This window comes from Dermacentor albipictus, chromosome 3, assembly GCF_038994185.2.
Source record: "Dermacentor albipictus isolate Rhodes 1998 colony chromosome 3, USDA_Dalb.pri_finalv2, whole genome shotgun sequence".
NCBI lineage: Eukaryota > Metazoa > Arthropoda > Arachnida > Ixodida > Ixodidae > Dermacentor > Dermacentor albipictus.
In genome coordinates this window covers 104,899,348-104,971,436 of record NC_091823.1, presented here as the reverse complement: position 1 = coordinate 104,971,436, position 72,089 = coordinate 104,899,348, and the positions used below count along the sequence as shown (strand labels likewise).

The 72,089-nt window shown below is 44.9% G+C and overlaps 1 long non-coding RNA gene across 4 annotated transcripts; it reads left to right on the top strand.

The window, feature by feature from the left end:
* Window positions 1-27,410: 27,410 nt before the first annotated feature.
* Window positions 27,411-66,476, top strand: LOC135904893 (uncharacterized). Of its 4 annotated transcripts, XR_010565248.2 has the most exons (5): window positions 38,434-38,571; window positions 46,688-46,783; window positions 48,272-48,362; window positions 63,292-63,393; window positions 66,358-66,476. It is a non-coding gene; the product is annotated as an uncharacterized lncRNA (long non-coding RNA). The 4 variants fall into 4 exon arrangements; XR_011512857.1 differs by lacking the exons at window positions 38,434-38,571; window positions 48,272-48,362 and adding an exon at window positions 27,411-27,527; XR_010565247.2 differs by lacking the exon at window positions 48,272-48,362.
* The last annotated feature ends 5,613 nt before the right edge of the window (window positions 66,477-72,089 follow it).

The following is a 72,089-nucleotide window of genomic DNA, read 5'->3' as shown; positions in this document are numbered from 1 at the left end:
GTGGCAACGGAATACATCTACTTACATACATCTACATCTACAATGTGGCCAGGTAGTGACGGCGGCTACGGATCATGAGACTGAAATAATCAGGTAAATAAGAATGAGCTGGGGTGCATTTGGCAGGCATTCTCAGATCATGAACAGCAGATTGCCATTATCCCTCAAAAGAAAAGTATATAACAGCTGTGTCTTACCAGTACTCACCTGTGCGGCAGAAACCTCGAGGCTTACGAACAAGGTTCCACTTAATTTGAGGACGACGCAACGAGCTATAGACAGAAGAATGATGGGTGTAAAGTTAAGGGATGAGAAAAGAGCAGATTGGGTAAGAGAACAAACGCGAGGTAATGATGTTTTAGGTGAAATCCAGAAAAAGAAATGGACATGGGCAGGACATGTAGTGAGGAGGGAAGATAACGGATGATCATTAAGGGTTATTGACTGGATTCCAAGGGAAAGGAAGCGTAGCAGGGTGCGGCAGAAAGCTAGGTGGGTGGATGAGATTAAGAAGTTTGCAGGGACAACATGGCCACAATTAGCACAGGACCGGGGCAGTAGGAGGAGTATGGGAGAGGCCTATGTCTTGGTGAGCAAGTTAGTTAATCATTTCCACCGGAAGAATCAACCCGAGCATTTGATAGATCGATGAAATAGATGACGTAACACAATCATGCATCATAAACACCATCAGCCTGGCTACGCCCACTGCAGGTCAAAGGCCTCTCGCACACTTCTTCAACTACCCCGGTCAATGATGCAGATTGCTTTTAACATCTGATTGTTTAGGGCACCCTCAGTGATTGGTACACAAGTTTTGTGCATAGCGCTTGCAGCGGTGTCTGACAGCTGCAAGGGCGATTCGAGCCCATGACCTCACGCAGAACGTTACACCTATTGAGGCCACCACGGCGTATGCGCGAAAGGATGCCCACAATTACGCAACGAACGTTACGAACAAGGCAAACGCGCGTCTTGACGGCCCCTAATTTTGATTGTGTTAGTTGGCGCATCATCTTTAAGTAGCGAATTGATCCTCAATACGTTAAATCATTTATCAGCTTTTTCTGCTCAGCCTTAAACAAGCAGGTTCAAACTTGGTCTGAGGCAAACCATCTTACTTTGAGTGAGTAATGAAACTATTTTAAATATAAGTACTCTTTCGACGCTGTTGGTCGGAGCATGTCTCTTTCCTTTTCTTTTCTTTTCTTTCTTTCTTTATCGTTTTACATTAGTAGAGGGGGGATTTCGCCTATTTGCGGTATCATGAGGGGTGCTGTGATGAATGTGTCACCTAAGGCCACGAAAAGATGAGGACATTGACCAAGTGATTGTCGAGCCTTCTGATAACGCTCGCAATCCACTATAAAACTACCGCCCTTTATGGGCCACTCCTCCTCCACACCGCCCCCCCCCCATTTTTTTTCTTTTACACAGTAATTTTCTATGTGCGTCCTATACCCGAATCCCGTCGCCTTTTACATTGGGTCTAGAATTCCCCGGGAATTGCTTCATAATCTTGCGTTTTCATTTTTTGACCGATAGACCTAATGGCGGTACTCTACTAAACCGTGTATCGCATCTTCGGTGTCCCGCAAATGATAATTATAGCGAGGAACAGAGTCGTAAAATTTCTTCTTTTGATTCTTGTTTTTCTCTTCGCCTTCCTTCACTGAATCTGTGTAACGGCCGACGTGGTACATCCTCCTCGCATCGTTTAGCTGCAACGTTATAGTGCGCTGAAACACAACCACAGATGGCCAGGTTTACTCGGAAGCTGTCTCCAGTGGCAGGCCATCACGTCCGTGTCGGATTCCCGCACTCAAGTCACCTGTCTCCAATTGCACACCGCGAGGGGTTCTACGCAGGAAAATGTTGTTTCGAGCAACGAGGGTGCGAGACCGAAAAAAAGAGAAAATAAAAAAACTAGGTAATGAGGCAGGAAAAGAAGAAAAATGGCACATGTCACACTGTCTCACAACAATCTCCAGCACAGGCTGGTCCGCGGTGCAATTTCCCGAAACGAGGAGTCGTGTTACGAGAGCCCTGGCAACTAGTCTGCAGAACAACTGGCTGCATGTTGTTCCTTTGTTTTTTTTTTGTTTTTTTTTTGTTTATGCGTGGTGATAATCTTCCTTCACAAGTAAACCGAGTTTTCCAAGGGAACGCACAGGAAAGGAGAAAATGTCGTACTATTCACTGTTTTTCTTGTACTTGTTATCTTCGCTGTTTTCGTTTTATGTTGACGACATTTTACTGCTGATCACACGCTCATAGCAACAGAACGTTCACGGCGATTTGGGCAACGTGTGCGCTAATTTCAATCGACCGCTATCACCTGGAAAAATAAGGCGGCGCCAAGCAAAGAGAACCCTAAATTAATTATTTGGTTATTCTCGCGCCATCTCGCCCATAACGTAAAAAAGTGTTCATGCGCCCCGCCCAATGTTACATATGAACGTAATAAATGATGAGGATCAGGAGTGATCTGAGTGGATCGATCAGAAATAATCGGATCAGCGATTGGATCAAGATTGCTTGCGATCGAGGCGGGCAGGTGCTCCACTTGGAAACTGCTTCAAAACATTGTCGCACGGACGAAAGAGATGCGATGCGTATGGGTAAGGCGGCTTAGAATTTCGAGTTTGAATATAATAAAGAAAGATGCGACGCAGTGGGAAAACGCGGACAATTGAAATCACTGTTAGTTGAGTAGGTGGTAGAATGCACCTTATATTTGTCACCCCGCATTGCCCCGGAGTGGCCGACACGCTGCATACTTAACGCTTATTGGCTGAAGGCACCAGCTCGAGCAGTCCGCGACTGTAAGGAAAGGGTGATCCAAGAGCAGCATTCAGTATCCAAGATCAAACGAATATATAGAAACCTTGAGCCCTTTGCAAGGCATAGCGGACTTTCTAAGAGGCCTACTAGTAGCAATACCCGTCTCTTAGTGGATCGCAAATCCGTTCCTGGCTGTGCGTCTCGAATAAAATTCAGGCTCGGTGATTTCTTGGTAATTTGTCTATTGTAATGGAACAGAAGTACGTTTGGGATCCCCCCGAACAATGTCTACCCTGAAAGAAGCGGAGGCAGTGGCCCAATTACTGTTCACCCCTCCCCGCTCCACCCCGCGCCCGATGAAATGCGTTTCCCCGGCAGAAATGCGCTGCTCTAACAATCACTGAAACGACATGAATAAGATTTAAAATATTTTTCAGAGAAGAAGCACATTTCAAGAGCAAAACGAAGCAGAATCCCGACGGTGCATACTTCGAAAAAAATGTTAGTCTTATCAAAACTTAAAGCGATTTTTTTTTCTTCGCCCTCATTGCTTATCATCGCGCGTTGACTTTCATCTCAAAGTTGGTATGCGGAAGCGCCACGATAGACGTTACTACGAATAATTTGCCCCAGTGACCTGTGTCAACTGGGATCACTTTCCTGCCACCATTCTGTCCGTCACTGTACATGCACCTTTCAAGTCTGCAGTTGAAGAACTCATGTAACGAAATGTGCCTGTTCATATAACTTTTTCTTGTTGCTGGCATTCTCACTCCTCTCTGTAACACCTCGCGGCCGTAAGAGTAACTGAACGAATAAATAAATATTTATTTATTTATTTATTTATTTATTTATTTATTTATTTATTTATTTATCAATTAGGTTTCATTTACGGTTGCGCATTTTTACAATGATTACCAAATATTAAAGCTTCAAAAAATTGAACAAACGCCAAGAACGTCATTCACGAAAAAAATTTCACGCAATGTTTTGTGGCTTACGAGGAATTGTTATCTGGCTTGCGATGTGTTACCGGATTCCTAGTCACGAGCTAACACTTCAAAACGGCACATATCAACTTCAGTCCTATCAGATGTGCAAAAACAACACGTTTATAGAGAATTATGAGACGCTGATTTGTCGATGTAACACACGTGCTCCAGCTGAGAAGCAATATTGAGGAGGATACGCACCCTAAATCAATAATTTACTTCCCCAGCCGGTAAACTTTAGATTCTTCTATAACAATTTCGGTGCCAATGCACCAAAACCATCTTCAGTTTTTGTGTACTTAGACAGGAACCAGCGATGTCTGATTTTACTTTTTCCCATGCGCTGCTTCATAAGGTGCGTTTAGTAAAAATGCCTTTAAATCACTTCTAATGACATTCAGATGACAACGCAGTAAAATATTTAGGTTGGAAAACTTGGCCGCTCTTCGGACATTATTTCACTGCACTAGATGCCTTGCCGAAGTCTGCACAAAACTGAACATACGGATGTTACAGCTTAGTTGAATGTCTGGCTGCGACTTCGGATTGCCTCATTTTTTGGGCAGATTTATAGTGTATCTGTGAATGGGTAAGCGGGATTTACACAGTGGGCCGAACCAGGTTATTTTCTGTAACCGAGTCGCCAGGTCTCGTCTGTGGCGTCTTTCCGTGTCTTAACCAAAGTCGTCTGAACTTCGTCGACCCGGATTGAACAAAGCTCCGCGAGTCGTTGTTTTAAGCTAACCAGCTTTAGTGGGCGCAGCCCCTCGGCAATCCTACGAAATCAGTGACGACAAGCTTGTGGTCGAGACCCCTTGTGCGCTGAATAACTCGGCGGCACTGAGCCACGTAGTCCCGCTATGCTCGGCCGCAGACTTTATCGGCCTTCCGATACGTCGTGAGCATGCGTAGACAAAGAAAGCAGGCCTTGAAGCGCTTTCCCCTTGCATGCCCTTCGTCTTCTTCCGCAGCAGACGGCTTTCAGAGTTTACAAATATTCTAAGTAATTACCAGCCCTCACAGGGAACAGCACTTTTGAAGCATGGTATTCCACATATAGGACCTAAGTAACTCTGACGAAAAAGCATATTTTTTTCTCCGTGAAGGAATGCTTGTTAGCGAAACTTCTTGTTTAAATTTCGATGCTGCAATACTACCATATTCAAATAAAGGAGAAGCCACGCGTAAGGCGCTGTGGTGGTCAAATTTCCATCTAAATGCATAACCTTAAGTATACGGCGCAACACATCGTGTCCTTGTCTACCGTAAAAAATCGCGCTATCACTTCAACTGATTAGGGCTCTTTATTCACAGGAAGAAAAACGAATGCCAAAAGCGAGCCCAGGAACACCTCAAACACCTTGTCATTCTTGCACAAAAGCAACATTCATCATATTTGTTCAATAAAAGTGCTGATAGACAAGACTGGCCTAAAATTGTAGGGAAGACTACGATGCATGTCTGTAACAACGGTGCCAGCAATACCGTGTAGCTGAGAAATTCCTCCACCAGTTACAGCTATAAAAGTGGGATTGTACGTTTTGTTCAACGCCTTTTTGATGGTAAAGCATCGAATATGCTTTAAATGAGGAAGAAAAGCTACGGCACGCCACATATTTCTGCAGACGCACACACAAAAAAATGCTTCTTTCATCTTATTTTCTTTCACATATAACCTTCTAAATAGTTTTCATTGGATTCGAATTGGCGCTTTGCGCACTGCAATTTCACACTGCGCAAATCCAGCTTCAGACGTGTCCAGGAAAACAAGCTTTGTACCTAAAAAACACTTTTGATAACTTCTAATTCAGAAGCGAAGCAATAAAACTGTCGACTGCGTTCTGACATTCTTACCATGGCCCCGACAAGGGAGTTTCCTGGCGATTCCTGAGAGGAAAGTTTTTCTGCTCGTTTGTACCGATTTTTGGTGCTAGAGACACTGAAGTTATGGTATCGTTTGCGAAGTAAGTGTATTTGCCTCAAGAGCTACAAAAGGTTTGTCAGAATTGAGTGGGGAGCATTCATCAGATACTAGGCGCAGCAGTCAAGTTTATGCCTTTCCCGAATTCCTGTAAGGCAGACCACGCCGTTTTCACTCGCGTACACGGTCCTGCATACCTAAACACAGGAGGCTGCATACAAATTTGTTCCGCATTTGTGCCTCCTGGTATCCCCTGCGCCGTTACTGCACAGCTCGCGCAAGGCTACTTTCAAAGAAGATATCTGTTCCCCATTCTACAACCGAATTGCGGCTGTCATGCAAAGCTTGCGCAGTGGCCTCGGCGACAGATACCTCTAGTTGTAGTTCTCGAAACCGTTTCTAAGCTCGTTAAGCTACCAAGTACATGGTGGTCGTTGGGAAACTTCTTTAATATTCGAGCAAACGACGTCACCGTGCTCGCTATGCAGCAAAGGGAAACAAACTCCTGTGTAGGCTGCTCCACGATAGTAATGATGAAATATGTTAACCGCGAAAGCGAACTAATGCTTCGCGTAGAAGTAAAAAGGCGCGATGTTGAAACTGTAGTGAAAACACAGCAAAAGAATTCGCGGTAGGTATGATCTACGCAAGTCCCCAAGCAAGCTCTAGCTCTATACGGCTGCGAACAACGAAAGCCTTCGCGTGTCGTAACCTCGCGACAATAATTTCTGGCTTTCGACCCTGAAAGCTTGTGCACAGGATACGTTACTATGTGGCAATTTCTTTTTGGACGTTCTATTCGGAACGTCCGCTTGTTTCGGAATGTTGGGACGTTAGTCTAATGAATCTATGAGAAACGCAGCACAGGTATGTCTGAATTGTATATGAAGAAGCTTTTTTTTCTGAAGGTCGCAAGTTTCCGACTGGTATTTCTCTTGTATTCGTTTCGTGCCGCGGCGAAACACGTGGCATTAGGTAGCCTTAAGCCTAGGCGAAGCACATTTGGATCAGCTTGGCTGCGTTGTAAATGTTTTTTTATGCGTCTTAAGAGGCGTCACTGATACCAAGGCGTACAAAAGAGAAAGAGTCTACGAGGCGTCATACCTTCGCAATTTACTTGGCGATGAATCATCGCAAAGTGTATGCGAGGCCCGTTGGGAACGCACTTGCTATTGAGTTACGTAGCTGCGCTCGGGGTCCAGGGTTCGATTCCGGTCGCGGCAACGGCATCTTCTGGGGGTGAAATGGTAAACGTCTCGTGTGCTTAGATTGAGGTGCGCGTTAAAGAACACCACAGTGTAAAAAGCAAATGTAAAGAAATTCGATAATTTTCATTTTTCCTAGAGAAAGTTCTTTTATAACGGGAACTAGACATTTTTTGATATAAAGAAACACTTCCTTCTCTTTACGGTGAAAGTAAATATTTTTAGGCGATGTCAACAGGATACTAAGAAAACCGCAACAGGAAGACAGCACATTTTTGCTCTTAACATTTGAAACAAAATTCAAATGCCCCATTTTCCCAGAATATGTAACCTGACCGGCATAAAGGTCGGAGAGGAGCAAGAGCACAAGCCCTGGCTTGACTCTGGCAATGACTCAACGCACAAGCCGTTCCTATAAACCGGCGTGGCCCGGTACCCACAGAGACGTGTCCTGTCTCTAGTCGTACTAGATAGCACATACAATCTGCGGGCTTCGGTCACGCTCAACACTGTGGACAGGCATCACACAGGCTTCAACCATACCGGCAGCGGATGGACCTATCACAGTGGCCACTGATACACAAACCTCCTGCACGACTTTGGCAGGACGAATTGTGACAACCTACACACACCGCATCCTTAAATCATTACACCTCACAACGTTACTGAGGGTGCGTAACGTCTGGACACCTGGACATGGCTCTCTCCATAGTAATGAACACGCTAATGTCGTCGCCCGAGAGCTTGCTAATCAGGCGCCATTGAAAGAGCTGTGCAACCCAGACGTAGCACCTATGGAACCACTGAACTACATTAAATCTCTACAACATTGCAGACATAGCAGGATACACACCCTCCCCCCACTACACCATTCGTTTATCCCAGGCGATGCCGTCGCGTGGCGACAGATGCAACCAAATTCCTGCCCCTGCCTATTTTAACATCACCTATTCTGTCCCACACAATATCGCACTGTCGCTACCGAGGAGCAAAGCCCACCCTATAACACTGCACTTGGGAATGCTCACCCCCTTCAGGCAACTCCTCTACTCCTTTGCCTTCACCTTCCTCCTGGGAGGCGGCCCTCATCAGCCTATATACGCAAGAGCAGCTACGGCTGATCCAGTGGGGTAGCGGAGCGGCGGGAGCCAATGAGGTCCCGAACTAAGAGCTCCACCCTACGACGAAGTCGCCCGACCTCATTATTAATAATTTTCTCTCTCCCTTTATAGTCAGGCGAGGATTTGGTAACGAATGCGGCGATAAAATTCAGTTTTGTTTGTTTCTTTACGATCAAATAATTAGCATTTGCGCGCAACTTCGCCAACCACAAACGTACAGGCAGAGAGATACCATATGCGAGAGCAAATGGCCTTAATTTTAAACAAAGGTGAAACTCCCCGTCCGGTTGGCTGTACCACCCAGAACGTGGCTACAAACACAGGTAGAGTTCACTATATTTGTCACTTAGTGCCATGTGTCTAAAACAAGAAAGAAGCGTAGTGCATGGTGTCTTGTCGATTCTCATAATGTTTTATGTAATGTGGTTATCCATGAAACTGGATTCTGTTACATAGGGATCGGATTACTAGATTTCTTCTTAACCCCTGAAAGCTGCTGAGTGCCGTAACATTCACTCCAGTAAAGGAGTCAAATATGTAACAATCGTTTTCCTTAAAACGTCGGAAGTAAATCTTAGTGAAGTTCAAAACAAGTGAGAAACATAAAAGCGAAAATGTATATTTATACCGTTACCATAACTTATTGTTGTGTTTTTTTGGTTTCAAAATTATTTTTACAATGCGGGCGGTGAAAATTATTTCAGAGTCCCCCTGTACGGAGGGGGGGTCCTTAATCATAGAATTGTGTTACGCGCCTAAAACCCCTGAATTTATTCATCTTAATTCTACACGCTCAAAGATGAGGCTTGGTTTCTTTCTGCGAAAAGTAACGACCAGCGTTAAATAATGAGTTAGCGTGTAAAAATAACGGCAAATTCAAAGCTGATCCTGAAGACACCTTTGCGCGGCAAATGTTTTTGTGAGGAGTTAGCCACCATTTCATCATTTATTTTCACCTTTTTCGGTCATCTTCATTCTTTCTTCTACTGTTACATTTGCACCATAGATTTCTTTATGTTTCTGAAAGCTAATGAATATCCGTTTCCTTCCAATATGATCTTGCGTCGTTGAATCTGGTGCTTCACAACAGCCTCCTGGTAAACGGTACAACTTAACATGCACCAAGAACTAACCGACACACACCAGAGCTGAGTTCCCAAGGAACTTGTACTGGAAACCTAGCAATATATATGTATATATATATATATATATATATATATATATATATATATATATATATATATATATATATATATATATATATATATATATATATATATATATATATATATATATATATAATACGTGTGTGTGTGTGTGTGTGTGTGTGTGTGTGTGTGTGTGTGTGTGTGTTTTCAACACTGTAGACCTCAGGAAAGCAGGAAGCAAGCGATTGTAGCTACAAAATGACGTGGCACCACCATGATTGGCTGGCGTAAGAGTGCTTCAGCGATGATGACAGCACTTTACAGGCTAGCGGACACAGAGACAAGGGTGAAAGTGGCCATTTTTTTTAGTAGGATAACAGAAAACAAAAGAATAAGCTGTGAATTCGTCTCATTGCCAGCCGCTTATTCAGCATTTGTTTTCGCTTTTCTTGATGTTACACTGTGCTTTACTTATTGGGCTTACTTAAGTTGGGCTTGCTATGTCCTCGTAGATGTACAGCAGCTCCGCGACCAGGTTATTTAAACAACGTTAATGTGGCAAAGTCAACCTTTCATATGTATGTTATTCATGGAAGTGGTGAACGTTAACAAAAAAAATGGTACGTTTATAATTTCCATTCATGAAGAAGACCCTGATTATGATGATGGTTAACAGCAATCTAATTTCTGAAAAACTTGAAGCTTACATTTACTTTCTTGAGGCTTACACTTGAGGCTTACTGTTAAGGCTTACGTTTACTAGTGAATTCGCTTTAAACTTAAATTCTGTCTCCACTCATCGGGAAAAGATCCATGCATGGGAGCAACACCTGCGACTTTATTGAAAAAGTTTGGAACGTATCTCTAGACGACGAGGTGATGGTTTCGTTCACCGTGATGTCGCTGTTTACCTCAATTCCGACTGACATGGATGTATAAGCATGCGCGTCTGCTCTAGAATCTGACAGAACTTTGCCAGGAACTTTGCAAGGCACTTTGAGGTCGGGAACGTAAATGAGGTCGCTCATTTACGTTCCCGACCTCAAGAGGCTCTTGTTTTTTCCTTAGAATCGCGTACTTCTGCTTCGACAAGGTCGTCTACAGGCAAGTCTATGGTACGGCAGTGGGTGCATCCGTGTCTCTTACTGCTGCCAATCATACGATGGAGTGTTCGGAAAGTCGTGCTCTCGCATCCTTCACTCCTAGGCAAAAAGTATTTCTGCGCTATGTCGACGACTGTTCTTGTGTGATCCGGCGCAGCGCTTTGGCTTCGTTTGCTGCGCACCTAAAGAGTCAGGAAAAGGCCATCCAATTAACTGTTGAGACGGAGGTCGACAGCAGACTCCCATTTTTAGACGTGCTTGTCACCAGACGCGATGAACCGCTCTCGTTCAGCGTATAACGTAAAGTCACTCACACTGGACGCTACCTGTACTATCAATTCGTTCATCCTAACGCTCACGAAACGTCGGTTGCCGCCTCCCTGCTCAACCGTGCGAACCGCAATTGTACCACAGCAGAAAGTCGCTCCACCGACTTGGACCACGTGCGAGAAGATCTCTCAGCAAGCGGCTATCCCACGTCTTTTTTAAATGCCGTGGAACGCCGCCTGTCCAATTCAGTCCGACCGCCTAACCCCCGACCGAGAAAGCGGGCTCACATACACTACGTTCCAGGGATAAGCGAAACGTTGTCTCGCGTTCTGCGAAGTTATGACGTTGAGGTGTGGCACGTGTCCGTGTGTAAGCTGAGGCAAGCACTCGTTGGCGGTAAGGACAGGCTTCCGAAAGAGTCGCTTCCCGGCGTAGTCTATACGATACCCTGCGCAGATTTCGACTACGCATACATAGGTGAATCGGGCAACTTCAAACATAGACTGAGGCAGCGTCAGAAAGATGTGGAAAAGAAAGGTATAGTTTCGAATGCCCTCGCCGAGCACATGGACGCAACTGGCCATAAGATTGACTGGGGTCACTCGAGAGTCATCGGCCAAGAAATAAACTTGAAATCGCGGCTGTATCTGTAATCAGTAGAGATACGAAAAACACGTCACACGTTCAATCGAAATGAGGGAACCCTACCCCCCCCCCTTCATACAGGCGCTGCTTGCGTCACGTTCTGAAGTATACATAAGCTTCCATGAACTTTACTTGATCCCATTGTGATCAAGGCTTCTGTACGGAAGCCGAAACGCCTTTTAGATTTATTCCTTTTTTAGTACTTCTTTTAGTCGGTGTCCATCGTTTTATTGCTTCATGCTTAATCCCACCCAGACGGGCTTCCCTCGAACCCTCGACTTCATCAACCTGTTCGTTACTGCTTCGAATGGAGGCATTGGGTATTGTACAGAATTATTCGGCTGCTTTTATTATACGTTTGAGATTGCTGATGATATTACCCATCTTAGCTTTCAGTGCATACATCGACGTTTGCATTATGCCAAGTTTTCATCTCACTAATTTCAGGCTGCGCCCATTTTTACGGCTTCTTCAGTCTTTCTCGTGTTATAATTTCGAATATCCCATATTTTCTCCTTGTTGATCAAATTCGACAGTCCCGCGAATCCTATGCTATCTCTTGCGTGGGACACTTGCATTCTTTGTCGCTTCTCATTAGGTCCTTTGTTACTTGGGAGAGCTAACCTACTGGTTGCGTTGGTTAGTTGCCTCCCACTTCAATTGCTGCCTCTGAAGTTATCCTATTTACGGTTTCATTCATTACCCCCGTGGCATATTCATCTCTCTGTTCTAAGGCTGCATATTTGTTTGCAAGTACCAGCCTGTATTTGTCTGCTTGAACCCTTACTGCATTTGGGATGGCCTTTCATCACTTTTTTTGCTCCACACTTGTTGCAGTGTTAGCTTCAATCCAGGATGAAATTTCAATTCGTATACAGGGATGCACGAATGCCTATTAGTGTACAGTGATTGAACTGAGGCTTCAACTAGTCTGTGTAAACAAGGGCGCCTAGCAGGTTTTCGTGATCGATGCGAGGGACGGTTTAAAGTTGTGTGCAAAGAGCGCCCACTTACAACAAATTCAGAGATCGTCCCTTTTTTGAGCCATTTGAGGGATAAGCAAAAAACGGTGGAGGATAAAAAAAAATTCTGAAGAGTTTATTGAAATGAGCACTGCAGTCGTATTCCTCCACAAAGGAAGCGATTTAAAGTGTTTTCTCTTTCAGAGAAGTCCACTCAGCAACAGCGGTTTTTTTTTTTCAACGTGGTAGTCTTCAGACACAAGAAACTGCAGACATAAATTTTGCTTATGACTGAACGGCACTTTGCGCACATTCGAGATACGCGGAAGGCCCTGACAAAAGAGAACACAGAAGAACTAGTGGTACAGTAGTTGTTTTCCTTTCTGCAGCGTGGAATAACACACAGAACTCCGCCCGAAATTGTATTTTCTGAAGGATGACGCGCAGTGAAGGACTCGCAATAATGCGTACCCCATTGTTCTTTTGTGGATTGGGTGGAAGTCGCTGGATTCGAAAGTTTTCATTTTGCGCTACTCTTCCTGTTTGCGCCTTTATACAGTGACCTTGATTTTGAAGCCACAGTCTCCGAGTGTGATAGGCTCTGACCAGATACAACACATTCATAACTGTAGTTTTTTTACATAGTCCATTTATGTCTTTTTTCTGGGGTTGTTTTTCTGGTCCGGGTGCCCAGTATAAGTACACCACGTTCAGTTGAGCAATTTTTGTTTTGTTTTAGCGGGAATGCACCGCATTCTGAGTCTCAAGTGATGAAGTGCCATGGGTATATTCAATAATTACGACCCCAGCGAATTCTTTATGCGTGTGCGCCGTGCGTGTGTGCCTATGTGTGTTTGCTAATAGTGCGTAATGTGTCTTTTGTTTGTTACTTTCATTGGTCAAAATGTACCCGTTAGAAATTTAGTGTTCGAGTTCCCGAAATGGCGCGGTGAACAGAGCATCAAGGAAGCAGCCAAAAATGCATAGCTTTAAATGGTGTTGCGTCGACTTGAAGAGAGGATTATCTCCTGCTTCAAACTTGTGTAAAACTCGTTCATCGAATACTCAAAGTACACCATGAGAAACTAAATCACGGGAGTGTTCGATTATGTATAATCAAGGTGGTCAGAGTTGTCGCTGGGGAAAGAAAGAAACGGTTATAGAATCATCGTGCTTTGCTACGCTAAAACTTCATATAAGTCGGCATGAAAAATCGGTTTCGGTATGAAGAAAAATCTACACATAAACACTTGCTGAACTGAGCGTCAGTTTTGCAAGACTAACTTCCTGCAGACATAATGCTCACGACCGAATAGTGATAACGGACGTAGTAGATGGCACAAAGATTTCTTGCAACAGCGTATCACCTGCTGTACCGTTGAATAGTTACCACATTTTCTTTTTTTTTCAGCGTAACGAACAAGCACTTACGAATCAGTGCACTTACAAAAAGGAAGTTGTAAGTTTTGTCGTACTTGCTTATTGTTCAAAGTGTCTTTACTTCAACATCAATCATTGGTCGACGAAGATGCGGCTACCTGTTTAAACCTAGTCCTATAGATGCTAGATGCTAGTCCTATAGATGTGCGACGGTTTCGCGTTTCCCTAGACGCGGAAGGGAAAATCCGCAAAATAAGTTAACCTTACACTCAGTGGTGTGTGCTGTCTTATTTAACTGTTGATAGTAAGTAGTTTTTGTTTTGTCTTCCTCAGCCTAAACGAACGGAAATTAAAACGCGGGAATCTTTTCAGGAGTGCGGTCACTTGTGCGTGCTTTGCCTCTGTAGCATTCCCTTCATTGCCACAGAAAGTTGTCCGCTTTTATAGAGCATGTTGAGACGCTTGGCAAAGGCCTCCTAAATAGCACAAGGCCGGTGCAGTTCGATCTGTGACGTCATGCTACCTTGCCCGACAGCCATAAAATCTAATGGGGACCTTCCTGAGTAAGCCGTGGTGATTTTGAAGTCGCCGTTTTCATGACGCCGGGTATGGTAATGGCAATTTCGGTCGAGGTAGCATGATCTTGTGAAGCAGGGTACACAAGCCTGCTATCTTGGTGGCACCGGTTTAGCCCAGTGGGTAAGACACTCGGCTTCTGAGCGTAGCGTCGCAGTTTCGAAACTCACTGCCCCCAACGTTTTTCCTTTCGAATTAGTTCAGTTATTTTATATATTAATTTCTTTATATCGATTACCAAAGCGATGATAGAACGCAGGCAAGTTGCATAGTTGCTATGGTGTTGGGCTGCTAAGCATGATGTCGCGGGTTTTAATCCCGACCACGGCGGGCCGCATTTCGGCTTAGGCGAAATGCGAAAATACCCGTGTACTTTGATTTAGGTGCACATTGAAGAACCCCGAGTGGTCCAAATTAATTGAGAGTCCCCCCCTACGGCGTGCCGCATAATCAGATCGTCGTTTCGGCACGTAAAACCACATAGTTTGAATTTTTTTAGAACGCAGGCGAGAGCTTCCGCGGACAAGGCGCCCGCGGATAACACAGGCTGTGGTGAGCGAGGGTGACGTGGCGTCGCGACGATGCCCTTTCCCCTCATGCAACGCCAGGTGCACCCGCGCTGCAGCAGGTGTACCCTTTCACTCACTCGGTTCCGTCGTGGCGTGTAGGTGGCGTGGCGTCACAGATAAGCTACGTGCATTTAGGTGCCGTTTTGTGGCTACAGATGCCATTTTTTTTGCGCTCAATGGGCCATTTGCATCAAAATGCATAGAAGGAATGTAATAATGGCGCATACTGAAAGGCGAACAAGAAATAACTGATCAGAACGCCTGTTACGCTTAAATAAACGGAAATTCAACGTGTTGTAGCTCTGTGTTGGGCTTCTTAGCTTGGCATATCCCAGGTGCACTTATGGGGCTCCGTATTAGGGCATTGTTATGAATACAGGTGGATATGCAAACAGGCACGCCGCAATAGAGTAGTTTTGTAATTTCTCACGTTTAAATTGATGCTTGTATTACGTTATTTTGTATTACGTTATTACGATGCTTGTTTGCTCGAATAACGTTTTTTTTTTAGTAGTAACTGTACATGGCCACAAACAAAAATCGAACAAGTTGCTTTAATGTTCCTATGTGGGCAACTGTTTAGGCATTGCAGAGGTGAATGTTTCCGGCAAGCCTATGCCTACCGAGTTGAAGATCTACTGGTAGCCCTACACATGGAAGAAGGGACAATGCATTGTCCTGATGGCGGAATTATCTTCACTTGCTAGCGCACACTATGACTAAATATGAGTAGCAGGACTAATTGCGCCAACTCGCAGTTCTTTAATTTGTTATAATTTTTTGCGACATTTCGTTAATTTTCTTTTTCATTTTCAGTCTTTACTCGTACTATTACTTGCATTGTACTTTACTTGTATTGTACTTTACTTGTAGTATTACTTGTGCCCCCCCCCCTCTCCTGCATGCGGAACTTGTTATATATGACTTATAAAAAGTACTAAAGTCACTTATGAAAATAAGTGCTAAAGATTCCGTCCGAAATGATCCAAGAGCCCAGTTTTCAATGGTTCAATACGCTTTACTAAGCTGAACGCGATTCAGTATTGTTGATCATGTGGCTTAAATGGCAAATGCAATGACGCGCTTTGTCATCGGCTCTAAGGATACGCCGTAGAAGGAATTTGAAACCGGTGAAGCCTGCAGGTTTCCAAGCGAAAAGTCGCGAGCTTTGTATACCGACTTTACATATTTATGCATATTTCTTGACATTTCTTGTGGCTGATTTTCCCGGATTACCTCCGCTTCACCTCTGCCGTTGTTAACGACTCCACCTCAGAGAATGCTAACGCCCTTGCTTACTGTGGCTGCTTCTATTGAGCCCTACCTTCAGCTTTCCTTCTCGAGAATAACAGCAGCAAGGCTGCGAGTTATCTTCTGAAACTGCTCCAATATTCTACAGGTAAACAAACCATACTAGCCAATAATGCAACCAAAACTACACCCTTCAAGGCGAAGGGACCCGTTCCAAACGGTCCAAGATACTCCGCAACGTTGTCCCTCCTTGTTGTAGTTCGAAGCCATGACGTTTCAGCATCCGCGCTAAATTTGTCGGCTCCTTTTATGAGAATTATTATTACTTACAGCGTTATTACTTACAGCATTACTATATTACAACCCAGCTACCTACCGTACTACAGTTGTTTTATGAGGCCAGTTTGCGTAAGAGGGGCTCCAGCAGAAGGCTTTGCATGTGTGGTCCCATTGCTTACCTTCAAGAAAGCTGCCATAAACAAATACAGGTGACACGCTTTCAAGTTAATTAGGTCCTTGTAGGGCAACTGGCATTGCGTAAGCAAACGATGGGAAAACGACTCAGGCTCGCTTACCCAACGACTTTCCTCGACCATGAGCTACGCGATAGCGCAGTCTTGTTATTTTACCGTGGATTATTTCAGCTTCCAAATTTTTATACAAGTTTCTTGTGCTCTACGGAATAAAGCGCACGCTGCCCCAAGACGAAAACTGCAGGTCAAAGTATACCGCGGCGGCAGTCACCCGCCGTGGTTCCTCAGTGGCTATGGTGTTGGGCTACTGAGCACGAGGTCGCGGGATGGAATCCCGGTCACGGCGGCCGCATTTCGATGGAGGCGAAATGCGAAAACACCCGCGTACTTAAATTTAGGTGCATGTTAAAGAACCCCCGGTGGTCGAAACTTCCGGAGTCCTCCACTATGGCGTGCCTCATAATCAGAAAGTGGTTTTGGCACGTAAAATCCCAAGATTTTTTTTTTTTGCGATGGCAGTAGAGAAGCGGTGGGGGAAAAAATACACTGGATATTGCAAGAAACCCTACGATTGGCCGTCCCGTATCAGTCCAGCTAGTTCTGTGTTCACGTACATTTCAACGCTGTCCTCGTTGTCGTTGTTGTTTTGTTGTTTATTTAGCATGATTTGTGCCATAAAATTCTAGTTGTCTTTTTCTGCCAGTCGCTGTAAAGTGGGACATCGAAAGAGCCAGTTTTCCTTTCACGCAGTATTGCTATGGAAGTTTCATTCTTTATCAATGGCCTGGTTAGCTCGTGTCTTTCGAACGCGTACAATTAGAGATGATTCGTTCGTAGATATGCATTTAAAGCGCAAAGAATCTAGGACTGTGCTCAGCAGGGATTTCACAAGAGGCCTTTCAAATGTCTGGAACGTGTCAGTCTCGATGTAGGTGTGAGCCTTGTCTGCCTGTACACCTACTACATGTTCCTACTCTTCTCCATTTGCTTCAAATATGTGCTGTCAAGCTCCTTTCACGCGTGTCAAAGTTGGCTCAGAAACATCTTCGGGGAGGTGGGCGGATTTCAGAAGTATAAGCATTGTAAGAAAACGTCCGTGGCATAAAAATATTTCACGTTAGGAAAAAAGAATGTGTTAAAGAGGCATGGTGCTGGAAGGCCGTGGCCCTCAGATGGCTTGCTCAGGCGTGTGCCTTCTGAATTCCTAAACATTTTCTTGCCGTCTCAGGGTCTTTTCTTCATTCCAACAATGTGAGCTATGTTTGTACATGTGTAATTTCGCTTGCGTGCATGAAACATTTTGCCATAGTTGATTGATTTTTATTTTACCTCATAAATTTGTATGTTTCGAAACAATACTTCGTAACGGAAAAACAAAAGGACTAACATTGACACATCGGATGTATCGTTTTCCCAAAACGCGCGATGTGTCCAGTCGCAACGTCTGCATGCCTCTGGAAAAGTTAATCCATTGGACATAATTTTTTTTATTTTTCCATCTGAAATTCGCAGATTAAGAAAGCGTCAACTATGACTATGAACTTGGAAGTCAGCAATGAAGAATTCCATCGTCACCCCTTTGTCAAACTACCTTAACAGCAGAATTATCTGAGTGTCTATAATCAATTTTTATGTGCTAAACGGTTTCGATTAAAAAATAAATTATGGCGTTTTACGTTCCAAAAGCAGGATTTCGTTATGCGGTACGGCATAGTGGGGGAGTCCAAAAAATTGGGATACCTGGAGTTCTTTAACGTGCACCTAGATCTAAGCATGCGGGCATCTTTCCCCCCATCCAAATGCGACCACCGTGATCGTGATACGATCCCGCGACTTCGTGCTTAGCAGCCCAACACCATAGCCTCTAAGCAACCACAGCGGGTAACGCTTTTATTGGACTGAACGCACAATGAAATCGCTCACTGCAGATAATACAACAAAGGTAAATGTGTTAATTAGAGTAATTCATACGTATGATGCTATACGTCAACACAGAACACGCAGTTGTTCTGTGTCGAGGCCAACGTAAATTTTGCTTGCCAATTTTATGGAAGCTTAGTCCAACAGCGGACCGTGAAAAAATTTTGCGTCATACGAAAGACCGACAGCAGATGAAAAAGACATTTAATTCTGTGTTCTGCCACAGAGAAGCGATTGTTTCCGAGGCAGTTGATCCACATTCTTAAGCATATATTCGGTTTTTACGAGGAAAACTCGATAAGGGAGGGAGGGAAAGGCTAGGCGCAGCTTTGTCTCAAGTCTGCAACTCCGCGTAGGAATTGGGATGTTGGCAAGGAAATAGGGAAGAAACAGCAGATATTTCTATGGTATTGTACTGTCTACTATAGTCACATACAGGTGATGTACAATGAAGTCCCACGCGCTAACGCACATATTACAACGTAGAGGCGCCTGGAAGGCGGGGCTAAAGTGGCGGTTGCTTCGTATCGTTCACTTCAGAAGCCATTCTCACAGTTTTTCATTCCGTAAAGCTGAAGCGAACATGATTGTTAACAATACTTATGAAAATATTTATTAGCCGTTGAAATTCTTTTTTGATCATGAGTGATTCAAGTTCCTAATGATAGTAATTGCTGCCCCTTGAGTATTGTTGTGGGATTGAACTGCCTTTAGATGTTTTGCTTTCTGTAGCTTTAACGTAATGATAAAAAGAAGCATATAAAGGTAAGCGTGTAGATAAAACGAGACCAATAAAATGTTCTCGGAAGATCACATTGATCAAAGTATTTTAGAAAAGTCGCTCAACTGCCTACATTTCGCAATAGGCTACTCTACGTAAACAATTATTCATGCAGTTTTAGGCTTAGATATTCCGTGTAACTCTACCGTTATTGCTACCTCCCCTATTATTCCGCGACTCAGATTTCGGGCGTCGGGTGAGTCTACTTAAGCGCACGAAAACATTTTTATGGGCGAATGGAACGCGGAATCCTCTCGTAGGTTATAATTTAGTGCATGGACTGACCGATGAGACCTTGTTTCACGGGCCAGTGATAAACTAATTAGCGAGCCAGGAGCATACAACAAGCTGAGTGACAGCTCAACTGCCTTAATTGGACCGTCATTAATCTCGTGTCCAACCTCTCGGCCCCGCGCGCTGTGTCATATAACCAATTACGAAGTTTAGAATCAGACAAGAACGAAGGTATTATGGCTTTGCTAATCTATGTATTTGTTCTCCGGGGTTTTGTAGTGGGCTTCGCTACACATTTCAATATTGACACGTCTTAAACGTTGAACGTACGTTTAACAAATGTTAAACGTATTCGAACGGCGCAGGACATGTCTGTGGTAGTTTCTCGCATCGGATGTTTTCTCGAATGCTTTCGATAGTTCTATCCATTGCATTTTGTCACCGAACCTTGCGCAATCTTAATGCGTGCGAAACACTGATTGTGCAGTACTTTCTGGAAGGCACGCGGGCACCACCAATCACGCTGGAACCTTCAACAAGCCATGTGTAAAGGCCGACGTGTTTGACCTGCTGATCAGATTTCGACGATCGCCGACCGTGCTTTGCCTTTATGGTTGTGCTTTGAGGGCAACATGTTCTTCTGTGTGCAGGTTCTACCAAGGAAGGGTTAGTTTCATAATTTAAATTTTTGCTGCTGTAAGCTTCATCCTCACTACAACGTGACATTTGGTGGAGGCGCTTCTTTGTGTGGCGGAAATCCTCGGCAAGCCCAAGGCGAGATGGCACCTTCAACGCCGCCACGAACCATCAAGATAGCCGCAGGCTGAAAAATCTACCTCCGCAGAAGGGACTTCTACACAAGACATAAATGCAGATTAAAGCCATGCTAACAGCCGAAATGACGGAATCCATGTCTCTGATCGCCCTAGAGCAACCCAGAAAGCCTTCTACCTTTCGCGAATCATTGGCTGAAGACCCAGAAAGATGGCTGCAGACATACGAAAGGATCGCGACGTTCAACAGCTGCAACTCTCAGCAAAAGTTGCGTCGTGTATACTTCTCCTTGGAAGATGGTTCAAGGTCCTAAGTTGAGAACCGACAGTCGACCCTAGTGACTAGGGACCTGTTTGATAACGGCCTCCTGCAGACCATCACGAGCGCCGTAGGCAAAGAAAAGGCAGAAACTCTGCTGGAAGCCCGAGTGCAGCTTCCGAACGAGAACCTTGCCATTTGCGCGGAAGAGGTAGCGCGTCTGTTCCACCATGCCGACTCGAATATCTCTGAGGAGAAGAAAGTTTGTTTTGTCATGTGGGGAATAAAGCTAGAACTCTTGGCTGGATTAATTTGTAATTCGCCTAATACAGATACGGAATTCTCGAACACTATCAGGAAAAGACGCTAGAGATGCACAGTAGGCAATATCACCACCAAGTGCTTACGCCGAAGTATCAAGTTCAAGCGCTTGGCTTTGACGAGATCCGAGAAACCATCAGGGCCATCACGTGAAGAACTACGTAAAATGTTCGCTCATGTGGCCTCGGCTACTGACATTGTGAAAAAGAAATTCCCGGTCACTGGGAGGTCCCGATGTTGAGCCCGAATCCCCGCAGCCCCAGCCTAAAGCAATGACCTACACCGCCATCATCATCACCCACCTTGAGCTTCCTTTCCCGCCCCGGCGCTAGGGCCAGATAACGCCGCAGTTAGGTCGCCAGCAACCACCGCCGCCACAGCCAGCCCGTCCCCCTGTCAACCCGTGCAACCCGCCGAGGAAGACAGATGTATGGCGCGCTCCAGACCTCCGCCCACTCCGCTACCATTGCGGAGGAGTGGGCATCGTCTACCGCTGGTGCCCATACCGCGACTTGGGACTGCCAGGCTTCGCCTTCAACGCGCCGCGTCCACAGTTTGGTGAGCGACTACATCACACCGCTGACTACTTCGCCGTAACGCAGTGGAGATCTCGACGTCCTTCCCGTTCGCCTTCGCCGTAGCGCCTACCGTACACAGGACCAGTACGGATACTGCCCGAAAGCCCATGCACGAAAAAATAAGAGCAGCAACCGATGGATGTGTAGTTGCTGTTTGTCGAAATGCTGAAGATCTTCCGCCGTTGACGTTGCGAGATCTCCCTCGACGATGCCGCAACAAAACACCGCCATCCTGACGTCGCCTCGAAGCCAAGCAGACGTCACCTCGAGAAACCCCGACTACCTGACATCACAGCACATTGACAACAAAACGCAGCGGTGATCCAACGATACGGAACCGTATTTCAAGGCGAAAAACCACCGTCCTCGACGTGCTTCTCGACGGCCACGAAGTCGCCGCTATAGTTGACTTGCGACCCGACTACTCCTTCATAAGTGAATCATTCACGACCCGATTGAAGAAAGCCAACACTGCGTGAGACGGCACCGAAGTTCTGACAGCTGGAGGACACCCGATAACGCCGACTGGAACATGCATGGCAAGAATTACAGTTAATGACCGAACTTACCCTGCTGTATTCTTTGTCCTCCAACAGCGCCCGCGAGACGTTATTTTCGGCATGAACTTCCCGAACCAACACGGTGCAATTATCGACCTGAAGTCTAAGCAAGTAACACGATCCCGAGTCCGTGTGATATCGCCGGAGAGCTCTCTTAGTCACCATGGCTTGAGTGTGCTAGATCAACGACGCTTTAGCATTCAATGAATCATAAAAACAGCAACAAATAATAAATTTAAACAGGTCACATGACCTTAAGGGAAACAAATTTTTCTCAATGAGTGAACAGATGACTCACTAACAAACATATCTAAGCTAATTTGCGTGTTTATTTGCGTGTGCAAACAGAGCTGAAGAGTCAGAAAAAAGCAGGTTCACAATGACAGCTTTTAAAATGGTTAGCTAAGTGTGAATGATCATCTTTACTAAGTGATTGCAGAGGCACATTAAGGCGTGTACTAAACGGGAGCTTTACCTAAGAGGATCAGATCTAAATACATGGGAAAACAGAATTCAATTTTCTCAGCAACTACAGCACCAATTTTGTTGAGGTTTGTTGCGTTAACAATATAGGTTCGACTGTAGTGGTTGTAGCAGATGAATCCCTTATTTAGGCTATAGACTTTCTATAGGTGCTGAAATTTGCAAAACTCCAAAAAAGGATAAACTATGAAGTTTAGAACTCTCAAACTAAACAATAAAATTCAATATTACATTCCTGTAAACTGCACGTAATAACACATTTAAAGCAGAACGAAATTGATATATGCTCTTCTACTCTTCCATAATGTGAAATATTATGCATCACTATGAGCTATACCACTAATATGTAAGTTGCACTCCTGGAAGACCCCTGTATGCACTGTAAAAAAATCAGGCAGGCTGTCAATTCCTAAAGGAAATTTTCCTCTTTAGGTGCTCTAGTGGGTGCAGCTTACAGAACTGCAATATATATTTTCGATGCTGATTTACGGATATGTAAATTCTGTGCGTTCACTTCTCTTTAACTTACCGAGTTCGCGATATTTTTGCACAGCCTTTAAGTTGTTACATTGAAATACTTCTTCGTTGAGTCACTAGAATCAAAAATTTTCTTTGAAGCGACACAAGTTTCCTAAGATCTCATAAATATCTTTTCTCACAAACGAATTTCTGTGTTTTACATGTAATAAAACAGGCAGCATCTGAGTTAGCCCTTAGCTAAAGCTTCCTCCTAAAATACCGACGCATTGTAGTGTTTGTTGCAAGTGATTGCTGCAAACAACCAACCACGTCATAGCATTGATGAACTTAATTTCCGCATTCTGCAGTCCAATTTCCGTTCTGCGCTGGACAGAAAATACAGCGAACATACCTCATTCATAAGGTCAAGACAATTAAAGCAATAGCCATAAACGTTTCAGAGGGAGCTTTAGAATCTATTCGCTATGCTAAATTCCAAGCTATAGGCAAGAGCACTTAGTTATTTTTCATTGGCTTGCTTAGTGTATTGTTCTCTTTTCGTTCCTCCCCTTTCTTTTTTCGTATTTCATTTTTTATTTGTTTCATTTCCGCATTTTTTTTCCACGAGCACTATTTTCTGCCGCTTCATTTATTCTCACGTTCAGAGAGATGATAGCTCACTGAACTCCAGCGGAGCTTCAGTGAAATGTTAAAGCCAATATTAGGCCAATATGAAGCTAACGAGCGAAATTTCTTCCGCGAAATGATTCGGATGAAGTGTTGTTTTTCGTAATTTGGGGGAGTAATAACGCAAGTGGCAATGGAATATTTAACCAATTGCAATGCGGACAGGCAAGTGTAACACCACGGCGCAATTTTTTTTTCATACGGTAGGGGCCTCTATTCCAGATGGAGAGAAATGCTCTTTAAATAAAACCATTTTTTACGAGCTTTTATTTTTACAACGGCCGTTCCCAGCAATAACCAGTTATAGACGGTGGCAAGTTCGTAATTTCCCGCTCTCTCTTCGGCTCTGGGGCAGCTAGTGCCATCTACTGGAATATAAAGAAAGTATTTTTTTTTTCCTACGAGCGATTATATTTAAACCCTTTGAGGGTCGATTTTTTTTCGCCACATGCGACCGCCCAGGGTTAGACTATTTTTTTTTAATTGCAGATTCTGATTCTTCTTAGGGATATATTTCGAAAAAAATACCCTAATTTTTCTTGGGTGACCGTAAAGTGAAAAAAAAATATTTTGCGTTGGTATATACGCACTCTTCATTTATGAATAACAACAATAAAAACGGAAACAAACTTATCAGCATTAAAAAATTTGATGCATTCTTATGCACATAGTTCAAGGCTTTGAAAATCCGCACACGAGAACATTTCGCAACCCTCAAAGGTTCCTGCTCTTACACTAATACGTACGTCCATAGCCTAAGCGAACTGTGTTGGTGCGCGCACTCAAGAAAACTGGTTTTGTGCCCATCAAAAAAAGCAACACGTGCGACAAACTTCCGTTAATCCTCATCTTATCGCCAACCATGCAGCTAGGGCAATTAGTTTTCGCGGGTCTTAAAAAAAAAAGAAACTGAAACGCCTGCACGGCGGCATCCTTTCTATGCGCACCTCTGTGAGCACTAAAGGAGCAAGAAACAAGCGGTCGCCCTTTGAGCGATTAGGAACGAGATAGCCATCAGTTTCGCAGGCGCAAAAAGCCGAAACCGCCCGCGAAACAAAATCCAAACGGCTGCCCGCCCGCGCGCACGCCAATGCGCGAGCGGTAGAATATAGACGCGCGGGAGCAAACTAGCGCTAAAACAAACCATGCAACGAAAACCGTGAGAGAGAGGCGCGCGAAGAAAATTCCCTGTATCCCCATATAGTGGCAACACATGACAGAGAAGGAAAAGTTAGGAAATTGGCGCGCTTTTTAAACGTACAGACGGCGCCGTAAATATACGGCATCGACCGTTTTCGGACTTGTTCGCGGCGCCGTATATTTAGGTCATTGACCGTCAAAGGGTTAAAGCGTTTTCCGGAGTAGGGGTGTGGTCGGCGTGATGAGCGCTCCTCTATAGTTACCAAGATCGAATCGATATCGAGCGATCGGGCCTCGCAGTCTTCACCGCAATACTTTTGCGCGACACCACGAAACACGAATGGATAGCGAGCTTACTCCGGATTATTTATTTGCCTGTCATGTAGTGCAGCTCGGCTAGGGAAAAACGGAGTAAAGCCCGTCCTTCTCCGTACTACCGTAGTGGCGCAGTACCAATGGAAAGAAAGATTTCGAGATCCAAAAATACCCGGTTGTTTATCTGGTTACTCACGCATGCGCAAAACGCCCCGAAAAAATGCGAGAGAGAAGCTCTCGTGCAGCTTCGCTTTCTTCTCTGAACCATTTCATGGCTGACGCATGCTGACCTAAGGATATACTGTGAATCCTACTTATCCCAGTTCTTATCTTCAGGATGTCAAGGTGCTTCGGGCGATTTTTCTTACCGGGATCTGCACAAAGAGAAACATTTTTTGGTTGCAGGCGGCTGGGAGACGACTTCGGTATTGTGCTAAGGCTAGTTATTAGGCTTGAAGTTTGTTTCAAATACATCGAGAAATTCGTTACATTGAAAGCCGAGATTAGCGAAAATATCGCATATATTTTTCAAGTAGAAAATATGCAGTCTGGATCTCTTCCTTTTTCTGCGCACAAAGCAACATCCACGTTTCTATATAACCGATTATTTTTTCTTACAAAATTTTTTTTCGATATCTCTTTGAATTCTTAAACAAATGTTTCAGACTAGTGCCTTGGAATCCTTCTGCTTCGAGCCTTACGTTTCACGGAGAGTCCGTTTTCGTTAAACTATAGACTGCGGCTAGCTCGCAGCGTGGTCAGCGTAATCTGTGAGAAGTGACGGGCCTTTTCGCACTCGCAACAGGGCAGAAAAAGTGCCAATCGACGCAAAACTTAGGCTAGAAAGGTGCTTCGCCACAGTCAGGGGTCAATACTACCCAAGCCGGTACTACTCATGGATAACGTTTCGCGCGCCGCCACCACGCGCCGCTACTGTACCTCAAACTCCTGCGCAAGACGCCCATAGACGGAACAACGCCGGGCTGCAGTCGCGCCGATTTTATTGGAATACCAATTGCCCGCATCGTTGTCAAGCTCCGATGATAATCACTGTCACGGAAATGGTCCGAGCACAGCACAGTTGATTTCGTCCGCACGAAGCTCTCTTTACTCACCGCACCGACCCACTGGTGCTGCAAGCTTCTTGTCCTTTGGGAACATTCTTGTTTGGCAACAGCACATCGTCTCGCCCGCCTGTGTTCGCACAGCCGAATGCTGCACAGAACGAGGGCATATTGTGCGCCTTTGGCTGTAGGCACTCACGCAGCACAGAAAGGAAGCACAGTTCACGAAAATCGCAAACGGAAACAAACGTCAGCGGCGGCAGATCCCTCGTAGCGTCCTTTAGTAAAGCGCAGGACGGAAAGAAGCATGCCAGCACATGCCAGCTCGCCGGTCCGGCAGCACGGTCCCCGGGAATGACGTCACTCTAGGCGGTTCTCTCCTCCAGCTGCCCTCCTCACCCGGAGCTCCGGGAAGCGACGGGGGCGTGTCCGCGGGGGGGAGTTAGAAAGCGATTTCCGCACCTTATATTAACAAAACGAAGAAAACAGTTCAGAAGCGTAAATTAATAGGTTTGTTCTTCCCAACCCCAGCAATTCATGCAAATTGAAAACCATTTCAGCTTCCCTTCAATATGCCGAACAAAACTGGAATTTCTTCTGAATAGCCGCAGACTGCCGCATCTCTGAAAGGAATAAAAGGTGGCTGCCGGCGATCGCTAAGACACTAGCTACTCGCACCTGCCGGAGAGTATGGGTTTATTTGCATACAATAAAGCTTTTTGCGTGGCCGTGTAATGTTTTCGAGCACTTTCGGCATGTCTACGATCTCGCTCTGCCAACTCTTCCTTGCTGAGTATCCGTTCTAGCGGCATTATTAACCTTCCGTTGCACGCCGCCGGAATGTTCTTCCAGACACCGCAAACTAAGGCAAAGTGGACTAATCACAGACGTCGGCACCACTCTCTTCATCCGGTTATCAATTTTCAGTGCTTGCGCCCATCGAATCCCCTCTCCTTTTGAACGTGCTCCTCGTCTTTTGTCAGCCAATTACATAAGACAAGCCGCCCAGTGTAGGCAATGTTATTCGTTTTTAAAGGAAACAAAAGGGACTTCCTATGAACGAGGAGAGCGCTTGATTTGCCTGTTCAGACAACCCTGCGGGTCACCGCCCGATGCTTGCGTCGGCGGTTGCGCAAATTTGACGTCAGGAGATTGGAAGAAAAACATATTGGAATAGTTTTACGTTATAGGGCCCCTTTTCTGGTCCCATCTTAACCTTTATGTGTATACGCTGACCATCTTCTGATGCTACCGACAGCTCTTCGCTAGCGGCATTCTTGCCTATTGTGGTTTTCACGCTACATTCGCTGCCGATCCATTTTTATACTTGATAGTGAGTCCTTTGCTGCCAGCTGTGCGTTTCTCAAGACAATGTGTCTCGTTTGCGCTGCTCTTGTAACCCCGTTAGACTCACCCAAATCCAGTCCAAGTTCATTACCTTCCCTGCTGAACGACATATTCAACGTCTTGCAAAATTTATTGTATTGAAGTAATTTTAGCACTAAGGTTCTAAGGGATTTAAAATATTTTAGCCTCATTCGTTTATAATAAAGGTAAGTGTCTTCGCATCTTTCTTAGAAATACTGATACTTTCTGTTGCTTTCTTTAATTTCATAGGCAACGTGCACAGTGTAGCTGATCGCTGGCATCCTTTATATAAAGGTGCACACACCATTGCTAGAAGGATTCAAATTAGCGTTCATTCTGCATTGCTCACTTTGGATATGGAGGCGATAAGCTTTCATTTATTTGGAAATATTCGCGCTATGCTGCCTTTGTATCCTATCGTATAGGGTTGTAGCAAAAAGTGTCATGAAATTTTGTGCTTTTATTTGTGATCAGAACTCACCCGTGTCTCTTGTCCTGACGTTTACTACAACGGGGTCATCTATAACGTCATTTTTAGAGCTCCTTCTTTAATGCTATGTAAATAGAACAACATGCTCTTTCATGCTGTAGCTACAGTTTTTTTTTTGCCTTTATTTTTACCCTTCGCACGAGAACAACCGGGCTAAGCCTACACAACAAATGTTCTACAACGTGGTGTCAAATAATGTTATGTAACTTTCAATGCATCTAATCACACTGTTGCTTTATGATTCTTGAGCGCATTTCCTCTGTTTATTATTATGTTCTTGCAGCCATGCTGGTGAATTATCTCCTTGTGTGTTTCCTGGCATTTGTGGACGCACATACGAGAAACAGAAGTACGTATGCGATATGTTATGAATAAAAGTCAAGCGAGGTTAAAAAGGTTCTGCGATATGAAGTATAAGTTATACGACAGATAGTTAGATGGTCCTGCAGACTCCTTGCTCCAAGATTCCAGGAAATAGCTTCTTCGCATCTGTGCTATCTGACAGCTTGTTATTTCGTTCCTTCTTCCTTTTGTATAAGAGGAAAACAGAAAACTTCGGTATAGTTCCTCCCTGTGCCTAGACATAAATTGTAGCCGCCAGCTGGCTGTCGCTGTCCCGTCTTCGGTCCCTAATTTATGTCGGTGCAAGTGCCAGAAACAACATGCCCTGCATATTGTACGTCCTCCCGCCTCCCCTTGCAAGTGTGCCCAGCCCGATTCCACTTTGGTCTACGAATAGTACAGAAGCTGCAGTGGCTGTAGAATTTGTTACTCGAGGATAACTTAATAGCACAAAAACGGAGGGCCTTGTTTTCCATTTTGAATACCACCTAACTTGATGAGTTTTCCACACGTGTGCAAGCACGTCACTCGGCACGTGCATAAAGTCCTACAAGTTAAAACTGCTTGTTCTCTTGGATAGCACTAATGGCACTGACCAGAGATTGAGGGGATAGTTTTTTGTGATATTTTTACCTGAATTTTAGCCGGTCACCGATATCTTTTACAGTGATTAATGATGGCAGTAGTTCGGCCGCTGTTTTGTGATGACATGAGATGATGTCAGAAATACTGTTTGTCCAGGCTGTTCATTTTAATATGTCAATGGTCGTGAGCAGATGGAAGCTGTTACGTAAGGAAGTGTGTTCATAATTTGTTTCTTTGTAACGCCTAGCCGCCCTGTAGGTTATGATTGTGCTGTGATGTCGATCATTCCGTTCTTTATTAAGACAGCGCCAGTTCGGGAGCTTGTTGAGCCGTTTTACGACGATGTGTCGATTATGAACCAGTGTTCTATACAAGTGTTTTCACATTACCACAATTTCATCACGAAGACTCTTCATAGTTATTTTCCAACTATTTAGTTGTTCACTCCTTTGCTATTCTGATACGTCTGCGATGCCAATGTCGTCCATTTGCAAAAACTTCTGCAGCGTAATTCGCACTTTCTCCACAGTCTCAAAGGTGGTCTTAAGAATTGTGGCTACTACGAAAGCGTAAATGACGTTGTACAGATCTTGAATGTTTAACCGAAGGCTCCGTTGACAGCCGCAAACTTATTGTGGACCTCATAGTGTCAGATTTACCCTGACAGAAACGTCTGAATATGATCACCTGGAATCGGTAGCCCTGTTCAGGGAAGCGCTGCGTTGTCTGGACTCAGTCACCCATCATTGCAGAGATATTGAAGAGTTTAGTTGCGTGTAAAAGACATCCCAACGGCGTCGATTACTGTCTTCTTTGGTTCACATTTTTCTACAAACTGAAGTTCCAGTGCTCAGAAAGTTTAGATCAACTTGGCTGCCATGAAAAGTTTGTTGAAATACATTCATCCCCATTAAAACCCCTGAATTGGCCCGGTCGGAAATCACTTCTATAATGCCGGATTTCTGACTCTCTATGTCTATGAAGGTAGAAATGTAGCCCAGTATGTCGGCCGCAAACACTCAAGTTCGGGAGACTAACAAAGCTACTTTCTTGTTTCTTTTCATCTGGCAGCACGTACGTTAGTCGAAGTCCCTATTTTTGTTTTGCTCGTTTCTGCGATCTTTCTAATCGGGGTTACAGGTGGTAAAGTCACATCATTTGTGACAATCAGAGTAGTTAATTTTCTTTTTACATTGCTTTGAGTGGGGCCCGTGTAACGGGCAGAGAAGACAGCGTCCCCTACTCCCCTTCTTCGCCGTAGTTTTCTTCAGAAGTTGGAAAGTGGCACATTCCTCTGTCTCCTGGTATGGTGACTCACAGAAGCAACTGCCCTTTAAAACTCCGTTGCGCTCAAAGTACGGGCCTATTGGTGCCTCCCTAAATGTTATGGGCCACTTTGCCCTCTTTTGCGGTAGTCCTTTGTATGCTGGATAGAAAATTGTGGAAGTTAGCATTCCATCTTGAACTGCATCACTTCGGACGGAAACAAGCAATAGTACATAGAACATATCCTGACAACCAGCTGAATTCATGACTTAGAAAAAAATCTTCATACAAACGACTCATAGTATCGCAAAAAAAAACGTTCCCTCTGCACTGGCCGCTTTGTAAATACTACGATTCTCCCTCCTGCTGAATTGTATTTGAGTTACCTGAGATTGTCTGCATGCAACACATGTGGACCATCTTTAAGGATAGAGCTCCTGGAATAATCACGCACACGATCGCAAAATAAGGGGCTTAACCAAGGGCTGGAGCACTTAATACAAGTATGGGTGCTTTTATAGCCAATACAATCCATCTGCGTCGCTGGACTAGGATATATAGAGCAGAAGCTCCTCCCTCTGCAGTTCAGGTTTTCAGATGTTTCCAGCTTTCCCATGTTTAAGTTTTCCTAAACTCTACGTTTTTTACGTCTTTGTCGCAATATTTATATGGCGCAGTCACAGCATGGTTCACTTCCCCTGTAATCCTTTAATTGCAGCAATGGTTCATCCATTGCTGCAATTAAACCTATGAAAACAGATTCACCAACAAAAACAGTGAGGAATACCCCACAAAAGAATGGACGTGTCAGCCTGCACTATATATGATTGCGTGACCAAAATGAACACTTTCTAAATGACATGGAATAGCAATCACTCTGTGCTTTTTTATTCTATTTGTTATGCGAGTACTCTTTATCATGCTTTTGTGCATTTGTATTGCCACTTTCGCCCTAATTATGAAAGAATGCTTGTGCAGTACAAGTGCACATGCACTGCAAATATTTTCTTTATTTCTTCCATTAGGGTAAACATGGAATTGATAGCTTTTGTGCCCTGTGGTCCCCCTTCTGTCCCTTGTTCTGTCGCACTCATAAGACGTCAGTATAACATATTATCACACATACATTCTTCTGCATTTTGACGATGAACATTTTTCACTAGTATTGATTTGTCGCTCGGAGCTAGAAGAGCCTGTTGTGCTGTCACATTTCTTTTTTACGCGTCCTCGTGACGTGCTAGTACCCCAGAATGGCAAGCACAATGATGTCAATGTGTGAAGAAGTACACAAAAAAGTACCGAGCGCAAGAGCAGACGACATTGCGGCCGTCCTCAACAAGAGGAAAAGGAAGACGAAGGAGGCCCGTGCAGCGCATGAAAAAAGGGGCTCGCGCAACGGAGATCGTTGGAACGCCGGCGCGACTAGGGCCACCGGGCCTTCGGAACCGACATCTCCTGGCGAGGTTCACCTGACCGGGCGTCCGTCTTCGGGACTGGGAACGCCTCAGGTCGCTGCCTTGCACAAGACCCCGGAACGGCCTGCTGTGGCCTCGAACCCGCTTCTACGCGCGTGGTTCGGGTGACCAGGCGTCCGTCATCGAAACGAGCGCCTGGGGCCTGCTCGAGACTCCAGAGTGGCCTGTTCGCGTCCACGGAGCTGTGGGCCGTCCACCTTTTCCTGCCCCGTGCTGCTGCGTCTGCTCTACCACCACGCCGGTCATCACTCGACGAGCGAGTGTTCCACTTCAAGAACTGTACGCCTCACCACATTCCGTACTTCAACCGCAACCTCGTGAGACTATTTGTTTCCCGTTTACGAACAACCGTGTATGTGTGGGGCTAGTTTAAGGTATTCTTCGTGTTTACGTGCCTTCTAATATAATTGTCGTGTGTTTCTCATCATGCACCATCTCCTCCATCTTCCTCGCGTCACACGCTTTGCAACGTGACGATCCTAACATCATCACATATCTGGCGTCCGCGACAGGACTGCTCTTACGCTATCGAGAAGAGCAGCACATTGCATATGCGTGTCTGACGGGTGAGGATGGAGACAGACAAGCTTATGGCAATTGGAAAAGAACTGGGGTTGACTGGCCCGGCACTGAAACAATGGGTAGATGAAGAGCGCGCACGGGAAAGGGAAGCGCGTGAAGCACGTCTGGCTGAACGCAATGCAGCAAAAGAAGCTGATGCCGAAGCGCTAGCTAGATTAAAGGCTGAAAGAGAAGTGCTCGAGCTCAAGTTAAAGTTGAGGGAGTTAGACGCGACAGCGGGTAGCATGAGTACTGGGCAGCTTACAGAGAGTGTGCACGCAGGTGCTACCGAGAGCTACCAAAGTCCGCGCAAGCTAATCCCACCATTTAACGAAGAACGCGATGAGTTGGATGCATACATTCAACGATTTGAGCGCGTCGCAACCAGCCAGGGCTGGCCACAAGACAAATGGGCCCTATCCCTGAGCCTCTGTTTGACAGGCGTCGCTCTAAGTGTTGTCGGCAGAATGGCACCGGATCATGCCATGGACTATGCGACACTAAAACAGACGCTTTTGCAACGCTTCAGGTTCACGGAGGAAGGCTACCGAAGGAAGTTTCGGTCAGCGAAACCCGATAATTCCGAAACTGGTAGACAGTTTGCCGGTCGTCTATTAGGATACTTCGATCACTGGCAAGAAATGGCCAATACAGACCGGACATACGATGCTCTGCGGGACAAGATTGTCTCAGAACAGTTTCTGATGACTTGCCATGAGAAACTGGCAGTCTTTTTAAGAGAAAGGAATTGTCAAGGAATTGACAAACTAGCGGAAGCTACTGATCATTACATGGAGGCGCAGGGGTTAGTTAACATTGGCAAAGGTAAAAACGACAGAGAACCTAGCAAGCCACCAGGTCAAGCTCGAACTCCTGAGCGACAAGAAGAGAAGGAAAGACCACGCTGCTTTCTTTGTGGTAAACGCGGTCACAGAGCTGCTGATTGCTGGACCAATACGAAGGGTCCAATTACAAATACATCTGTCTGTGGAATGTGCCGCCGTACTGGGCATAAGACAGGTGGCTGCCCCAAAAAAGGCAACAGTACCGAGAAGGTTTCGTGCTCGATGCAGCAAGTAAACATGTCTAAGGCAGTAACCGAAGAGACACAGACCTTGCGTCAAGTTCCCGGAAGTTTGGAACGCGGGAGAACGCAGACGCGTAAACAAGACGAAAAGTCTATGCCTACTGCCGAAGGTGTGCTTGAAGGACATCCCGCTACTGTCTTGCGAGATACGGGATGTGACTCTATTATTGTCAAGAGGTCCCTTGTACCAGACAGTAAGCTGACAGGAAAAATTTCCTCGGTCTGTCTTCTGGACAGAAGAGTGTTGAAGCTACCTGAAGCAACCGTGGAAATCGCGTCACCTTTCTTCACAGGCAAGACTCGGGTTTTATGCATGGACAATCCTTTATATGATATTGTCCTGGGAAATGTGAAAGGTGTACGGAACGCCTCCAATCCTGACAATGGATGGAAAAGACATCTTTATACACCGAGCGCTGCAGATGAATCATTTAGAGCAGAAGGTGGAAACTGTTCTACCAATGAATCCATCTCTCCTGACATTTTATCATCGGCTGCTGGTGAAACCAGGGACAAGTCGGAAGTGGCAGCGACAACCAGACAGCCAAGATCAATTCCGCCTTCATTACCAGTACCAGCTATAAACCCCCTAGACATCAGCCCAATCGACTTGAGAACCAGGCAAAGGGAGGACAGCAGTCTACGTAAATGCTTTGAAGCAGTGGACAAAGAGATGAAGACTAGGTTCGCCGACGTCCAATTCTTTATAAAGGAGGGAATTCTTTACCGAAGATACACACTGCGGTCAAAGAAACAAATGGAACAGCTTGTCGTCCCCAGAAGCCTTCGTCACTTTGTGATGAAAATGGCTCACGAAGGGATCCTTGCCGGACATCAAGGAATAAAGCGAACTACAGACCGTGTGAGCGAAGAGTTCTACTGGCCTGGATTCCAATCAGACATCACGCGATTTGTTAAATCGTGCGATACGTGCCAGAGGACTTTTCCCAAACATCTAATAGGTCGAGTACCACTGGGAAATACTCCCGTCATTGATACCCCGTTTAAGAGAGTTGCCATTGACATTATGGGACCATTAACTCCCATGTCAGAGAAAGGGAATAAGTACGTTCTGACAATAGTCGATATGGCAACGCGGTATCCTGACGCTGTGGCACTGCCAAGTATTGAAACAGAAAAAATAGCTGAGGCACTTCTAGAGATGTTCTCTTGTGTGGGAGTCCCACAGGAGATCATCAGTGACAGAGGCACATCATTCTCGTCACGCCTGATGAAGGAACTGAGCCGTCTTCTCTCTTTTACGCAGTTGCCAACAACTCCATATCATCCAATGGCAAATGGCCTTGTGGAGAGGTTCAACGGCACCCTTAAGCAAATGATAAGACGAATGTGTCAAGAGAGCCCGAAACAATGGGACCGGTACTTGGCACCATTACTTTTTGCTTATCGCGAAGTCCCTCAGTCAAGCCTGGGTTTTTCACCCTTCGACTTGTTGTATGGCCGTTATGTGAGAGGACCCATGGCGATATTGAAAGAATTATGGACAGGTCATCATATTGATGATGATGCAAAAATCTCATACGGGTATGTAGTTGAGCTACGGAAGCGTCTTGAAGACACTTGTCGTTTGGCCAAGGAGGAGCTTCAAAAAGCAAAACTTGTACAGAAGAAGCACTACGACCGTAAGACCAGATCACGTCACTTAGCTGTAGGAGACATGGTTCTGCTACTGCTCCCTTCGGACAACAACAAATTGATTCTTACGTGGAAAGGGCCATTCACGGTACTTGAGAGGAGAACTGGCGTCGATTACGTTATTGACCTCGGGACATGGACGACACTGTTCCACATAAATTTACTGAAAAAGTATGAGCAACGACCACCTACATCACCGCCATTACCGAAAGCGTCAGCTGCTTGTCAGACTGATGACACCGAAAATGATGATCGGCATGCGTACCGTTTCAAGGAAAACAACCGCCGGCCGACGCGAGTTTATTGACATCGCTCTCTCATGGTGTTTTAAACATGGTGTTTCAAAAGCATGAACTTCAAATGGGTCTAACTTTAATGTCGAACAACATTTGCTGGCATGTTAGTTTAGTGGATTTTTGTTTTCGCCTTATATCGTGGTGTTGTGACTTCTTCATGTTGTCATTATGCCGAGTGTGCGGTGCTCGAAACTCTAGTGTTGTAATCTTTGTGTGTGTTCTTACATGCCGAGTGTGCGGTGCTCGGAACTGTAGCACTGTGGTATTTTTTATGTGTACTCAAACGTACCGAGTGTGCGGTGCTCGGATCTGTGGTGCAGTAGTAATGCTTTTGTGGCGCGTGTGTGCTACGGTGTACCAACAAATAGCGAGTACCCTCAAGTTCTTTGAACGAAAGAACTTTCTTAAGTAGGGGGTGATTGTGAAGAAGTACACAAAAAAGTACCGAGCGCAAGAGCAGACGACATTGCGGCCGTCCTCAACAAGAGGAAAAGGAAGACGAAGGAGGCCCGTGCAGCGCATGAAAAAAGGGGCTCGCGCAACGGAGATCGTTGGAACGCCGGCGCGACTAGGGCCACCGGGCCTTCGGAACCGACATCTCCTGGCGAGGTTCACCTGACCGGGCGTCCGTCTTCGGGACTGGGACCGCCTCAGGTCGCTGCCTTGCACAAGACCCCGGAACGGCCTGCTGTGGCCTCGAACCCGCTTCTACGCGCGAGGTTCGGGTGACCGGGCGTCCGTCATCAAAACGAGCGCCTGGGGCCTGCTCGAGACTTCAGAGTGGCCTGTTCGCGTCCACGGAGCTGTGGGCCGTCCACCTTTTCCTGCCCCGTGCTGCTGCGTCTGCTCTACCACCACGCCGGTCATCACTCGACGAGCGAGTGTTCCACTTCAAGAACTGTACGCCTCACCACATTCCGTACTTCAACCGCAACCTCGTGAGACTATTTGTTTCCCGTTTACGAACAACCGTGTATGTGTGGGGCTAGTTTAAGGTATTCTTCGTGTTTACGTGCCTTCTAATATAATTGTCGTGTGTTTCTCATCATGCACCATCTCCTCCATCTTCCTCGCGTCACACGCTTTGCAACGTGACGATCCTAACATCATCACACAATGCAAGCCGTCTATGCTGAGTGAATAATTGATGCCTGAGCAAGGAGCTAACGTTTCCACCAGAAGACTTTTGTTCGCGGCAGTGGCTGGCTGTCTGAGTTAAGTTGGCGAAGACTACAGCCCCCACGTAGAAACGTGCCATATTGTCAGGCCTCTGACCTTCCCCCACTGTTACCGAATTTAGCGCTACATTTTCCTTGGACCACTAATTTATTTTGATACCTATGAGGCAGCCATGAAAATCACTTCAACATGAGTGGATCTCTGTGAGTCGCTTCTGTGACAAGTAGCAGGCGGGTAGTCATGCAATTGTGTGAACAAAAATGCGGAAATAGCTAACTCCCATCAAGTAAGCAAACTATCGTCACGTTGTCTTGGCTGTGAAAACTCACACCTTGGCGCAACTGTGAATCACATAACTAACGTTTTGGCGGGTGAACCTGTGCCTACAATAACAAGTCACAATATAGGAGAGAACGACAGTGACGAACAGATGCATCGATTGTCGAAAATCTGATCAGAGAGTCAAGTGCATCGACTATGTATACATGACGTGTCGAAGATTTCAACGTAATCGTGGGTGCTCGAGTACTTTCCAAAAAGTACAACTATTCGCATGGCGCATACAATCTGATTGAAGAAGTTTTCGTGACAACACAGATAAAAGAAATAATCAACGATACGATTCGAGAAAGTTCTCATGCCTGCAAGGTGCGACTTGCACTGAGCGATAACATTACGTTTTTAGCTGGCTAAAAGTGGTCCGCCGAAAAAGAATGAAAATCTGTAAACAATTCACAGGCGTAAATAAGCGTACTGAATTCGAGGTCGAGAGAGTCGAGATCCCCAGCGGTCGGGTCATCGGACAGGGCGTGCATAACTTCTCGCCGCAGTACTGAGTGCTGTTTTGGATTGCGCTCGCTGATATATGTCATATATGTTGCCCCTACCACGAATGCTACTTGTAAGGTTCCCTTGGCAATGTGTTAGCTTGACACAGCAAGCTAAATGAGCACTTTCTTTTTCAGAGAATAGCGCAGCACAAAATATGCATAATCGCTTTGAAGGCGTTCAAGCGTTTCCATAGGTGTGAATAATTAAAAAATATACTATTTATTACAGAGAAGAGGTGCGCGCGAAAAACGTAACGTTCTCCGTTTCAATGCCTTAGTTGCGTGTACTGTCAGATTCAGAGTTGTAACGATGCCATCTTAGTATAGTGCAAGTGGACATAGTTCCAGCATGCACTAATTGCAGAAAACACACCTTTGTGACGGCAGGCTAATACAACACCGTCATGAATTGGTTTCCCGAAAAGCAACTTTGGTAAACTTGGCGCAAGATCTTAACAATGGGCAGCACTGCGTCAAGGGAATATAAATAGTAAGTGGAGCAAAAAAGAATACATGCGCTGAACAGATTGTTAAAGTAGTGCAAAGCTACCCCACGTGGTGAGGAAAGTTGGAAGTAGCGCTTTTTAGGGACAGTTCGTGGTGAAACATATGGGAACATTTACCGGCTTTGCACAACAAAAGATGGTGTTGTTTATTTGGTGTCGTTAACGTTTTTCACTACCAGGAACAAACTAGCTCAGCTCGCAGGTATAGTAAATGCATGTTATGTATTTAAAATTTAAATCGTTGACTTGAACAACCAAAACTTACAGTTTGCCGCCATGTACATGGCTGGTTGTTATCACTCGTTACTCACAATGTATATTTCTGCTGGTTGTATATCTGATTACTACGCCATTATAGAAGTGCTTGCCGTTAATTTCACTTTTAGCAGCCGCATGCACGAGAAAATCCCTTAACACATAAGCAAGATTCAGAAGGGTCTTGCATATTTTCACAAGCTTACTTTCCTACGAATAAGCATTTCGCAACGTAGCAGTTCCTTGAAAAGTGCTTCGCGTTTCTTGTCTAGCCTTATAAGTGAAAAAAAAATAATTTCGGCTCCTCGAAGCAGGGAACCAATTTGATAAAGTAGCAGACTTATTGTCGTCCCACCATATGTCTCAAGTATTTCTGCCCACTATCTCTTGATGCTACCAACATCTCAACAATAGTATTTTTTCTATTGTGGTTTTACGCTACGTTTCCTGCCGACCCCTTTTGATCACTGATAGTGAGTCCCTTTCGGCCAGCTGTGCCTGTCTGAACGCATTGTGGCCCATTTATGCTCTTCGTGAGCAGCGGTTAGTCTCGCCCAGACCATTCCACGTGCAAAGTGCAAACAAAAAACCCGCATGTTAAACAGCATTTTCAAGGTCTTGGCAAAGAATATATATTTTTATTGTTTGAACGCCAGCTTTTATGGTTTAAAACGTTATAGCCTCAAATATTATTACTATAGGTAAGTGTGCTTGCATGTTTTCATAAATCCTGATATTTCGGTTGCGTTGCGTTTCATCGGCACGTGGAGAATGTAGCGGGGTAATCGATGCCACGCTTTAAGTATAGCTGCGCCCCCAACTTCCAGAAAGGTTCATGTTCGCGTTCATGCTCCATTGTTCACTTTTGAGTGGGAAGCGTTAAATTTTTCGTTATTGGGAAGTATTCGCGTTATATAGCCTTTGTATCCTCTTGTATGAAGGTGTAGCAGAAAGCGCCACAAAATCTTCTAGTTTTATTTTAACGGGATCTAGTTTAACGGGTTCGAGTTTTACCATAACGGGATCATCTGCACATAGTCATTTGTAGAGCTCCTCCTTTATTTAATGATATGTAACTAGAACAATTCGTTATTTAATCCTGTAATTCTGTTCCTTTATTCTTACCCCTGCTACGAGAACAACGGGGCTAGAGCTACACGACAGTTGTTTTCACAGAGCCTCGTGAAATAATTTCATATCCGTCGTAGTTCATCTAACCAAACTGCTGCCTTTTTATTATCGAACGCTTGTCCTCCCTTGATTGTCATGCTTTTGCAGCCATGCTGGGGAAGTATCTCCTTGTGTCTTTCCTGGCATTTGTGAACGTAATTCCGATAAACAGAAGTGAGTACAACATATGTGAACATTAAAAGTCAAGCCAGTGTAAAAAACGGTCTGCGACAGGAAGCTTAAGCTTTTGTTGTACGACAGATGCTTATGTGAACCTTAGCAGACTCATTGCTCAGAGGTCCTAAGAAATGCCCATTGCATGTTTTTGCTTTATGACAGGTTGCGTTTTTTTTTTCCTTCTTCGTTCTGTATAACGGGGAAGCAGAAAACGTCTGTTTAGTTGTTCCCCAGCACAACGGAATAAATTTTAGCTGTCAGAGGGTTGCCACTGCCCCCTCTTCAGCCCCTGATTTTTTTTCGTTGCAAGTGAAAGAAATTAATGCCTTGTATCTTACGCGTCCTCCCACCTTCGCTCCGAAGTTTCTCTAGCTTATTTCAGTTTGGTCTCAGCATAGTATGGCAGCTGGACTTTCATTATAATAGGGTTACTCCAGGCTAAATGGGCAGCATGCCACCGCACTCTTCTGTCTTCTGTTTTGAATACCAGTTAACTCGATCCTTTTCCCACATGCCTGCCAGCTCATCGTCTCTATATTCGTTGACGTGGTCGTTCATTATACGATTGTCTGTCTCGGTAGGTGGCAGTAGAAGCGCTGGCCGCAGATTCCGGAAACAGTGTTTCTGGAAATTTTTTTAACGATTGGTAGCCGATCACTGATACGTCTCGCAGGGATGGATGTCAGCAGTAAGACAAGAAGAAAGAATGCAACTCTTTGATTCGGCCGCATTCATGTGATCACATGAGATTTGTTTATTTTATTATTTATTTTCAATACTACCAGTTCCTTTGCGAGACGATAGCAGGTGGGCGCACAAATTGTATATGCAGGTATAATAATACATCAGCACCACACAGCAAAACAGTAAGAGGAATCCAATGCAGTGACAGTCATTACAAACATATAAAAGCTGAAGTTAAACACAATAAATTTCTTATTGATAAATTGGAAGGAGTTGCCGAGCTGAAGTTTTATGAACAACACACTTGTAACGCTGATAACATATACACACTTATAATAGAAATAATAAACAGAGGTCATATTTTTAACCTCAGATAACACAAAGTAACCAACACCAAAAGATACAGAAATTATACATGAAATGCACTGGTACACAGGCAGATAACAGCAAACCTGAAAACACTGTTGCGAGCATTCGGCCAGTTATATGCTTTCAATGATGAAATGCCTCTGGGGTCGAGAGCATTATTGAATTAACAGATGATATTTTCTATTTTTGAGGCAAAGTTTTATAATGCATTGGTATTAGTAATCGAGGGACCTAAACGATTCAATTCCCTGACAGCAAGTCAAAATTACAATTACAATTATGTATCAATTTTATAACAGTTGGGAAACAGCTGAAAAAAGTAATTTTAGGCGTGCTGGTTTTGCTCTGATGGCCAGTGTTTAGAGGCCAGAGCTTGAAATATTTGTGGGAGAATCAGCGTGCTTATAGTTGTTGCAGATGAATCTTGCAGCCTTCCTCTGTATATTTTCCACTTTTATAATGTTAGTGACTCTTTAAGGAAGCCATACTGTGTTAGCGTATTTCAATACCGGTCTAACGTAGATAGTATAGGCTAGAAGCTTGGTAGATTGAGGGGCCAGCCGGAGGTATCTGCGAAGATAAAACTGCTTGCGCAGAGCAACTGAAGTAATAGACAGTTTTAGTTATACGTACGTGGAGGCTTTGCGTACGTAGAGCTTCTACGTGTAAGCAGTGCGCGGGATTTTCGCGAGATCACGTACAAGCGATAGCGGACAGTGCGCGCGGAGACGGCTTGCACCGAAACACGGTGACAGGACTGAATTGGCTACCGCAGTGTTCATATTTCCTGATAGATGGAGCTACGTGGTCTCTCTTGGCGCGCTTCGCGTACGTGTAGCTAAAAGCGTTTCAGATGGCGTGCATGTAAGGTACGTATATAGGCTTTTCACGTTTGCGTACGAGAAGTCTGTACGTACGTGTAACTAAAACTGTCCAATATTAAAAATGTGCGCATCCCACCTAAGGTTTGAAGCAATCGTGACGCCTAAATATTTTTATTCATTGACTTTTTTATGCCTAGTGCCTTTAATGCTGTGATCATATTTAATAGCTTCTTTCTTTCACGTTATGGTCATGCATACTGTTCTTTCTTTATTTGTGGGGGGGGGGGGGGGATTTCCGTAACATCGGGGGGTGTAAACTGCGGGATTTTCCTGTTATCTTTTGTGAAGACAGAGTGGAAACAGTTGTATATGTTGGACTTCACCCTTATCAGCTCTAATGTTAGTTGAGGACTGCCTAATTTCGTAGGGCGGAAATGCTTCCAGTACCTCTGCCGGTTACTAGTAATCAATAACGGTCACGTGGCCTTGAAGTGATGTTCTTTTGCTTTCCCTGTTTTAGTCTCGAAGTTTGAAATGGTTGTTTTTAGTTTTGATACACTCGCACTGCAGCACTATTTCTTTACCGCTTTGCGTGTAGAATTTATCTTGTTATCCAGGGGTTATTTTTTGGGGCTGTGTAAGCCGTAGCAGAACAAAGTTATTCATGTAGTTATAAACAATATGCTTGAATCGTAGCCAGAGGTCATTTACAGTTGTGGTAGGATCACAGTTCAATTTCATGAACTCGTCAAATTCATGAGCTAAATAACTCAGTACGCTGGCGTCATCGGAACTTGAGTTACTATTGATTGAAAATGTAAGCTGTGATGGAATGTTAACCGGCAGATGGGCACGGTCCGAAATACGCTCAACAACTTCAACTTAAGCGTTTCTAAGGCTAAGGTAAACACTAATAAGAATTAGATCTAATATACTTGTAGCTGTTCCTTGAACACGCGATGGATATGAAACAATTCGACGGAGGTTGATATTTAACATAAATCGGATAAAGTCTCTGAACCCTGCGAGGTGTGATGCATGCTACTCCAATTTATATCAGCAAGGTTAAAATCACCCATTAATACGCCAGCAGAGCAACGAATTTGTTGCTGAAAGAACTCGTTGGTGGAAACTATGCATTCGGGACCAGAAAATGGGCTACGATAAAAGCAACCCGCCACTATGCTTGTACCATGAGAAGTTGTTTTGTAAAAATCCGCCTCTGTGTCCAGGTTGTGAAGCAGCAGTATATATGAAATAGAACGTCGACTTAACAATGCCATGCCTCCGCCATAGTTAGGAGTTAGGAGTGAATTCCCCGAGTTAAACCGAGTTAACGTTGTTACCCCAGATTGCCAGCATTTTAAACTCGCTGACTATTTTTTGGGATAGAGCTCTATGAATAATTTCGCGCAGTATTGCAAAATAACTTGGAAAACCAATGGCTAGACCGCTCAATCCAAGGATAGTAGCTCCAGTAGTTGGAGCAGTCTTCATGCATCGGTGTACGAAGGTATATTGGGCAGTTGGGCAGGGAGTTCAGCTTTTTGATGTTTCCTGTTTCCCAAGAATTCAATTTTCCTAAACTATATAACTTGCTAAGCCATTGCTATAGCGTCTCCGTTGTATGGTTCACTCACTCACAATCCTTTAATTGCAGCAGTAGTTTATCTATTCAGCATTGGCCTCAAGAAGCAATATTTTTCTAACGAGGACAGTTCTTCCTTTTGAAGCAATGCCTGTCTATAAAATTAGTTAAATGCTCGATATGTTGTCAGCTCATCAATCAAAGTCTTCAGCCACAGCTTCGGTGCCTTCTTGCCGTGATATCGGACTTACTCAGATGAAGGTTGCGTTTCTGTGAGCTACTCGCCGTTGTGGCTCCCGTCATGGCAATGATTATTATTTCCTGAAGGAGAAACACGGTGTCACTTGCTTTATCGCCATACAGCACAGCTTCGGCGTAATCTTCGTAGGCATCCTCTCGCACATGTTCTTCTAATTTACCGTTGATAGTTCTTTTTGCTGACAGAATATTTGCATCTGATTTCTTGCAAAAGGTGTCAGCCGGCCTTATCGGCACAACCATTTTCTTCTTGACGTAAAGTACCCCTCCACCTGTAAGCGCGCGGGCCTAGGCGCAAGCGAAACCTATTCCATGTCCACAGTAGCCGAAATGTTTGCCCAGTGTTGCCGCCGTTCTTGAAGTTGCCGTAGCGGCGGTTACCGTCGTAGATGCCAATGTTCTCCATTTTAATGATTGCACAGAAAGAGGAAAAGGAAGCCCTGGAAGCTGCTGCAGGCTAAGCATGTCTTCTCAAGCTGCTTGTTGGTGCTTCTTTCGTGATCGACTTTGATGAGCAGATTGTGGAGCCTCTCTGCGAGAACATTGCTTTGCATTTTTAGAAGGACACGAGCTCATTGCAACATCTCCGCACAATCACTCGGCCGCGTGTTGTGAGAGTCAGATGACATGCGACATTTGTAAAATATGTTATTACAGTCGGAAAGCTTATTATTTTCACTGTCACCTGGCTGGTAACGTAGTTTCTACACGTGGCTTTATGTGGCGTGTTCTTGAGATACTTCCAGGCATTTCAAAGGCTTCAACACTAAAAATACTCCTTTACGTTATAACACCTACTTTCAAGACCAACATCTGAAGCCGAAAGAGCCTTCGAGTCATTTACACAAGTAAAAAAAATGGGACCGAACCATTCATATGGTGGGAGATTAGCCAGCGTGGCTGTTAATGGTGGACCGACCAACGATGGCCGAACTCGGAGTCTAGAAACATTCCCAGGAATTTGGAATTCGCCCCGGTGAAACTCGAAGGATGTAGCGACTCACGCTTCTGCCGTTTGGACGTTGTCTCGAAAGACCTAGCTTGATGCTTTGAGCGGCCTCCAGTGCGTGATCTTCATCAGTAGCTTGCGCTCGACGTCGACGATTAAGTTATCGCATCTGTCCTCGCCGTCGTTCTTCGGAGGCAAAGTCACTAATCACAGCTTCCGCTTTCGTACGGGCTCTTTGCGGTTGGTTATAGTCGCGTCTGTGCTGTCGATGCCTCTCCTCATAGTCGGCTTGTTCTTCAGCCGCGTGCACAATGCATCATCTTACAATTTTTCCCGTTTTTGTTGGAGTTGCAACTGTGGCAATGGTCCACCTCTGCAATGCACAATCCGGTTGTTACACAGCGTACCGGTTACCACGGCACACATCCCTCGTGTTTTCCCGCCACGACTGCTGCGCCCTTGTATTGAGGGCAGGCGACAGCAGGCGCAGCCGATAGCAAAGGCGGCCTCCCAACTCCGTAGGTGCGGCACGCCGTGAAATCACGTATCCTTTCTTCTCCACCGTACTATCGTTCGTACTCCGCTATTCGGTGAACGCGCCTCCTTTCTTGGTTTGTTCACTTTATGGATGTTAGCCAGCCCGCATACACACCCTACGAGACCATGCGTACGGCTCATTCACACAAGTCCTCCGGGTAGAGAGCTTCGCTGTACAAAAATCCAAAAGACTGGGAATTTTTTACGGTTGAAATAACCTTCAACAGTGGCACTACATATCTTTTACATCTAGCGGAGCCTCTTTGGTGTATGCATGCTCATTTATCCAAGCTATTAAACTGGGAAGGCCTAGGGGTAAGGATAAATGGCAAATATCTCAATAACATTTGATTTTCAGATGACATTGTCCTGTACAGCCCCAGTCAGGACGAGTTACAACAAATGATTGAGGAACTTAACGGTGGGGTTGAAGATTAATATGCAGAATACAAAGATACTGATCAATAGCCGGTCAAGAGAACAACAGTTCAGGATCGCCAGTCAGCCTCTAGAGTCTGTGAAGGAATACGTTTATCTACGTCAATTATTCAGAGGGGACCCTACTCATGAGAAGAAAATTTACGGAAGAATAAAAATGAGTTGGAGCGCATTCGGCAAACAGGGGTCATTGGAGATCGCACGGAGAGGCCTTCGTCCTGCAGCGGACATAAAATGGGCTGATGACGATGATAATTTCATCAGTATGCTCCGGGGCAACGCTTTCCAAGTATTATTTGGGGGATTTTGAGTTTATAGATTTGAAGTTGTATAGCACTAAAACCAAAATTTCAGAAATTGTGAAGGACGACGGCTCACTCACATTCGAATATTTGAGCTGACTCGACGCTCGACTTATCTTTCCTTTTTCTCAAAACGTGCCCACAGTCATGGTGTACTCATTGTTAGAGTCCATGACATCTAGGGTTGAGGTCTCCAAGAAATCGATCTGTTCCGAGGTTTCATACACGAGTCACCCTGAAAGCAGCGCTGAAGTTGAGAAACAACCAAGCTAGGTCAGGCGTTCTTGGTAGCACCCGCTTCATCATTCTTGACTGAAGCGTCATCACACAGTGGGTAAAAACACAATTTATGCACAACAAAAAAAAAACGACAACCCCAATGTATGGCTGAACACCGGATACTTCTATTTCTCTCCCGCTAATGCATTGAGTACTAGGAGCATAGCAGTATCACAATGAACTTAAATATTTCAGACAGCTCTATTTGCGTGCGATGTTTAGCATAACTTTCGTAATGCAATGTGTGCAACCACATGATGCTTATGAGCGCATTTATGACTATGACTGCGTCGGCAACTTTCTGCTGGTAGTCGCGAGGTCTCGACCATGCGTGCTCGATTGCACGCCCCAGAAACCGTATAAGTCAAGAGATATGAAGAGGAAGAGGAGCACATACAAAAGCGCCCATGTACCTATATATCTATATATCTAGGAGCCTATATATCCTATATATCTAGGAGCGCGATTGAGATTCGCAGGTGATAGGAATAGTTAGATTACTGCCTCAGCTTCCTTCAAGGCACCGCGCTTCGCGTTAGGGTGATAAACTCGTAAATTAATGAAACATAAACATACCTTCATAAAGGACACACGTGAGGCGCATACATATGCACAATGATCATTCCGCTACATTTTGTATACCAGTACACTAGTATTGTTGACCTGCCTGTGCATCAGCGCCACTATGCTCTTCGTTGATCTGGCGGAGCTCGTTCATTCGACTGAAACAGCTCGAAAGCTTGGACGGCTATAGCGAAAGCGCTGTATCTTGGAATGTCGACACCTAACAAGAAGGAGAACTTCGTATCGTGCCTACTCTGCGACTGGACGTGGAGTGATATAAGAGCCACCCGTGACAAGTGTGCGGTTAAATTAGAGGTGCGGCGGAAAATATCGGAATTTGAATTTCTTTTCTTCGCGGCCACTTGAAAGTTTCGAAGAATTTTTTACGAGAGAAATACGCGGCCTGTTGGGTTCATACACTGGAAGAACAGGGTTTCTACTTTAAGCAGCATACTTTCGAAGTTTCATAGCTTTAGGGTGGATGAAGGAACTACGATGAACGGTTTCTATGGTTTTTTTAAAATTCCGCAGTGCCGAAAACTGTTAAAAGAGAATTGAACTGAGAGCGTGACCATGAATAAGCGTAATAATTTGGCACATAGTTACACTGTTAATTTCTAAGGTTGCATATGAATGTTAATATTTATTTATTTACTTCATTTTTTTTCTTTTCTGTAGATTTCCCACCATGCGAAAAACGGATAAAGGAGTGTCATAATGGCACAATACCCAACTGTCTGGTTAAAAACAGGCTGGAGCAACATTTCGTATGTTGTAAGCATCTGCAACCCATTTACAGCTCCTTACGCGCATCGCAGTAGTATGGAATCTGCAGAATTTCGTGTGCAGGGAAAATAATCAATTTTATGATATGAGTTCACCGCCGTTCTTGCTTTATTAGGAGGTGTTAAGGAATTGAATATGCCTAAATAGAACATTTTAATTGCACTGTGTTTGCGAAGAAACTGCGGGGTAATAATTTTTATGAATTTCCGAATCAAGAAAGGTTCTGATAGCGTAATTCTAGTCATTCTTGAATATTCAAAGAGGCGGGTATTACTTGCATTTACGAATTCTATTAAGTGAGTTTGCAAGGCATATCAACTTTGTACAAATTTTAAGTATGAGGTTTCTAGTATGCGCCTTCAAACTCGCCGTAAAAATGCACGGTTGTTCCACATCTTTATTAAAGCGCTCTTCAAAAGATTGAAGCACAAAAGCGTAGAATGTCCATGTATTGCATTGCACATTTAGGAATGAATATCAACTGGTGTCCTCCAAAAAACTGATTATATTGGACACGCACTGCAGGCTCTTTTCGGATACAATTCGTAAATTGCAGTGTGATCCGCAAAGTAAATAATGATAAAGATGATTAGTGAATTTCAGGCAAATTTTTTATGTGTTTCAGTTTCTCGTGCAAGTCTCTACCCACTTGAATATTACAGATGAGAGACTGAAAAGCATGCTATCTGCAATAGGCCATTTTTTTAAATTCTGTAATGCCTAAACATGGTCATCCAGTATACCATTCTGTTTTTCCATTGGCCTTAGAGTTAACCTTTAACCTTCCGTGATGGATTTGATATCTTCATTACCTGAGCAAGCCGCGGAGGGCCAGAAGTGAATCTTCATGCGATATTGCTCAACCATCCCGGCAAGATATGGCTTTAAAACATAAGACTAATATTCTGCTGTCATTGCGGTCGATTTTCTATCGTAACTAATTTAATAATGTACATTTAGAAACAAACACCGTGTCCGATTTCATAGAAGCTATTCTCCTATTTTTTTTTTCACAGTAGATTAACTCGTGAGTGTGGTAATACCTAACGTGTGGCTAGTTCTGGGCAAAGCTGCGGATTGGTAACACCAAAATTCGAATGATTACGAAATCATTCCACATTCTTTGAACACCAAGAACAGAATGGGAATGGAATGACGGCACCAGCCTGGCAGACGGAATGGAAATGAAATGGGATCGAACCCCAGATTCTGGAAGGGGCTTGTAACAGAGTGGGCCCATAGTCCCGCAGCACTAAATGTTGATTTAAGGCGATAATACAAAACCCGTAAATTTTACATTAGACCAAGCTAGACCTGGACAATTTATTACATTCCTCAATTTTATACGAATGTTTGTGTATTTAGCCATATATGACTACCTCGGCCGCAATAATTTTAAAGAATACGGTACTCCACATTTAGCAAACCGATAAATTGGGCTATTTGGTGTTGGGTCATTGTTATTCCTTTATGTAGAGCATACACGAAGGGGGACAAGGTGGACACTGACTCGGAACGAAGAAACAAATTTACGTGAAGCGATTGGAATTGTCAGTCATTCGAAGAGGTAAATAGAACTTGGTATATCTAAACAATTACAAGAATATTGCAATAGGAGTGAAAGCCACAAGGCTGAGTGCTGCGCTAGTTGGCATACGATCAACTGAGACGAAAATCAGCATACGAAATGTCGGAGTGCACACAAGAAATTTTGGGCGAACAACTGTTTTGACAAAGCTTTTAGTTCGGAACTTGACCTCAGTACAGATTGTTTCTTGCGTATGCCTTTATTTCGCTGGTTCTCGTCTTTGTTGAAGAAGTTGCTGCTTCGCCCGAAAGGAGAAGCGTCCATCGCGATGGCAAATTAGTAGATAGATATACGATGTAAGGATAGTAGCTTTATCGGCCGTATAGGGCTGTAAACATTCGCTTGTTAACTAAATTAAGGAGCATGGTGTCACGCACACACAAGCAAACATGAACACATCTCACCCAATGACAGTGGCAACTCGCTGTCAAAGCGCTGGAGTGAGGAAGTGCGGCAGCAGTAGCGAGCGACTTGACCTTCCTGCATCCTCTCGCTTCAACGCGAACTAAGCAGCGAACTCTGTCCTCATAGCAGATCGCTTTCAAAGTAGGGCCGCGCAGCCGCGCCGCACACTGCTGTTGCATAAGGTGCCCGAATAAAACTAAAGATTCGGAGCATGCTTAAGCTTGGCCTTTAAGAGTGGAACGCGACAGCATTAAAAGATCCTCGACTGCTTCTCACGCATCCCGGCAACTGGAGCGTATGCAACTGTAATGTTTGCAGGGAAACGCTGGCTGCGAACGCTATGCACGAAGGCGGGCTTTCTGGTAGAAGCGCGGCCTCTTGCGTGGGCTGCGATGCGACGCAGGCGAGCGCGAGCTGGAGGCATTGCAACGAACCGGGCGCGCCTCTCCGTGGCCGCTGTGACACCCGTGCGCCGGCGTGCGCAAATGGTGGACGCCGCGGCTGGTTTGTAAATTGTAGAAACGCTGAAATAGAAGTTTCTTTGAGTTCTCGCGCAACAGAATTATGTTTTCGCGTGTGGTGAAATTACAAGACGAGAGCTATCATGTCTGTAGGTTGTGTGTAAATCATAGTTTACTATTTTTCATCGTATTTTAGCTTGAGAAATTCAACTAGTTCAGGAAATTTCTTGCGTCACAAGGAGGACCTGGCTGTGGGCGGTTCGAAAATCTTTAGCTGAAACGACGTTCGTCGCCGACGCCGGATTTTCTGCGACACGAGTTTCTGATGCTGTCGTGATAAAAGGTAGCGCCATGCTGTGGACGACATAGCACTCAAACAGAGTTCTGGCATGTTATGAACACCGTGTACATTACGTATACGTTATTGGTGAGACGCATAATTAAGATTCTTGTGCTATTACTCGACACTAAAAGGAATTTGTCCACCAAACTAGCCTCAAAAGTCTTCATCAAAGTGGAAGCAGTCAGCCAATCCGAAGCCACAAAACAAGCGCGCAGTTACGCACCAAAAAAGCCCCAAAAAACCTCTGTTTCTGGCAGCTCCATAGCGTTCCATCATCGTTCCTAGCGCATCACACAATAATGAAGCCTTAAATACTGTAAAATATTCATGCGCGAGCACCCCAATTTTAATGTCGCTCTACTTGTAACTCTATGAGCGGCTTCCAAAGCAAACGACCAAACTGCGAGCGTGAGCTCCGAAAGAAAGAGCGAGCTGCGAGAAGGCCAGGAGTAGGAGAGGCCGCGCGAGGAAGAATGTCGCTGCCATTTAATTTTATTCAGGTACCTTACAGTCGCCGGAGTAGAATGCCTCCCCCCTAACTTACCGCGCGCGACGGAAGGAGGCGTGCTTCCTCTCCACTTTAGCACGCGCGAGGAAGGAAAATCGTGCTCAACCTCGCATGATTTCACTCGCACTAGCAACATATCGCGCGCGGGGACGATGTTATCGCCCTTCGACTTTATACGGAACATCCCGGTGACGATTAGGCCAGAAATGCGCCTGGGGTGCCGATGTAGTTGCTATCGCCATAAAATACATAACCCCAAATACAAGCATAATGTAGATGAAGATGTGTTGCGGGCTTCAGGAACGCGTACTGTTTCTCATGTAGCGTGCCATTCATATGTACAGCTGCCAATGTCCCGTGACATGCTGTGCAACTAACCACGTGACTCATGCGCAGGGGGCGGGTAAGATCGTATGCCCCCCCTCCCCATTCTAGGCATGCTCCGCCGGGCCGCATGTCGCCTAGCAACGGGGACGCGCCTCTTGTTCCTTCGCGCTTCTTTCGGCGGCCGCAGCCTTTTGTGAAACCACGTGCGTTGCTTCGCGCTTCCTTCTGCGGTGCTGCACAGCAACGCGCAGGGGCAGGCGAGGGGAGGCGTTCTGGCTGTCAGTGCGTTGTCATGGAGAACCCTTTCACTTCTCAGGAAAGGGTTCTGAAGAAGCATCTCCATAACCTCAATAAGAATGGACAAGCAAGGACCGGCTACGCGCCATCCAGAAATGCGTTTGAAAAGTTTAAAAAACATGTCGCCGCTATAAATGTGTGTTTCAAGCGGAACACTCCGCCAGGCCAGAAGGTGCGTGGCATATATCGCATGTCGAGCGCGCGTTTGCACTGGCCGGCAGGATGCTTTTCTATGTTCAGCGAGCACATATGGTTGTGAACGATAACGTGATGCTCAAGATACTACAGTGTTTTCACAAAGGCTGCCTCTCCGGACGTGACCCGCACAATATGGAAGAGTCAAGAAGTGAACATGTAAGTATCAGCTGATCTGAGTAACACCTACGACGTATTAATTAGCTTCGTTACGCCGTAAGTCGGTGCTTAGCGTGTGCTTCACGGAGGCATCCTGACAAGCGTACGCTTTATGCATCGGGTTTTTCTGGGAGGAGCCTAGCATTTGGTGCATTTGTTGCCGCTCATGATGCCTTGAACAAATTATTATGTTAAGAAATATGAGTCCATTCAATTATTTCCTCAGTGGTTCCTACCTTCTTCTGTAAGAGTAACGCGAATAGTAATTTATCAGACCCTAACCCCCTCGCCGACACTGCCCTAGCAAAGGCCAGAGCCTCCCAAAATCTTCGGAACACCCGCCGTGGTTGCTTAGTGGCTATGGCATTGCGCTGCTAAGCACGAGGTCATGGGATCAAATTCTGGCCACAGTGGTAGCATTTCGATTGGGCGAAATGCAGAAATGCCCGTGTACCATTCTTTGGGCGCACGTTAAGGTACCCGAAGTGGTCGAAATTATTCCGGATTCGCCGACTACCTCATAAGTAGAGCGTGGGGTTGGCACGTACAACACCTCTTTTTTTTTTAGCATGAACTGGCAACGGTCTAAACAACGCTCCTTGATTGACGAGCGTTATTCACATGCAACATGCCAGCATACTTAGGCGTTCACCGAATGACAGGCAGCAAGCGTCATTTGTTCGTTTATAGCAGGGACACTGGGCGAAGAAGTTGGCACGGGACCCACTGTCTTCTGAAAGGAAGGTCAGAGGAGACAAGCCGATGCAAGATATCAAGCTGCAATGGTGTCAGGCATGGGATGTAAAGCAAATGAAAGGCACACCTATGGTTCACATATCATGAGAGCTGCCTTTACAAGTATACTGGAAGGAAAACTTGGACGAGTTGGTAGTAATCCCTAATTTCAAAAAATAACAGTGTTAAACAAACAAGGACATCGCCGCTGTAGTCTTCTTTCTATGCAAATTGAAAACAAACCTAAGTTGGCCTGTGGTGAAGCCCACTTCCATTTTTGGGCCTGGGGTTTTTTCTCTATTGCTGAAAACATTTCCGCAAAATATTTGGGCCTTTTTGTTGATTATGCTTATTCTTGATATGGTTTGCATGTTTAGATAGAAAATAAACATTTTTATGCGCATCTATATGGGCATATCATATGGCTCGTCATTAAAAGACTAAATTGTTTGCTGTTATTTGGTTTACTCGCAAAACAGCAACGTTACGCGGCGAAGAATGTCTATTCACTTATTTAGTTACTTACATTTTACAGGCCTCAACAGAGAAATTGTGTAAGGGGTGGTGGGGTAATACAAAAGTCTGAACAAAGTAGGTTAAGAATGAACAACATAACGGGAAGTACAGCAAAATAGAGGCAAGTACAAAACTAACAATTTTAGATACTCGAGAACAAGATATTGCAATTCGGGAGAAATGATAGGAAGCACAAGAAGACACTTGCGCATCATGGAACACATTAAGGTAAATAAATGCACAAAATATTACCCATACGCAAAACATACGTAAGTTGTATGAATCATGTGAACAAATGGCCGTGCTGAGTGTTATCAATGAAGTGTTTGAGCAGATATTAGCGAAAGGTGTCGTGATTTCGCTGCAGGGCGATGCAGTCGGGCAGATTGTTTCACAGGCGGATGACGTGTGGGAGGGATAAGACATTGAAAACATGTGTAGTGCCGTAAGCGCGGGTGTAGCTGTAGTTATTATGTAATCCGTGCGATAACTAAGAGCGGATTTGTAATTGTGCTACGGGTGACCGGCTGGCTTGGCCATAGTTATGAAAGACAGACAAACGGGCAATGTCTCGACGGGTTTTTAACTGGTGGACGGAAAGTTCAAACTTCAACTGGGCTAGACTGAACTATTAAGTATATTTCCGCAAAACAAACCAACAAGCTCTGTTCTGGATGGCTTCTGACTTGTCCGTTAAGTATTTTTACCAAGGTGACGAGATGGATGAAGCTTATGCTAACTGTGGTCCGACAAGTGTTTATAAATTAACGCTCTGTAAAAAGACCACTTTATAAAACATCAGCCGCGTGAACACCTGCTTGATAACCGAACTCTTACTATCATACAATTAGGGCCGTACTTGTCACCCCCAAGTAATTAAGGGGCTGAAATCATCACATCAACGTCAGAAACATCTTTTTATGACTACCAGTACATTTATTAAACTTCTATGTGTTCATATATATGACATAAGATGGCGGGTGCCGGTGTGTATAATTAATAAACACATACTATGCCCCGTGACAGTGGCCCCTTTCCACTCCTGTATGTATCAGATCAACATATTATGCATGCTTCATTACGCAACAATACCGTACTGCGGCAAAGGTAACCTTAGAAATCCGAACTATACAACATCTCTTAGAAGCTAGTCCATGCATTAAGAATGAACATATTCTTCAGAACTGAGAGGTCATGGTTTGGCACGTAATAATGTGTAACGAAAATGACCACAGTAGGGTCCAAGTGTGAAAATCGTGATTTTGATTGCCTGAAGACCTCACAGTGAGCTTGCCGAAGTACTGATTCATCGCATGACTAGCGGTACGCATGATTTCAGGGAAGATTTCTCCTTTTTTTTCTTATTCAACAGGCGAGAGAAGCAAACTGGCCAGAAATCACTTTTCAAAGCAAGAAAATGAAGTTCCAAGAAACTAAGACTAGGCTGCACTCTACTTATGCATGTAAAGTAATTAGCAATGTACCCAGAATTCAGGTAAGCATGTGGGCAATGTATTACACGGCGTGTCCCAGGCAAAGTGTGCCAAAATTGAATAATATGCGAGTGCCACATAGCTGAGTTGCTCCAAGCGAAAGCAAACGTTACTTTGGTTCTGTCCATCTACGTGGCACTCACGTATATTTATATGTTGGCACAGGTTACGTGGGACACCCTGTATAGTAAATATATGTTCAAAGTGGGCAGGGACATAGGTGGTTTAACGTATATGTGTAGATACATTTTATTTCATATATTGCCATGAATTGCCTTTCAGTCTGTCTTCTTGCAACGGCAGCCTGTTTTTTGCTAAGCCGACATCAGCCAGACCTTCAGTTAAGTTTCAGCATTGTCACATTCCCTTCATTATTTGCTTGCTTGGCTTTGTCAAATCCGTACTGCTGGCCTGCTGAATGAACAAAGCGATTATTTTATTTATACTTTTTAATTTGTGCCCCACCTTTCTTCTTATTTGCAGGAGACTGTAACAGTTTTCTGTAAGTTTTCTGTAAATCAACTGTGATTTACAGAAAACTCGTTTAATAGAAAAGCATCCTATATAGATACTGCAGAACCACTAAGCTTAGGTTAGCTTTTACCTATTTTCTTTTAGATGAGCACTTCGGAGCAATGTTGCCATTGGCAGCCCCAAAAATCGGCGACGGAGGCAATACATTGACTAAGGTTGGCGCTACAGAAAGAAAAGTCTACTGGCAAGCCTGTGCTTCGTGAGCATCCCTTCTACTATGAGCATATCGGACAAGCAGGGTCACTGCAACCATGACAACGACGCTCGTTGTGCAGGCTACGCGCAGCCTATGAACTATGAATTCTAAAAAAAAGTCTCTGTCATTCTACTCTGTGAAGGTGCATGACCAGCGAAGCTGTGTATGTGGGTCCCTTATTAATGGCTAACTGCTCATTGTCTCGCGTCAAACGCCGTATGCACACAAATGGAAGGCGAGGCGTGACTACAGACGCTCATTCACGATGTTGAGCTTTGAAAGATGATGAGGCACCGGGGTGTATACATAGCTGTGTATACACCGCGGCACGAAGTGTACCGCGGCCCATGTATAAACCGCGGCACGATACCTTTTACTAATGAATCCCGGCACGTAGAACGGACACGCACCTCACTGCACTCCGGCAGCGCACTCTGTTTCACTGTAGCCAAGGCGATCGTCCAGTGGACGACGTCCCGCAGTGCAGTAATGGATGTGACGTTACTCGAAAACCACAAGCGGTCACAAACAATAAAGGCCACAAAAACAAATGGTTCCCTACAAACTCTCCCTGCAATCTGGCCATTGCTCTGGCGAAACGTTCCAAGTTCGAGGGATCGGGGCCACATGGACGGTTGGCTTCTCTTTCCACCTCGCAGTCCTGGCGGGAAGCATGCTTACGAGACCGCCATCACAGGAGAGTGGAAGAGAAGCCCTTGGGACGCCGACAAAGAGCGTGGCGTGAACGTAGTTATGACCAGCATGTGTCAAACTGTAGTGTGTTTTATCAGCTATATATCTGATACGGGTTGCATTTGGACTGAAGATATTGTTTTTGTGGATAGCAGTAAGGTTTTGCGCGTTTACTACAAGAGCAAGTATGGAACAGGTGGTTATCAAAAAAAAGGAAAATTGTGTTTAAGACGTGGATGCAGTAAAGAAATAAATAAGAACAGTAGCATCCAGTGTAAATGAGGATGAACTAAGAATGGTGATGGAGGCTTTGGAGCAGCCACCACGCTGGGAACAAAATTACAAGCAACAGGCCTACATAAAAAACAAGTGGCTAATTGTCAAGGAGATATGGATAAAAATTAAGCGCATGCAAGACAGATCCTACTTATCGTTTGTGGACAAGATAAGCGCCCACAATTTTTTTTAATAAAGTGAGGGCTACTCATTTCATGATTAGCACACGTCAAACACTCCTTCACATGTTCTCCGTAACGTGTACATAGAACTCAATACACGGGAGTTCCGCTTCCACGGAATGCGGCCGGCGCGGCCTAGATTTGAACCCGCGACTTCATTTTCAGCGGTAAAGAGCCATACTAGTTCAGCCACCTCGTCGGGTGTAAAGGCAGTCGTCTTCACGCTGTACCTAAAGCCTCGGGTGGACAACGCTGCTACAAGAGCACAACTACTTGATGAGGCAAAACATTTATTCAAGCCTTCAACTTTGAGCTTCAACGCGACGTATACCAGAACCAATAGACCAAGGAGTCACCACGACTTCCTACAAGTCATGTAAACTTTACGTAATGTTCGAAGACGAATTACATCGCACAACTTTCATGCCCTTATAAGTCTAGAGAATAAATTTGGTGACACAAACCTACATGAAGATAGCTTACCATTAATGCGAAGTAACCTCTGCTTACTTTGGGCACTTTGAGCCTACCTGTCTATCTAGCCTCTTACGCCCGATCCAGTGGCTCAAGTTTTATGATAGCTTGGGCAACTATGTGCTCGCTGTCGGGGTGCTGTCGTGGTCACTTCTACAACTGTATATATATGGTGATATGTATGAGAGGATATGCATGCTTGACATGACGTGAATTGCATGGCATAAATGACATGCCTGATATGTATTACACGTAACATGCATGCATGGCATGAATGACAATTTGTGACAACATTTGGGTTACTAAGTATGTGCTCGTGGTCGCGTCATGGTCTTTACTTTATCGGTGCATACCAACTGCCCCGTGTAATTGTGCTAAAATTTAAATATGTGCGAGTTCCACTTAGCTAGGCAGAACCAAGGTAATGTTGTTTGTCATCGCTTGGAGCGTCAGACTGTCTGTGTTTCGCCTCATTACGTCATTAGTTATTAATTATTCGGCTTCTTTAGTATTACAATCAGAGCAAAGGTGTCATTGAGAACGTTGTAGGCCAACCTGAAGAATTTTTGATCCAGCTCTGTGTTACTCAGTACCTGTTACATGAAATTTTTTCCAAGCCTCAAAGAGAGGCCATGAAACACGAAAAAATTGCCTCCCAAGCTCTCCGTACAGATGGTTAACCAGTGAAATTGAAACGTGTGCCCCCGGCGTTTATCACTGGGGTAATCCGGATGATAAATAAACGACGGCTTGGTTGTCTGCCATATTCTCGGTGTGCAGTTGCTGCTTGCGCCCGGGCTGCAGCATCGGCATGGCATAGACGAGCTCGTTCCCAGTTCTGCTCGCGGCGTTGCTGATCGAAAGCTGCCTTCTCCTAGGGAGTACGTAGGACACGTAGCCAACCCATTTCGGAGCCGGAGAGAAACTGGTATATGCGCGCTCGGCTGTGACGGAGAGCAACGACGTCACTACGGGCGCAGCAACTCCAACACCACCCAGATAGCACAAGTCCGATCCGTGACGTCAGTTACCTGGCCCGCCTAACATAAATCTAATGTAGATGCTCCCGAGTAAGAAACCGGGATTTTGACGCCACCGCATTCATCACGCCATCTATGGAGATGCCGGGCCAGGTAGCGTGACCTCATGAATTGGAGTAAACAGGCCTCGTGTTGTCAAGGTTGTGTTGACTAATCGCGCACCTCCGGCGCATGGGGCTGCGCCGGAGGAGTTTTCGGCGTACAGGTGACCGACATATGGACGGACGGACGAATCGGCTAGTTATATACAGCTTCACTGTAAAATCTACTTACTAGACCTTCGCATCGACACAAACAGTGCTACTAAACCAAAAAACAAACACCTCAAGGCCTTCTTAGCCGGAAGCAGCGGTCACCGCAGCCTGTAAAGACAACAGGAATCCTAGTGGAGAATTTTTTCTCAGAGAATGAGGAGCAGTTTTTCTCGTAAAATGGGAGATTTTCGCAAATTTACCACCTCTATGACAATGTGGTGCCGGCGTACCTGCAATGGAGGCCCCCTGTCCTAGCTAAGTATGTGTAGGGACGATTCACTAAATCCTTGGAATTTAAATCCAAGGACAACAAACGGGGCAGTCGCATGGGTGAACTTATGGTGCACTTCATGAGTGGAAGCACAGACTTTCATGAAGTCCACTTTTGTACACCAAGCTGCACGTGCCCCTCGACTTTCAAAAGACAAAACTTCCCTGCAAACATTTTGCAGCTGTGTTTACGTTTGTCAGTGGCTGGGATTTCTCCCGTCTACCTGACGAATCCAGGAATGGGCTATACACGATGTTCTGTGTGGTCAGAACTGACACACTGACTTATTTTGAAGCCACTGAGTCGCCAACTGAAATAGCGACTCAGAAACCTGACTGAGACTTGCAGAAAGCATCACAATAGAAGGGCCGGCTCATCAAGAGGTAGGTTCAGGTTCAAAGCGAACGCATATTGTATTCTCTTTACTACGTACATGACAACGCAGTACTTGAATATTTATTCGGCTCATTTACGCAAGCCAGAATCTTTGTCGAGCAATATGTAGAGACAAGCAACGGAGACACAGGGAAAGGCTCGACAACAAAAGGGTGCTTTGCAGTGGAAAGGAAGGCAAGAACACCACACGAAGCTGGAATAGAAGGGAAGGCGCTGAAGCAGGAAAAGAGACGCCAGGACAACAAACACTGGTTCTCGCGGGGAAGGATGGGCAAGAAACCAGAAGTTATAAGTAACTGTTACACCCCCTTAGCTTGTAATAAAATGGCAAGACTGGTTAGTTAAAGTTCATGATGTACAGAAGCTTCAAGTATACACCAGTACAACTGTGTTTTATTTGTAAGTTATACACTGTCGCGTGTGGTTCCGATGATGCAACCTGCTTTTATGTTGTGCTGCGCATGCGCAAGATCATCGAGGTCTATCCCTTAGGTTGTCACTGGAAGCAGTTTCCATTGTAATAATTATATATGTTATTTGCCTTAAATATATGATGTCTTTTAATAAATAATTTCTGCATTCTACTAAGACTGTATGCTTGTAGTGAGTTACGTTTTGGGCGATAAGTAGGTCTTGCATAAGGATTATTCATGTCGCTACTCTTGATTTTCACGTTCTTGAAGTGGCTAAACTTGCTATTTTTCCGTTTTTTATTCTGTACACACTATTTTTTGTTACCATTTGCTTTGCTTTTGAACCGTTGATTTCTGTGTCTTGCGTACTCTTTTCCTGTGTTATGGTGCCCATCAGGATCAATTTGTTAGCTTGTGACTGGAAGCACAGTTCCCATTGTAATTGTATATGATGTTTCCATTGGATATAAGATGTTTTTTTAATTATTTATTGATTTTTTACTGCGACTTTTTGTTAGTAACTAGTTACATTATCGGTGTTAAGTAAGTTTTGTATAACAATTGTTCATGTCACCACTCTTTATTTTAATGTTCTTAAAGTGGCTATTGTTATTTTTGCGTTTTTCAATATGTATACACTACTATTCTTGCACTGCCATTTGCTTTGTTTTCGTATCGATGGTTTCTGTATCATACACATACTTTTTTGCTGTGTGTGATGGTGCTGGTCAAGATGTATTATTTGATCTTGTGACTGGAAGCACATTTTTCAGTGCAACTGTATATGTTATTTAGTTTGATTATCTAGTGTATCTAATTAATTACTTCTAGAATTGGCTTTTGCTCCAGATTCTTGCTAGTGATTATTTACATGTTCGTTGTAAAATTTTGATCAGGATTGTTTACCTCATTTCTCGTGATTTTCAAGTTCTTCATATGGTTATTCTTGTTATTCTTGCGTTTTTGATGCTTTACACGCTGCTTTTCCTTATTGTGACTTGCTTTGTTTTTCTACCGTTGATTTCTGTATCTTACGTGTAATTTTGCTGTGATTGCTTTGTAATGGATACCATGGGTCTGGGAAGCGGTTTTTGCAGTTTCTAAGACAGAGAGAATAGCAGCTTCGGCTTGTTGGTTTTCCATCCTGGCGTTAACAGAGCAATACGTAGACGGGCCACGAGACGAGAAGACGGCACCACAGCGCTTGTGGTGTCACCTTCTGGTCTCGTGTCCCATCTACATTTTGCGCTGTTAACACTAGGCCAGAGAGCCAGTCACAACTATCTTGTAAATAAAGCAAATTGAATGGGGAAAACACACCGTAACTAGGGTCGACTGATTATTAGTATCTTTTGCAGGGTTCATGACCACATAGAACCAAATCACTTGTTGAACGTTAATGCATGCGCACGAGCGAAAAAATACCAAGAGCGCGGGCCAAGGTGCGCAAAATATCACCCCGTATGTTTTGTAGTGTGAAGCGAAAATTTTACTCATTTATTGAATAAGCAGCTGCTTAATTTGTCCCAGAAACGATCTCCGATGCCCGCGCTATTTCTTCGCTGCGATTCTCAAGGGGCAGGAAGCATATTATGTGACTAAATGGTTGCGGTAGACGGAATATTAGGGCGTCGCGGACACCGCAACTGTCATGCTCGAGGCCAACACCTCCAATATTAAAAACCGAATGCGCTTATAGGGGGCCCCATGCAAGAAGGGCAGGCGGCAGGATTCAGAAATACAAGCAGTTTACAAAGATCCGCGCGCGTATGAAGACTGGAGCCGCAGTCAGCGTGGTTTCCGGGAGCGTGCGAAAGCAGCGGGTGCAGCAAGAAGCGCGAAAGAAAGAAGAGGTGCGTTTCCGTTGCTAGACGCACGTCGCACGGCCGAACATGCGCAGAGCATACGCCATATGAACCTACCTGCAAGGAAACGCTCCGCTGCTGTGCACTGGGGACGTGGCTACACCAGTGCGCAGCTAGACATGGATGAAAGCAGTAATGCCGAACTTGTGTCATAGATAAATAAATTTGTTTGTTTGTCTACCTATACTATTTCTATTTCTGTAAAGACACCGAGCCACTCCTAAAAACAATGGCCACTGGTTCACCCATTGGTTCACCCACTGCAGCTCAGGCTATGTACCGCTCAAGCTTCGACGTAACGAGTGATCTTCAAGGGGACTATGGTAGCGCGATTCAAAGACGGGACAAAAGAAGACACAAAGGGACACACACAGCGCTGTGTGTGCTCTTTTGTGTATTCTTTTATCCCGTCTTTGAATCGCGCTACGATAGCCCCTTGAAGATGCATTACCAACAAGCCTACACTGCAACCCTCCTAACGAGTGAGCATGGTAACCCAGACAGCGGATTTCACTGGATTTCACCACGGGAACAGCGTGTTTACCTCTACAATATTCTGATCAGTGGAGCCACAAAAGCGAAGCATTGACACAGACTGTCCGCAAGTCATGTAGACACTTCCCAGTGACTAAAGCAAAGTCGCTTCTCAATCTCAGACGTTCAACTTCTAGAATACACACACCGATTTCTAAGAAATACACTCATTAACTGAGAATGTCCGGGCTATTATCGATCAACCTACATCGAGAAACATGCAGATTCTGCAGTTATTTTTGGACATGCTTATCTTTTATGACCGTTTTCCGAAACAGAGGCAAGGTCGATTCCATGCTTTATGATTTGGTTTAAATTATGCTTCACAGAAATAGGACGAGGGACACAAGAAGGCTTTCGAAAAAGTCAAGCCGCTCATTCTTAGAATAGCTGTCTATGCACACCGCAATGAAAACACGCAACTTTTGTTCTCGTGTGATGCGTCATTGTACGGGGTTGAAGCTGTTCCAGCACAAAGAGACAGTTTAGGATGGCAGGCACTAACAGCATTTCCTTCGTGCACATCGGACCCAGCAGAGCATAATTAGGCTCAGTTACACAGGGAAATACTTGCAGTAGTTTTACGGCCAGGTACTTCCACATTTACGCCGCTGGCCACAAGAGTAGTTTTTGAAATGATCGTCTGTTCTTGCTGAGTGTTATGGGACCGAGCAAGTTACTTCCGGAGGATCTCTCTCACATCGTCATATTGCGGTTTCTGAAGCTAGCAGCTTATTACGACGGTCTGCAGAACAGTAGCATTTATAAAGTAGAACGTAGCATGTTACTACCTCTCAGGTTCATTAAAGAGCCCCCTGCAGTTGTAGACGTTCTCTTATTCTAGGCTCTGCCACGTGTTCCTCTGACAGCAGGAGTAGTTTCTGCTTCAACAAAAGAAGACGCTATTTTCTCGAAGTTTTACAGCACTGTAGAAGAAGGCACCATACAGACGCTAAAGGAATGCCAATTCATCCCTTGCCATCTGGAAGCCGCAGATCACGCGACTCATAGCGGATGCATTACATGGGACTCAAGAGTCAGCATGCCTATGGCAGCATGCAATCAAACTAGTCATCGTATACGTATGGCAGCATGCCATATAGATAGGTTCAAACTTGCCGGCTCTCCCTAATATTTTTTAAAGTTTACGAATCCCAGCCAGTTTTATGGTTTTACGAATGTTGTGTCAAGGATTACGAAAATTTTCCTAAACATATATTTCGCGCACTGGGTCAAGTAAACACCATATTGGTGAAGGCTTGGGAGTGCTGCCCACCTCTTACGCGCGTTCTTCCCTAACACGGATAAGAAATTTACCTAGATATTGCTCGATCTTTGCAAAATGTGGTTGTTGAGTTCTAAATACATTTTCTATATTGATGAACTTGTGTTTATGTCGTGCGAATGGACTGCAAATTTTATAGCTTAAATTTATGTTTAACGATGTTTCAAGATATTTTAATATTGAAGTCACTGGACTCAGGTTTACATCATGTCACAGCTCAGGTTGATACGGTAATACCAGCCTGAGCCGAAAAAGAAAAAAGACTGCAGCGCGGAAATGTTTTGTATAAGTTCAAAGTAGTTTCGCACCCAGACCAAGATTACACTTAACCTTATTCAAAATTTTGGAAGACGGGCGCCCGACTTCTCTTGCAGATTGTAACAGTGTCAAAACGAGATATTCATTAAATGACTTTGACATAATCATTCGAATGCAATTACTTACTATTACTTGTTTTCCCTTGAATGGCGTTTCCCTTTTAGTCACCTAGACATCGCCACTGGTTTCGCGTAGAGAATGGCACCTTAGAAAGGTCGTAGCAAGTCTTTGAAGACCGTTAGGACGCATACGCAAGTTCACCGAATGATTTTTCTTTTTATGTTAACGCTTTCATCAACTTCGGTAGCTACATGGGCTAGTGTGTGTGATGCCTTCTACTTCCTTGTAGCGCAGGCTGAATGAGAGGAACACGCAGAGGCAAATTATACAAACACACAGCGCTAACTTTCAACAACAAATTTATTACCAGTTCTCGCAGGCATACTTAACTCCTCGCAATGTAATAAGACACGTGCAGATGACTCGGCGAAAAACAGAACCGAGAAAACCACACGCAGACACGTTTGTTGCTACACTGAATATCTAGAACGGCGTCCGTTCAACGCGAACAGAGATGGCCGTGGCCTCACCCCTAAACTTGCATTAAATACCAAAACTTTCCATATACTCTACGGCACATCCCGCACTACATTTCCTCGATCGCATGAACACGGAATTGAAAAAGCTACTTTTTAAGCCTTTTCCGCACTAACATTCTTCATTGCTCTATGTTTTCAGCCCCGCAAAGGCAACCATGTTTCCGCTCGTGGTCTAGGCAATGTGCAGGTACCGATAACATGAGTTGTAATCATTATCCACCTTACTGCGAGTGTCATTGTAGTAAGTACAATTTTCACCTGAAAAGTTGCTTATTAAAAGAAAATCGGCGTGCGTGCGCAAACCTCTTATAAAGGCGGCTTCTGAATATAGAGAAACCTAAATAAAACAAAATGGGCGACCACGTCCTGACGCATAAGATGCATTTATTATTTATCCTTAATGTTTCCATTGAAACCCACCTATTTATGGCCTGATACTAACAAAGCCAAATTGTGATTTAACAGTTTGACAAACCTTCACTAGTTTGCAGTAAAGACTCATTATGACGCGTCATCGTAAAGCTGGCTAACATCATTCAGGCAGCTATTGTGTATGAACACGCACCACGGTATTAGATCACGCTGCAGTGCATGCTCTAGGCTATATGTGTAGGCACGGTGACCACCATTATTTTGATAATTTCTGCTACGGCTTGGCAAGCGCTGTTGCGGCTCGAGGTGGCGTTAGGGCAAGGAATTCACCAAGCCTATCCTCGAATACCTCCGGTAGTAGGAATGAAGTAAAAAGGGTATATTTGACATTAGTTACACGGCTCCAGTTACGGAAGCCTACTGCATGCAGGAGCATGTTAAACGTCCGGGTTCACATAAGGACACGTTGGCCCCACTCCGCTTCCCCGCAGAGGCGTCTGCGGCAGCCGGCCTTCGTGTGTTGCGACACCACGTACCCGAGCACACGAGGGTTGGACCATCCCGCGTGTAGCTGCGCGCGGCTTAGCCGTGTCCGGGGAAAGGGGGATCCGGGGGGTTAAGCCGAGGCCGGGTGTTGGGACCGTTAAGGCCCCTCGGTGGCGGCAACACACCTCTTCGGCCTCTGCTTCACGTAGACGGCACCTCCAAACTGACCCACCTGAAGTAAATCGGCAGTCACCTTTTCCTTTCCTCTCGAATCTTTGTCTTTCTCTCCCACTTTTCCATCTTTCCTGTCTTCTCTTCACTCCTTATTACTTTCGAATTTCCTGGCGGCGAGGGTTAATCGTGTGTAATATATCCAGTCTTTGGTATATATATTAGCTTATAGCGGTGATGCATGGCTGGCGTCTGCAGGTACTCTTCCAACCTTGTAGCGTCCCCTTCTTGGGCTCGGTGGTGAGTGGCTACTATCGCTGCCAAATTTTCCACCTTTATATGGCAAACGACTCTCCACCACTACTCGATCGCTCCCTGAAGAGAGGGCGCACCGATGAAACATTCACGTTTTTCACCAACCAAAAACAATCTTTTCCCATGTACCACGTTGTACATAGTCAGCACGATACCAAAACAGTCAGAATGATCTCACCATTTGTTCTAGCAAAGTCTCTCATGGAAGCAACTGACCCAGGCTATCAAGTAACGAAGATGGGAAGTGGCGATCTTCCCGAACTTCTCGACAAAAACAATATGACAAACTCTCGAAAGTTGCAGCATTTGGGGAAATTACCGTCTCAGTGGGCCCACACAGGTCAACGAACATAATGCGCGGGTTCGTCTCGGAAGATGACCGTCTCGAACTGAGTGAAAGCGAACTACTAGAAGAATGGCAAGACCAGAACATAGTGAAAGTACCAAGGATAACATTGAAGCGAGATGACAAGCAAATACCTACAAAACACAATCATTCCTTTCGAAACCGGCATCCTACCTGAAACAATACAAACCGGTAACGGTGAGCTTCGCGCAAGGCCGTATATCCCAAATCCGCGTCGATTCTTCGCGTGCCAGTGCTTTGGGCATGGGTCGCAGAACTGCAGAGGACGTGCTACCTGGGCTAACTGTAGTCCTTCTAAACATGCTTCTGGCCTCTGTACTTCAACAAACCACTGTGGCAACTGTGAAGGAGATCACCCCGCCTACTCGCCATCGTGCCCCTCGTGGAAAAAAGAGAAAAACATCATAGAAGTGAAAGTAAAACTCCACCTACCTTTTCCAGAGGCACGTTAGCGTTTCTCACTCCACAATCAGTCCAGTCCTTCCTACACCGATCTGGCGCGCCGAGGGCAGCGCTTCATCCTTCGGTGGCCGCCGAAGTCGCATGAAGTGTGATGTTGGTTACGCTACCAGCCCCCCTGGCAGGAGCAGCCAGTGCTGTTCAGCGCCCAGTCAAGATGGGCCAGCAGACTTTCGGGCCTGCTGGTCCCAGGGCCACTGCCCATGCAGACAGGCCCGACAAACCCCAGAGTGTGCCCACCGAGCGGGCGTCATCCACCGCCTCTGTGGAGGTGATGGATGCAGCCAACAATCCTCTGATGTCCCAGACGCGCTCCACGGCTCAGCTCCATGGAGCGCGCGCGTCGGGAACAAAGGAAAATCCCGTATCATGGGGCCTGGAAAGGCCTCGTGAGCTACTTGAACTACATCTCTCGACACTTGTGTGAACTTGTGTGAATGAGCATGTGTCATTCTTCAATGACAAAAAACCTTTAAATCTTCTAAAGTGCTAGGAGTAAACGTATGCGTGTCATATACAATAAGGCAATCTTCTCTAAACATATACATTCCATCACGCACCACGAGCGGGCTACATCGTGGTGCCGCCTCATGGCACCGTATGCCCAAAGCATAAGAGCGAGAGAGGAACCAGGCTGCGCACATGCCTTATGCGTGACGCGTGTCATGGGAGGTACTACGTTGTGGTGGTACATAGCTTGAATGCTAATCGCACTAATGTCACGATCCATCCTGATTTGGGTTCTGGCGGAATTTTTTATAGCCCATTATAGCGGCTTCCTATTTTTTTCTGGATTTCGCTGTGACCTCACTACAGTAACCATGCGCGTTCTTTGAATCCGTCTAAAAGAATAATATCCGCTATTGGTTGCCGCTGAGAATTTTCAGGCAAGTTTATATATCGTGCAAAACTTGGTGAATTTGAGTTCTAGTTTATGCGAGTTGCATTTTGAGAACTTGTTGGTTTTAAGAATCTTTGATAAACGCTTTGTACATTGGTGACACAACTACAGAGCGTTTGCACTTCCTTTTGCAGAGGTCAGGTACAGACAGGCATTTCGAACTGCGTCGCAACAACATGTGCGCAAGAAGCGCGGGCCAGGAAGAACCTAAATGTCTGAACAGCTCTTCACTGGTATCGATGCTGGATTTTAGAAAGACATTGTTGTGCTTCGGCAACAAATAAAGTGAATTCACGCTGATACTTTCACATTTTACCTTTGTTGGTATTCAGAAAAAGGTACTAGGGCTCGTCAGAGCACGCAATGTTATTCAAAGAAGGTAACTAATTCTTAGGGCAATGGGTCGAGCTGCAGCGTTGCATCAGTTACGCCAGTGAAGCTTATATAGCGCCATCACAACATAATTATTTCGCTTTTTCGCATTTATTGCCACAGCTTGAGGTTGTCTAATTTCTTACAGCGTTCAGAAAGCAACGCGCTGCTCACTAACAACCGGAACCATGCACTTTAAGAAAAACTCAGTGCCCTTCTACTCTGTGAAGGAGGATGACCAGTGAAGCTGTGTATGTGGGCTCCTTAATGGCGAGCTGCGCCTCTACCGCGAGTCGGCCCGGCATGCACTATTTTCGGTATCGGCGCACACAGGGGCAGTGCCTAACGCCTGCTTCACCTCCGCCGTGGGTCGGCCCGGTGATTGCACTATCTTCTGGACCAGCCACATATGGGGAACGCTTAACGAATGCTTCACTTCCACTGTGGGTCGGCCCGGCATTGCAGTATCTTTGGAATCGAGCTACACATGAGGAGTGCTTAACGCGTGCCTCACCTGCGCCGTTGGTGGACCCGGTATTGCACTATCTTCGGGATGGGGCCAGGCATGCGGAGTGCTTAAGGCCTGTCTCACCTCCGCCACGCGTCTTCCTGACCTTGCACTATCGTCCAGATTTTGTGTCTACACATGGACACGATCCTGGGGCAACTAGCCCTTAACAGCTTCGCTGTAAAATTGTTGGTAGTTCATCTACTCTAAATTAAGGCGAAGTTCGTCACGTCGTCCGCTGTTGACTGCTACCTCCTGCTGGGTCAGTCGGTAACGGCATGTATATGAGCCCCTTCAGTTGCCATTGACTCTCGATAAATGTGTTAACTTTGCATAATTTTTTGCCATGGTGCTGGAGACCCCGTAAAGCAAGTCAAGGTGGGATGAGAATGACTCTGCGCTTGTTATAGAGACCATGATAATCACATATAGCGTTTAACTGTTCATTTGTTATACAGCCAGTCATGGTAGGTTTCATCATTAAAAGTATTAATTCACCCGCTCGAATTACATAGACAAATTGATTATTGGTTGTAAGCTTTACAACAAGGAAAAAAAAATTCACAATTACTACCGAAACACCCCACTTCAAACATTACGTCGAACATGGTAGCGGCGTCACCAGAGCGGTCGTCTGAAGCGATTCATTTTACTCGGAAATGAAATGGCTGCACTTTGGGAAAACATACTGTTCCATTTATTCAAAACGTATTGTTCGTCGCCTTTTGCTTGCGACCACTATACAGTAATGGTAAAAATAAGTCGCGTCCACAAACGTGTACGCCCTACCTGAAGGGGTTTGGGGTGTGGGGATATTTGGAACATTCGAAGAACGAATTTAATGGTGTCCTATTCGATTCGATCATCGAATCGAATAGGACACTATTTGATTCGTTTCCATCATCGAATTGAATAATCACTATCCGCGAATGCGAACATTTTTCGAATACTCTTCTAATACTTCCAAACGTCAACGGTACCCAAATAAAATATAAGTGGAGCAAAACAAGCGGTAAATGTTTACCCCCGCAGGCATGGTATAGACAAAGAAATGAGAACTTGTGTATTGGAGCAGGCTACGTGTGGTAAGTAGCCATACTTCAATGGCTGCACAGAGATCATTCGCACTCCCGGAAAAGCCATGTGCATGTGAGGGAAATATTTGTTTGCTCCTCATGCTCCGTTTGTACTTTTAATAAATAACCCTTATTAACCTACTATGACAGAAACTTTCTAACTTTAAGAATACTCATTGCGATAATCATTGTGATAACGGTATAGATTATTCGAAAACTATTCGATTCAATTCGATTAGCTTCTAGCCCTATTCAATATGTATTACATTCAGTTTCAAAAATCACTACAGGCACAGCCTCAGTGAGTATATTTGCATATAAATAATAAACTTGCGCCGACTACAAATACTAGCCAATGAGATTAATTAACCCACTCAGGCTGACCGACAAAGTGTTGCAAGTAAGCTCAGTTGCATTCCGTGTGTATTAGAATATTTTACATAAAAGCAGACATATTATTGTCGACTAATAGGCTCATAGTTCAAGCGCGCCGACCGATTAAGGGAGTATAGCGCAATATATACAATACATTTTTTGATGTATTTATTTATTTTTTATTTCAGCAGCCGGTGTATTTCTCCAGGTTCTAGCTCATTCGTGGACAATTTCTACAGCATGGGTATCTGCCACTGTGAGAAAACTAGTACATAATCGATGAATCTCGTTTGACATCAGCCATACTGCTCCTTGCATACGCCTGTCATTGTCATTCTTCCTTCGAAGAGCATCATATATTTCCTTCGTACTTTTGGCATCACTGTAGAAATCTCGCACTGTGCTTCCGCCAGTTTGGTGCTTGTATTTCAGCGTGGCACCCGGAGTCTAGATAGTATCAGTAGTGCATCCGTCTAAAGCTTGCCTAAACTAAACCTTGCTCTGTATACGCAGAAGAAAATTTTGCGTGAGCAGTACACTCAGTCCTCATTTCCTCTGCTGGAGAAAATGCAATTAACAATAAAATACTCCGCAATCTAGACGACAACTCTGTCACAGACATCACGGCGTACTTCAATCACTGCTTTAACACTGGCACCCTCCCTAGTTCGTAGAAAGATGCCAGGGTAATTTTTATCCCAAAGCCAAACAAACGACTGAACACTTCTAATCTCAGCCCTATATCACTAACCTCTTCTCTAGGTAAAACACTCGAACACGTCATCCTCAACAGACTCAGTAAATACATGGAAGACAACAATCTTCATCCGTCAGAAATGGTAGGTTTTCGAAAATCTCTCTCATGCCAAGATATCATGCTTCGAATCAAGCATGACATCATTACACCCAATAGCAGTCTAGATACGCAAGCAATTCTCAGTCTGGACCTCCATGGAGCCATCAACGTTTCACATTCCGCCATCCTTAATCTCATTGCTTAATCTCATTGGGGTTGGCGGAAAGACATATGACTACATATGTACCTTCTTATCCAACTGTACCGCAACAATACACATAAGCAAAGAGCAATCCCTTTCGTATGCTTTAGGTAGCTACGGCACACCCCAAGGCTCTGGGCTGTCCTCCTTTTTTTTAAATCTTTCCAATGATGCCGTTGGCGCAAGCATTGCGGTATATTCCCGATCTCAAGTTTTCACTCTAGACCGATGACGTCACTCTTTGGACGAGTGACGGCTCCGATGGAGAGATTCAAGACACTCTACAGGTCGCAGCAGACGCCGTCATGGCTCATGCCGGGGCTATGAGTCTCACATGCTCCCCTCAAAAATCCGCGCTACTTCTTCTGCCATCCCACTTCTTCTGCCGGAAAACACATGTCTAGTATACAGGTCATCCTAAACCACATCCCCGTTACTAGAGTGGACAGGCTCCGGGTGCTCGGTTTACACATTCAAAGCAAGCGGCTCAACACATATACCTTACATACACTCCACACCACAGTCGATCACACCCTGTGCCTTCTAAGGCGAGTCTCCAATAAACATGGCGGACCAAAGGAAGCCGAACTCCTCCGCTTGATCCAGGCCTTCGTTATCAGTAAGATTACATTCGCAACACCATATCTACATTTACTTAAATCAGAATCAGATAAGATCGACACTCTTTTACGCAAAATATATAAATTCGCTCTAGGGGTCCCCATACGTACCTCCACTGAAAGGCTAATGCTTACTGTAACTTTCAACACACCTACTGAACTCACAGAAGCGCACCTCACAGCCCAATATAGCAGACTTTTTAACACCGCAACAGGTCGACACATTCTACAAACTCTTTCTATCACTCCCGCACCCATGACCAAGACTAAATACACCGTTCCACATCACATACACGAGAACCTCTGCATCCCCCCTTCCTAAAAACATGCACCCCGTGCACCACAAACAGCGTAGGAGGCAGCGAGCAAAGGCTCTCCAAAAACAATTCTCCATCTCAAAAGACGTGCTCTATGTTGATGCCGCCGAATATGGGAACAGAAATCATTACGCAAATATCAGTCATTAATTCCCACGGCCAGGTCACTGCGGCCGCCTCCATTCCTGCCTCTTCCTCGCAGGAGGCGGAGGAAGCGGCCATAGGCCTGGCCCTCACAATCCCAAATTCACCAGTTATCGTTAGCGACTCCAAAGCAGGCATACATAACTTCGGAGCAGGTAGGATCTCTAGGCCAGCCCTTTCTCTCCTCTTAGCCCATCCTTTCCATGAAACTGTGGCATTAATCTGGACTCCCGCGCATGCGGGCCTTGCCGGAAATGAGGTGGCTCATGCCAGTGCCCGAGGATTTATAGTCCGGGCTCAGGCATCAGATGTGCCGGACCTCGCCACGGAGGAGGCGCTAGCGTGGGATCGACTTATTGCTTACCCCGACATCTTCACACGCTACCGATTAGAACGTTTAACCTTTCCGCCACTCATGGGCAAATCCCCACGTAAGTATGAAGTTCTGTGGCGACAGCTGCAGACTTGCACCTTTCCGTACCCTTACCTCCTCTACCGCATTCATCCCGCCATTTACCTTTCTCCCTCTTGTGAATTCTGTGTTTCTTCCAAAGCATACTTAAACCACATCTTGTGGGGGTGCCCTAAGCACCCCTTTCCACCTTTCCTCAAGCAATTGATATCTAGAGAGGAGCAGTGGGAGGCTGCCTTGCGCAGCTTCAGGCCCCATCTTCAGGAGGCCATCCTGGAGTGGGCTGAGAGGATAAAGTAGGCCTACTTCAAGTAGTTCCTCCCCCACCCTCTATTCCATGGCCCCCTTTCATTTAAAGAGGGTTAAATAAAGTTTTTCATCATCATCATCATCCCACCGAGTTCCTTCTTGCTCTCTTTTGGGCTTGTGGATTGAAATATAAATATTTAAACACATTAGACGTATACCGCGTAAGGGCTATATGGTTCCAATGGTGCGTAATCAAGGCGCAACTTCTGTGTAGCATTTGCAAGAGTATAAAGCATCTAACAGAATGAAAACATACCAATAATCTGCTTGTGCCTTACAAAACATAAGTTAATGGGTGATAAATGTAACAATACAGATTACTCGATGAACGAAATAGTTGTATATTAGTAAATTACTGTGTATAATAGTGCCTATTAGTAAATTACCATTCTACCCTATACAATGCCAAAAACATCCTTCGTACGCTTGGCAAGGCAGCAAAGCACAAAAAGCGAAAGATGGCGAACGACGTCGACTTAGAGTTCCCACACCCTCCGGCCATGACATCATTCTCGTTGATGCTTTTTAATTGTGCTCTCGTGCGATGGGTAACACAATAGAATCTCGGCAAACGGAAATCCCTTAAATGAAGTTATCGCTTAAATGGAACAACAGCCTTATGGCTGGTCAGTTTTGCGTTAGGGTAATGGGGAAAAAAGACTTCGTTAAACGGTACGGTGTTTTTTTTTTCTAACTTTAGGTAAACTGAACTAAAATAATACCGAAAATGATGCT